Genomic DNA, 67,790 nt, shown 5'->3' with positions numbered 1-67,790 from the left:
GTTAGGGTTAGTGTTATGATTAGGTTTAGGTTTAGGGTTAGGTTTAGAGTTAGAATTAGGGTTAGGGTTTATTTTAGGGTTAGAGTTAGGGTTAGGGTTAGTGTTATGGTTAGAGTTTAAGGTTAAAGTTAGGGTTAGGGTTATGGTTAGAGGTCAGCGTTAGGTTTAGGGTTAGAGTTAGGGTTAGGGTTAGGCTTAGATGTTATGGTTAACGTTAGGGTTATGGTTAGTGTTAAAATTTAGTTTTAGGGTTAGGGTTACGGTTAGAGTTACGGTTAGGGTTAGGGTTAGTGTTAGGGTTAGGTTTAGGGGTTAGGTGTTAGTGAGAGGCTTAGGGTTAGGCTTCAAGTTACGGTTAGTGTTAGTGTTACAATTAGGTTTAGGGTTAGTTTTAGGGTTAGTGTTAGGGTTTTGTTTACTGTTAGTTTTAGTGTTAGGTTTTGGTTAGGGTTAGGGGTTTAGCGTTAGGGATAGAAATAGGATTATGTTTAGCTTAAGGGTTAGGGTTAGGTTTAGGTTTACGGTTAGTTTTATGGTTATGGGTAGTTTTAGGCTTAGGGTGAGGCTTTAGGTTTAGGGTAAGGGTTAGGGTAAAGGTTAGAATTAGGGTTAGGGTTATGGTTACAGTTTAGCTTTAGGTTTAGTGTTAGAGTTTGGTGTTAGGATTAGGGTTAGATTAGACTTAGAGTTTATGGTTAGGCTTAGTATTATTGTTATCATTAAAGCTTAGGTTTTTGGTTAGGGTGAGGGTTAGGATTAGGGTTATTGTTAGAGTAAGGGTTAGAGGTATGTTTTAGGGTTATGGTTATGGTTATGGTTAGGGTTATGCTTGTGTCATGTTTAGGGTTATTTTAAGGGGTAGGGTTAGGGTTAGGGATTAATGTTAGGTTTAGGGCTATGGTTATGGTTATGTTTAGGGTTAGAGTTTGGCTTAGGGTTAGGGTTAGGATTAGAAGTTAGGGTTAGGGGTAGGGTTAGATTTATGGTTACAGTTAGGTTTAGGGGAAGTGTTAGGTTTAGGATTATGGGTTTGGTGTTAGGGAGAGGATTAAGATTAGGCATCGGGTTGCATATTATGGTCAGTGTTAGCCTTAGTTAAATGCGTAGTGTTATGGTTAGGGTTAGGGATTAATGTTAGGTTTAGGGTTAGGGTTATGGTTAGGGTTAGGGATTAATGTTAGGTTTAGGGTTAGGGTTATGGTTAGGGTTTGGGTTAGGGTTAGGGTTAGAATTTAGTGTTATTATTAGGTTTGTGTTAGGGTTAAGGTTAAGGTTAGGGTTAGGGTTAAGTTTAGAGTTATGGGTTAGTCTTAGGTTTACTGGTAGGTTTAGGATTATGGTTAGTGTTAGGGTTAGGATTAGAGTTACAGTTAGTCTTTGGGTTATGATTAAGGTTAGTGTTAGGGTTATGGTTAGGTTTAAGTTTAGTTTGAGGTTTAGGGTTAGGGTTAGGGTTAGGGTTAGGGTTAGAGTCAGAAGTTAGGTTTACTGTTGAGTTTAGGGTTAGGGTTAGGTATAGGTTATTGTTAGGGTTAGGGTTAGGGTTAGAGGTTAAAGTTATGTTTAGGTTGAGTGTTAGTGTTAGGGTTAGGGTTAGAGCTATGGGTTAGGGTTAATTTTAGGTGTAGGGTTAGAGTTAGTTTTAGGGTTATGGTAGGTTTAGTGTTAGGGTTAGGGCTAGATATTACTGGCAAGGTTAGTTTTAGTTTAAGGGGTAGGATTTGTGTTAGGGTTAGGCATAGGGTTATGCTTAGAGGTAAGTATTAGGTTTAGGGTTAGGGTTAGAGTTTAGTGTTAGGGTTAGCGTTATTGTTAGGGTTAGGATTAGAAGTTAGGTTTAGCCTAGGGTTAGGGTTATGATTACGGTTAGATTTAGTGTTAGGGTTAGGGTTAGTGTTATGTTTAGTGTTAGGGGTTAGGTGTTAGTGAGAGTGTCAGTGTTCGTGTTAGGGTTATTGTTAGGGTTAGTATTAGGGTTAGGGTTAGTTTAGGGTTATCACTAGGGGTTAGGTGTTAGGGAGAGGGTTAGGGTTACGCTTCAGTTTATGGTTAGTGTTAGTGTTACAGTTAGGTTTAGGTTCTGGGTTAGGGTTAATATTAAGGTCAGAGTTAGGTTTTCAGTTAGGTTTAGGGTTAGGTTTAAGCTTAGGGGTAGGGGTTAGGTGTTAGGCTTATGGTTAGGGTTAGGGTTAGAAATAGGGTTACAGTTAGTCTTTGTGTTATGGTTAGGGTTATGGTTAGGGTTATGTTTAGGGTTAGGTTGAGCTTTAGGATTATGATTAGGGTTAGAGTTAGGGTTAGGGTTAGAGTCAGAATTTAGGTTTAGTGGTGAGTTTAGGGTTAGGGTTAGGTATAGGTTAGTGTTAGGTTTAGGGTTATGGTTAGGGTTAGGGGTTAAAGTTAGGGTTAGGTTTAGTGTTAGTGTTAGGGTTAGGGTTAGAGCTATGGGTTAGGGTTACTTTTAGGGGTAGGGTTAGTGTTAGTTTTAGGGTTATGGTAGGTTTAGTGTTAGGGTTAGGGCTAGATATTACTGTCAGGGTTAGTGTTAGTTTAAGGAGTAGGACTCGGGTTAGGGTTAGGCTTAGGGTTATGCTTAGAGGTAAGTATTAGTTTTATTGTTAGGGTTAGAGTTTAGAGTGAGGGTTAGTATTATCGTTAGGGTTAGGATTAGAAGTTAGGGTTATCAGTAGGGTTAGGGTTATGATTATGGTTAGGTTTAGGTTTAGGGTTAGTGTTAGTGTTATGTTTAGAGTTAGCGGTTAGGTGTTAGTGAGAGTGTTAGTGTTCGTGTTCGTGTTAGGGTTAGGGTTAGGGTGAGGGTTAGTTTAGGGTTATCTCTAGGGGTTAGGTGTTAGGGAGAGGGTTAGGGTTAGGCTTCAGGTTACGGTTAGTGTTAGTGTTACAGTTAGGTTTAGGTTCAAGATTAGGGTTAGGGTTAATATTAAGGTCAGAGTTAGGTTTCGGTTAGGTTTAGGGTTAGGTTTAGGTTTAGGGGTAGAGGCTAGGTGTTAGGGATATGGTTAGGGTTAGGGTTAGGGTTAGGTTTATGTATATGGTTAGGTTTAGGTTTACGGATAGTGTCAGGGTTATTGTTAGGGTTTAGGGTTAAGGTTAGGTTTAGGTTTAGGTTTAGGATTAGGGTTAGGCTTATGGGTAGAGTTTTGCATTAGGTTTAGTGTTAGAGATTGGGGTTAGATTTATGCTTAGGTTTAGGCTTAGAGTTTATTGTTAGGGTTAGTGTTAGGGTTAGGGTTAAAGCTTAGGTTTAGGGTTAGGGTTATGGTTAGGGTTAGCGTTATGTTTAGAGGTTAGTGTTAGGGTTAGGTTTAGGGTTAGTGTTAGGTTTTGGGATAGGTTTGTGTTTAGATTTAGGTTTAGGTTTAGAGTTAGAGTTAGGGTTAGGATTAGGATTAGGATTAGGGTTAGGGTTAGGGTTAGAAATAGGGTTACCGTTAGTCTTTGGGTTATGGTTAGGGTTATGGTTAGGGTTATGTTTAGGGTTAGGTTGAGCTTTAGGATTATGTTTAGGGATAGAGTTAGAAGTTAGTTTTAGTGTTAGGTTTAGTGTTAGAGATTAGGGTTAGGATTAGGTTAAGATTTAGGGTTAGGGTTAGGGTTAGGGTTAGAATTTAGGGTTTGCGTAAGTTTGGGGTTAGGGTTATTCTTAGGGATAGGGGTAGGTTTAGTGTTAGGGATATGGGATAGGTATTAGGGATATGGTTATGGTTAGGCTTAGTATTATGGTTAGGTTTAGGGTTAGGATTAGGTTTAGGATTATGGTTAGGGTTTGTTTTAGGGTTAGGGTTATATGTTAGGTGTTAGGGATAGCGTTAGCTTTAGGGTTAGTGTTAGGGTTAGGTTAAGGGTTAGGTTTAGGGTTAAGGATAGTGTTAGGTTTAGTGTTAGGGTAGGGGGTAGGGATACTGTTAGAGTTAGGGTTAGGGTTAGGGTTAGGGTTTAGGTTTAGGGTTATTGTTATGGTTAGGGTTAGGTTGAGGTTTGGGTTTAAGGTTAGGGTTAGGGTTATGGTTAGCGTTAATGTTAGTGTTAGGTTTTGTTTTAAGGTTAGGCTTAGGGTTAGAGTTTAGAGCTGGGTTAGTGTTAGTGTTAGGGATCGGGTAGGTTTAGGGTTCAAGGTTAGTGTTAGGGTTAGGTTTAGTGTTAGGCTTATGGTTAGGGTTAGGGTTAGGGTTAGGTTTAGGGTTAGAGCTAGGTTTATGGTCAGCGTTAGTGGTTAGGTGTTAGGAGAGGTTTAGGGTTAGGCTTTGGTTATGATTAGGTCTAGGGTTAGGGTTAGGTATTGGCTTAGGATTAAGGTTAGGGTTAATGTTAGCTTTAGGTTTAGGGTAAGGGTTAGGGTTAGTGTTAGGTTTAGGGTAAGTTTAGGTTTAGGGTTAGGTTTACAATTAGTTTTTGGGTTAGGGTTAGGTTTAGGAGTAGGATTTAAGGTTAGGGTAGGGTTAGGGTTAGGGTTAGGGTTATGGTTAGGTTGAGGTTTAGGTTTAGGATTAGAGTTAGTGTGAGGCTTGGGTTAGGGTTAGAGTTAGCGTGAGGGTTAGGGTTAGGGTTAGGATTACATTTCGCATAAGTGTTAGGGTTAGATTGAGGTTTAGGGTTAGGTTTAAGGTTAGGGTTAGGGTTAGAGGTTAGTGTTAGGTTTAGGGTTAGCGTTAGGGTTAAGGTTAGGGTTAGGGTTAGGCTTAGTTTTAGGTTTAGTGTTAGGGTTAGGGTTATGGTTAGTATTAGTGTTATGTTTAGGGATAGGGCTAGGTTAGTGTTAGGGTTAGGGTTAGAGGTAAGTGTTAGGATTAGGTTTAGGAGTAGGGTTAGGGTTAGTATTAATGTTGTGGTACGTTTAGGGTTATGGTTAGGGTTACGTATTATGGTGAGTGTTAGTGTTAGTTTAAGGGGTAGGGTTAGGGTTAGGGTTAGGGTTAGGGATTAATGTTAGGTTTAGAGTTAGGTTTATTTTTAGGGTTATGTTGGTGTTCTTGTTAGTGTTAGGGTTAGATTTTTGGGTTAGGGTTAGGTTTAGGGTTAGGTTTAGGGTTAGATTTTAGTGTTAGGTTTAGGGTTAGAGTTTAGGGTTAGGGTAGGTTTAGGGTTAGAGTTAGGGTTAAGGTTAGGTTTAGGATTAGAATTTAGAGTTACTGTTAAAGTTAGGGTTAGTGTTATGGTTCGCTTTAGGGGTAGGGCTAGGTTTAGGTTTAGTGTTTGGATTATGTTTAGGGTTAGAGTTTAGGGTCTGCGTTAGTGTTAGGGTTAGGGTTAGGGTTAGATTTAGGGTTAGGGTTAGGGCTAGAGTTATGGATAGGCTTTGGGTTATTGTTATGGTTAGGGTTAGGGTTATGTTTAGGGTTAGTTTTAGCTTGAGGTTTAGGGTTAGGGTTATGGTTAGGGTTAGAATTTAGGTTTAGTGTTAGGTTTAAGGTTAGTGTTAGAGATAGTTCTAGGGTTAGGTTTAGTGTTAGAGGTTAGGATTAAGGTTTAGTGTTGTGGTTAGTGTCAGGGTTAGTGTAGGGTTAGAAGTAAGCTTTAAGGTTAGGTTTAGGGGTAGTGTTAGGGTTAGGGATAGTGTTATCTTAGGTTTAAGGTTAGGGTTCGGGTTAGGTATTACGGTCAGTTTTAGGGTTAGTTTAAGGGGTAGGATTAGGTTTAGGCTTAGGGTTAGTGTTAGGGTTAGATTAGAGTTTAGGGTTATTTTTAGGTTTGTATTAGGGTTGGGGTTAGGGTTAGGTTTAGGGTTAGTTTTAGGGCTTGGATTACAATTAGGGTTAGGTTTAGGATTAGATTTAGGGTTTGGGTGTTAGGGATATGGTTAGGGTTAGGCTTCAGGTTACGTTTAGTGTTAAGGTTACAATTAGGTTAGGGTTAGTGTTAGTGTTAGGGTTAGGGTTAAGTTTAGGGTTAGTGTTAGGGTTAGGGTTAGGGTTAGAGGTATGTGTTAGGGTTAGTGTTAGGTTTAGAGTTAGGTTTAGAGATAGGTTTGGTTTTAGGCTTAGGTTAGGGTTAGGTTTAGGTTTAAAATTTAGATTTATTGTTAGTTTTAGGGTTAGGGTTAGGGATAGGTGTTAGGGTTGGTGTTAGGGCTAGTGTTAGGGTTAGAGGTTAAGGTCAGGATTAGGGTTAGGATTAGGGTTAGGGTTACGGTTAGTTTTAGGTATGGGTTAGGGTTAGGTTTAGGGTTAGGTTTAGGATTAGGGTTAGTGTTAGGGTCAGGGATAAGGTTACGGTTAGTCTTTGGGTTATGGTTATGGTTAGGGTTAGGGTTATGGTTATGGTTAGGTTTAGGTTTAGGTTGAGGTTTAGGGTTACGGTTAGGGTTAGGGTTAGGGTTAGGGTTAGAAGTTAGGTTTAGAGTTAGGTTTAGGTTTAGGGTTAGGGATAGGTTAGAGTTAGAGTTAGGGTTAGGTTTAAAGTTTAAGTTTAGGGTTAGGTTTAGGGTTAGGGATAAGTTAGAGTTAGAGTCAGGGTTAGGTTTAAAGTTTAAGTTTAGGGTTAGGTTTAGGGTTAGGGTTAGAGGTATATGTCAGGGTTACTTTTAGGCATAGGGTTAGAGATATTGTTAGGGTTATAGTAGGATTAGAGTTAGGGTTAGGGCCAGGTATTGCTGTCAGGGATAGTGTTACTTTAAGGGGTAGGGTTTGGGTTAAGGTTAGGGTTAGGCTTAGGGTTATGTTTAGAGGTAAGATTTAGGTTTAGTGTTAGGGATAGTGTTAGAGTTTAGTGTTAGGGTTAGGGTTAACATTAGGGTTAGGATTAGAAGTTAGGGTTCGGGATAGGGTTAGGGTTATGATTACGCTTAAAGTGAGGGTTAGGGTTAGTGTTATGTTTAGGGTTAGGGCTTAGGTGTTCGGGAGAGGGTTACGGTTAGGGTTAGGGTTACGATTAGGTTTATGTTTAGCGTTAGGGTTAATTTTAAGGTCAGAGTTAGGTTTACGGTTGGTTTAGGCTTAGGTTTAGGCTTAGTTTTAGGGGGTAGGTGTTAGGGATATGGTTAGGTTTAGGGTTAGGGTTAGTTTTACTGTTAGGTTTAGGGTTACGGATAGTGTTAGGGTTAGGGTTATGGTTTAGGGTTAGGGTTAGGGTTAGGTTTAGGATTAGGGTTAGGCTTATGGGTAGATGTTAGCATTAGGTTTAGTGTTAGCGTTTGGGTTTAGGTTTATGGTTAGGGTTAGGCTTAGAGTTTATGGTTAGGGTTAGTGTTATGGTTAGGGTTAACGCTTAGGTTTAGGGTTAATGTTACAGTTAGGTTTAGGGTTATGTTTAGAGGTTAGTGTTAGGGTTAGTTTTAGAGTTAGTGTTAGTGTTAGTGTTAGTGTTAGGGTTAGGTTTAGGTTTAGGGTTAGGATTAGGGTTAGGTTTCGGATTAGTTTTAGGTTTATGGTTAGGAATAGGGTTACGGTTAGGCTTTGGGTTGCAGTTAGGGTTATGGTGAGGGTTATGGTAAAGGTTAGGTTGAGGTTTACGATTATGGTTATGGTTAGGGTTAGAGGGTAGATTTAGTGCTAGGTTTAGGGTTAGAGATTAGGGTTATGGCTAGGTTAAATTTTAGGGTTAAGTTTAGGGTTAGGATTAGAATATAGTGTTAGGGGTAAGTTTAGGGTTAGGGTTACAGTTACGGTTAGGGTTAGGGTTAGGGTTAGGGTTAGTGTTAGGGTTACGTGATAGGTGTTAGGGAGATCATTATGGTTAGGCATAGTGTTACGGTTAGGTTTAGGGTTATGATTAGTTTTAGGGTTATGGTTAGGGTTTGTTTTAGGGTTACGGTTAGGGTTATGGATTAGGTGTTAGGGATAGAGTTAGTGTTAGGGTTAGTGTTACGTTTAGGGTTAAGCTTAGGTTTAGGTTTATGTTTAGGGTTAGGGATAGTATTAGGTTTAGTGTTAGGGTTGGGGGTAGGGATAGTGTTAGAGTTAGGTTAGGGTTAAGGTTAGGGTTTAGGGTTAGGGTTATTCTTATGGTTAGGGTTAGGTTGAGGTTAAGATTAAGGTTAGGGTTACGGTTAGGGTTAGTTTTAGGGTTAGGTTTCGGGTTAGGTTTAGTCTTAGGGTTAGAGTTTAGGGTTAGGGTTAGTGTTAGTTTTAGGGATAGGGTTAGGTTTAGGGTTCATGTAGGTTTAGGCTTAGGTTTAGGGTGAGCCTTAGGGTTAGAGTTAGGTTTAGGATTTACCTTTAGGTTTAGGGTTAGGTTTAGGGTTTCAGTTATGTTTAGGGTTACGGTTAGGGCTCGAGTTAGGGTTACGGTTAGGGTTAGGGCTAGGTTTAGTGTTAGCCTTAGTGATTAGGTGTTAGGGAGAGAGTGAGTGTTAGGCTTCGGGTTACAGTTAGGTTTAGGATTACGGTTAGGTATAGGTTTAGGTTAAGGTTAGCGTTAGTGTTAGGTTTAGGTTTAGGAGTAGGTTTAGGATCAGTGTTAGGTTTAGGGGTAGAGTTTAGGGTAAGGGTTAGGTTTAGTGTTAGGTTTATGGTTAGTTTTAGGGTTAAGGTTAGGGTTAAGCTTAGGGTTAGAATTTAGGGTTAGGGTTAATGTTACTGTTAGTGATAGGGATAGGCTTAGGTTTAGGGATCGAGTTTAGCCTTTGGGTTAGTTTTAGGTTTAGGCTTAGGGTTAGAGTTAGGTTTAGGATTAAACTTTAGGGTTAGGGTTAGGTTTAGGGTTAGGGTTAGGTTTATGGTTACAGTTACCTTTAGAGTTAGGGTTACGGTTAGGGTTAGGGCTAGGTTTAGTGTTAGCCTTAGTGGTTAGGTATTAGAGAGACGGTTAGTGTTAGACTTCGGGTTACAGTTAGGTTTAGGGTTACAGTTAGGTATAGGCTTAAACTTAAAGTTAAGCTTAGTGTTAGGTTTAGGTTTAGGGGTATTGTTAGGGTTAGTGTTAGGTTTAGGGGTAGAGTTTAGTGTAAGGGTTAGGTTTAGGGTTAGGTTTTGGTTAGGGTTAATGTTATGATTAGGGTTAGGATTAGAGGTTAGTTTTAGGTTTAGGGTTAAGGTTAGGATTAGTGTTAGGTTTAGGGTTAGATGTCTGGGTTTTGGTTAGTGTTAGAGTAGGGTTATGGTTAGGATTAGGTTTATTTTTAGGGTTAGGGTTAGGGTTAGGATTAGGGTTAGGGTTATGGTTAGAGTTTAGCTTTAGGTTTAGAGTTAGAGTTTGGTGTTAGCGTTAGTGTTAGTGTTAGGCTTAGAGTTTATGTTTAGGCTTAGTATTAGGGTTATTGTTAAAGCTTAGGTTTTGGGTTAGAGTGAGTGTTAGGTTTAGGGTTAGTGTTAGGGTTAGTGTTAGTGTAAGGGTTAGAGGCATGGTTTAGGGTTATGGTTAGGATTAGGGTTATGCTTGGGTTAGAGTTAGGTATTACAGTCAGGTGAAGGGTTAATTTGAGGGGTAGGGTTACGGTTAGGGATTAATGTTAGGTTTAGGGTTATATTTATGGTTATGGTTATGGTTAGGGTTTGTGTTAGGGTTAGGTTTAGGATTAGAAGTTAGGGTTAGGAGTAGGGTTAAGTTTATGGTTAAAGTTAGGTTTAAGGGAAGTGTTAGGCTTCGGGTAGGGGTTAGGGGTTAGGGAGAGGATTCAGATTAGGCTTCGGGTTACAGTTAGCGTTAGGTTTACGTATAGGTTTAGGTTTAGGGTTAGGGTTAGGTTTAGTGTTAGTTTTAGTGTTAGGTTTATGGTTAGTGTTGGGGTTTGGTATTAGAGATAGGGTTAGCATTAGGTTTAGGGTTAGGTTTAGTGTAAGGGTTAGGTTTACGTTTAGAGTTAGGGTTAGGAATGGTGTTAGGTTTAGGATTAGGGTTTAGGTTTAGGGTTAGGGTTAGGGTTAAGGTTAGAGTTAGAGTTAGGGTTAGGGTTAGATGTTAGGGTTAGGGTTAGTTTTATGGATAGAGTTTATGGTTAGGTTTAGAGTTAGAGTTAGGGTTAAGGTTAGGGTTTTGGTTATGGTTAGAGGTTAGGTTTAGGTTTAGGGTTTAGGTTTAAGTTTACTGTTAGTTTTAGGCTTAGAAGTTATGGTTAAGGTTAGTGTTAGGGTTAGGGTTAAAACTTAGGTTTAGTGTTAGTGTTAGGGTTAGGTTTCGGGTTTGGGTTAGGCTTAGGTTTAGAGTTTAAGGTTAGGTTTAGGGTTAGTGTTAGTTTTAGGGATAGGGTTAGGTTTAGGATTCGAGTTCATGGTTAGGGTTAGTTTTAGGGTTAGGCTTAGGGTTATAGTTAGGTTTAGGATTAAACTTTAGGGTTAGGGTTAGTTTTAGGGTTAGGTTTAGGTTTAGGGTTATTGTTAGGGTTAGAGTTATGGTTATGGTTAGGGTTAGGGCTAGGTTTAGTGTTAGCATTAGTGGTTAGGTGTTAGGGAGAGGGTTATTGTTTGGCTTCAGTTTACAGGGGGTTTAGGGTTATGGTTAGGTATAGGCTTAGTGTTAATGTTAGGATTAGTGTTGGGTTTAGGTTTAGGTGTAGTGTTAGGGTTAGTGTTAGGTTTAGGGGTAGAGTTTAGGGTAAGCGTTAGGTTTAGGTTTAGGTTTACAGTTAGTTTTAGGGTTAAGGTTAGGGTTTAGGGTTAGGGTTAGGGTTAATGTTATGATTAGGGTTAGGATTAGGTTGAGCTTTAGGGTTAGGTTTTGGGTTAGTGTTAGTATTACGGTTAGGGTTAGGGTTAGAGTTAGCGTTAGGATTTGGTTTAGGTTTACGTTTAGCATAAGGATTAGTGTTAGGTTTAGGGTTAAGGTTAAGGTTAGAGGTTAGCTTTAGGTTTAGGCTTAGGGTTAGGGGTAAGGTTAGGGTTAGGGTTAGGTTTAGGGTTAGATGTATGGGTTAGGTTTAGGCTAAGGGTTAAGGTTTTGATTAGGATTAGGGTTATGTTTAGAGTTAGGGTTAGGCTTAGGGTTAGGATTAGGGTTAGTGTTATGGTTAGAGATAATCTTTAGTTTTAGTGTTAGAGTTTAATGTGAGGGTTAGGGTTAGGGTTAGGCTTAGAGTTAGTGGTTAGGCTTAATATTAGGGTTATCATTTAAGCCTAGGTTTTGGGTTTGGGTGAGGGTTAGGTTTAGGGTTAGTGTTAGGGTTATTGTTAGTGTAAGGGTTAGATTTATGGATTAGGATTATGGTTCTGGTTATGGTTAGGGTTAAGTTTATGCTAGGTTTAGGGTTAGGGTTAGGTATTACAGTCAGGTTTATGGTTAGTTTAAGGGGTAGGGTTAGTGTTAGCTATTAATGGTAGGTTTAGGGTTATGGTTATTCTTATGTTTAGGGTTAGGTTTTGGGTTATGGTTAGGGTTAGGGTTACGATTAGAAGTTAGGGATAGGGGTAGGGTTAGCTTTATGGTTACAGTTAGGCTTAGGGGTAGTGTTAGGTTTAGGTTTAGGGGTTAGGTGTTAGGGAGAAGATTAAGATTAGGCTTTGGGTTTTGGTTAGCGTTAGGGTTATGATTCGTTTTAAGGATAGGCTTAGGGTTAAGGATAGGGTTAGGTTTAGTGTTAGTTTTAGGGTTAGGTTTATGGTTAGGGGTGGGGTCTTGTGTTAGGGATAGGGTTAGGGTTATGTTTGGGGTTAGTTTTCGTATAAGGGTTAGGTTTACAGTTATGGTTAGGGTTAGGAATCATGTTAGGTTTAGGGTTAGGGTTTAGGGTTAGGTTTAGGATTAGGGTTAGAGTTAGAGTTAAAGTTAGGGTTAGGGTTAGATGTTAGGGTTAGGGTTAGGGTTACCATTAGGGTTAGGGTTAGGGTTAGTGTTATGGATAGAGTTTAGGGTTAGGTTTAGGGTTAGAGTTAGGGTTAAGCTTTGGCCTATGGTTATGGTTAGACGTTAGCATTAGGTTTAGTGTTAGAGTTTGGGTTTAGGTTTAGGGTTAGGTTTAGGCTTAGAGGTTATGGTTAAGTTTAGTGTTAGGGTTAGTGTTAGGGCTAGGCTTAGGGTTAGGATTATTGTAGGGATTAGATTTAGTGTTAGGTTTAGGGGTTAGTTGTTAGGGAATGGGTTAGGGTTAGGTTTAAGTTTAGGGTTAACATTAGGTTTAGGGTTAGAGGTATGGTTTAGGGTTAGGGTTAGGGTTAGGGTTAAGTTTAGGGTTAGGGTTAGGGTTTGGGTGAGGGTTAGGGTTAGTTTTAGAGGTATGGGTTAGGCTTAGTTTTAGGCGTAGGGTTCCAGTTAGGGTTAGTGTTATGGGAGGTTTAGGGTTAGTGTTCGGATTACGTATTACAGTCAGTTTAAGCGTTATTTTGACGTGTAGGTTTATGGTTAGGTTTAGGGATTCATGTTAGGTTTAAGGTTAGGTTTTATGATTTGGGTTAGGGTTAGGGTTATAGTACAGGGTTATTGTTAGGTTTGTGTTAGGGTTAGTTTTAGGATTAGGGTTAGGGTTAGGGCTTGGATTAGGATTAGGATTAGTTTAGGGTTAGATTTAAAGGTTAGGTGTTAGGGATATGTTTAGGGTTAGGCTTTGGGTTATGTTTAGGGTTAGGGTTTGGATTAGGTTAGCGTTAGTGTTAGGGTTAGTGTTAACGTTTACATTAGATTTATGTTTAGTTTGAGGATTAGGGTTAGCGTTAGGTTTAGGGGTTAAGTGTTAGGAATAAGTTTGTAGTTAGGGTTATAGTGGGTGTTAGGGTTAGGGTTAGATTAACTTTAGGGTTAGTGTTAGGGTTATGGTTAGGGTTAGAGGTATGGGTTAGGTTTAGGGTTAGGGTTAGGTATAGAGTTAGGTTTAGTTTTAGGCTTAGGGTTAGGGTTAGGTTCAGAGTTAAAATTTAGGTTTAGTGTTAGTTTTAGGGTTAGGGTTAGGGATAGGTTAGTGTTAGGGTTAGGGTTAGGGTTAGGGTTAGAGGTTAAGTCTAAGATTAGGGTTAGGATTAGGGTTAGGGTTAGGGTTAGTGTTAGAGGTATGGTTTAGTGTTAGGGTTAGGGATAGGTTTAGGATTAGGGCTAGTGTTAGTTTTAGGGATAGGGTAACAGTTAGGCTTTGTGTTATGGTTATGGTTAGGGTTAGGGTTGGGGTTAGGGTTAGCTTTAGGGTAACAGTTTAGTTTTAGTGTTAGGTTTAGTGTTAAGGTTAGGGTTAGGCTTAGGTTTGGGATTACAATTTATGGTTGGATAGGGTTAGTTTTAGGGTTAGGTTTAACGTTGGGGTTAGCACTATGTTTATGTTTAGTTTTAGGGGTTAGGTGTTAGGGAGAGGCTTAGAGTTAGGCTCCCCATTATGGTTAGGTTTTGCATTACGATTAGGTTTAGGGTTAGGGTTATGGTTAGGGTTAGCGATATTTTTACAGGTTAGTGTTAGATTTAGAGGTAAGTTTAGGGTTAGGGTTAGGGTTAGGGTTAGGTGTTAGGTGTTAGTGACAGGGTTAGGGTTAGAGTTAAGTATTACAGTCAGGCTTCAGGTTAGTTTAAGTGGTAGAGTTAGAGTTAGGGTAAGGGATTAATGTTAGGTTTAGGGTTAGGGTTTTGGATAGGTTTATGTTTAGCGTTAGGATTAAAAGTTAGGGTTAGTGATACAGTTAGGATTAATGTTACAGTTAGGGCTAGGGTTAGTGTTAGGGTTAGTGTTAGGGCTTAGGGGTTAGGTTGAGGTTTAAGGTTAGGCTTCACATTACAGTTAGGGTTAAGGTTACTATTAGCTTTAGTGTAAGGCTTAGGTTTAGGGTTAGTGTTAGGGTTAGTTTTAGGGTTAGTTTTGGGGTTCAGTTTCGTGATAGGTTTAGAGGTTAGGTGTTAGGGATAGGGTTAGGCTTAGGGTTAGGTTTATGGTTGGGTTCGGGTTAGGGCTAGTTTTAGGTTTAGAGTTAGGTTTTAGGGTTAGTGTTAGTGTTAATATTAGATTTAGGGTTAGGTTTAGGGTTAGAGTTTAGGGTTATGGTTAGGTTAGGGTTGGGGTTAGTTTTAGGGTTGGGTTAGTGTTAGGGTTATTGTTACGGTTATGATTAGGGTGGGGATTTGAGGTTAGGTCTTAGGAAGAGGGTTAGGGTTAGGCTTTGGGTTAGGGTTAGAGTTAAGGCTACGATTAGGTTTAGAGATAGGATTAGTGTTAGATTTAGGGTTTGTTTTACAGTTAGGGTTAGGGTTACAGTTAGGGGTTAGGTGTTAGAGATAGCGTTAGTCTTAGTGTTAGGTTTAGGTTTAGTGTTAGGGCTAGGGATAGTGTTAGGTTTAGGATTAGGGTTAGTGGTTATGTTTAGTGTTGGGATTATGGTTAGTGTTAGGGTTAAGTTTAGAGATTAGTGTTCGTGTTAGTGTTAGGGTTAGGGTTAGTGTTAGTGTTAGGGTAAGGGTTAGAGTTAGGTTTAGGGTTAGGTTTAGGGTTAGGGTTAGGTTTAAGGTTAGAGGTAGTGTTAGGATTAGAATTTAGGGTTAGGGTTAGGTTGAGGATTAGGTTTAGGGTTAGTGTTAGGTGTAAGGTGTTAGCGTTAAGGTTAGAGTTAAGGTTAGTGTTAGGGTTTTGGTTAGACAGGTTTAGGGTTAGGGTTAGGGTTAGGGTTAGAGTTAAAGGCTAGGATTAAGTTTAGGGTTAGAAGTTTGGATTAGTGTTAGTGTTAGGTTTAGGGTTAGGGTTAGTGTTAGGTTTATAGTATGGTTTAGGGCTGAAGTTAGCGTTAGGGTTAGGTTTATTGTTAGACTTATGGGTTAGGGTTAGGTTTAGGTTTAGGGTTAGGTTTACAGTTAGGGTTATGGTAAAGTTTAGGATTAGGGTTAGGTTTGGGGTTAGGGTTAGTGTTAGAGGTATGGGGTTGTGTTAGGGTTAGGGTTAGGTTTAAGGTTAGGGTTGTGGTTATGGCCAAGTTTAGGATAGGGTTAGAAGTAACTGTTAGGTTTAGGTTTAGGGCTAGGGTTAGGTTTGGAATAGTTTTATGGTCGGTTTAGGGTTAGAGTTCGCGTTAGCTTTTACGTTCAGTGTTAGGGTTAGTTTAAGGGGTACTGTTAGGTTAAGCGTTAGTGATTAATGTTACGTTTAGGGTTAAGTTTATGGTTAGGGTTAGGGTTACTCTTAGGGTTAGTGTTAGAGTTTAGGATTAGGTTTAGGTTTATGGTTAGTTTTAGGGTTAGGGTTAGAGTTTAGGATTAGTGTTAGGTTTAGGGTTAGTGTTAGGGTTAGGGTTAGGATTATGGTTAAAACTTAGGGTTAATGATACGTTTAGGGTTAGGATTATTTTTAGGTTTAGAATTAGAATTTAGGGTTAGAGTTATGTTTAGGGTTAGTGTTACGATTACTGTTAGGGTTAATTTTAGGATTAGTTTTAGATTTAGGTGTTAAGTGTTACAAAGAGGGTTATGGTTAGGCTTCGGGTTAAGGTTAGTGTTAGTGTTAGGGTTAGGTATTAGGGATAGAGTTAGCATTAGGGTTACGGTTAGGGTCAGGGTTTGGGTTAGGGTCAGCTTTAGGTAAGGTTAGGGTTAGGGATAGTGTTAGCTTTAGGGTTATGTATAGTGTTAGGGTTAGGGTTAGGGTTACGTGTAAGTTTAGTTTTAGGGTTAGAGTTTAGTTTGAGGGTTAGGTTTAGTGTTAAGGTTAGGGTTAGGCTTAGGTTTAGGATTACAACTTATGGTTGTGTAGGGTACATTTTAGGGTTACGTTTAACGTTAGGGTTAGGGCTAGGTTTAGGGTTAGTTTTAGGTTTTAGGTGTTAGGGAGAGGGTTAGAGTTAGGCTTCCGGTTACAGTTAGGTTTTGGGTTACAATTAGGTTTGGATTAGGGTTATGGTTAGTGTTATGGTTAGGGTTCGGGTTAGGGTTAGATTTAGAGGTAGGTTTAGGGTTAGGGTTAGGGTTAGGGTTAAGGTTAGGGTTAGGTTTAGGCTTAGTTTTCTGGATAGGGATAGTGGGTTAGGGTTAGGGTTAGGGTTTGGGTTAGGGGTTAGGGGTTGGTTTAAGGTTAGGCTTCGGATTACGGTTAGGGTTAGGGTTACGATTAGCTTTAGGGTAAGTCTTAGAGTTAGGGTTAGTGTTAGGTTTAGTTTTAGTGTTAGATTTAGGGTTAGATTTACCGTTAGGGGTTATGTGTTAGGGATAAGGTTAGGGTTAGTGTTAGGTTTATCGTTAGGGTTAGAGTTAGGGATAGTGTTAGTTTTAGAGTTAGGGTTTAGGGTTATTGTTAGGGTTAAGTTTAGAGTTGGGGTTAGGCTTAGGGTTAGATTTTAGGGTTATGGTTATGTTAGGTTTAGGGTTAGCGTTAGTGTTAGGGTAAGGGTTAGGTTTAGGATTAGGGTTATGATTAGGGTGAAGATTAGAGGTTAGGTGTGAGGAAGAGGGTTAGGGTTAGGCTTTGGGTTAGGGTTAGGGTTTGTATTATGATTAAGTTTACGATTGCATTACGATTAATTTTAGGGTTAGATTTAGGGTTAGTTTTAGAGTTTGGGTTATGGTTAGGTTTAGGGGTTAGGTGTTAGGGATAGTGTTAGGGTTAGTGTTAGGTTTAGGGTTAGGTTGAGTGTTAGGGTTAGTGATAGTGTTAGGGTTAGCCTTAGGGTTTGTGGTTAAGTTTAGGGTTGGGATTACTGTTAATGTTACGGTTAAATCTAGAGGTTAGTGTCATGTTAGGTTTAGGTTTAGAGTTAGTTTAAGGTTAGGGTTAGAGTTAGTGTTAGGGTTAGTTTTAGGTTTAGGTTTAGGTTTAGGGTTAGTGCTAGTGTTTGGGGGTAGTGTTAGGATTAGAATTTAGGGTTAGGGTTAGGGTTAGGATTAGGTTTAAGGTTAGGGTTTGGTGTTAGGTGCTATCATTAAGGTTAGGGTTAGGGTTAGGCTTATGGTTAGAGGTTAGCATTAGGTTTAGGGTTAGGGTCAGGGTTACACTTAAAGGTTAAGATTAATGTTAGGATTAGAAGTTTGGTTTAGTGTTAGTGTTAGGGTTAGTGTTACAGTTAGTGTTAGGGTTAGAGGTTAGTTTTAGGTTTAGAGTTATGATTAGGGTTAAGTTACGCTTAGGGCTAGGGTTTAGGTTTAGGGTTAGGTTTAGGTTTAGGTTTAGGTTTAGGGTTAGGGTGAGCGTTAGAGTTATGGGTTAGGGTTAGGGTTAGATTTAGGCTTATGGCAGGTTTAGGGTTAGGGTTAGTGATAGAGCTTAGTGTTAAGGTTAGGGTTGTTGTTAGGGTCAGGATTAGGGTAGGGTTAAAAGTAAGGGTTAGGGGGCTGGGGATTTAGCTCAGCGGCATAAGCGCCTGCCTTGCAAGCAGGCAGTCGTGAGTTCGATCCCTGGTACCGATAAAAACAAAAAAGACCAAAAAAAAAAAAAAAGAAAGAAAAAATAAAGTAAGGGTTAGGGTTAGCTTTAGGGGTAGGGTTAGGTTTAGGGATAGTGTTATGGTAGGTTTAGGGTTAGGGTATGTGTTACGTATTACGGTCAGTGTTAGGGTTAGTTTAAGGGGTAGGGTTAGGGTTAGGGATTAAGTTTAGGTTTAGTGTTAGGTTTATGGTTCGGGTCAGGGTTAGTGTTGGTGTTAGTGTTAGGGTTAGAGTTTATGATTAGGGTTATGTTTAGGATTAGTGTTAGGGTTAGGGTTAGGTTTAGGGTTAAATTTTAGTGTTAGGGTTACGTAAAGGGTTAGGGTTATTTTTAGGGTTAGGATTAGAATTTAGTGTTGGAGTTAGGTTTAGGGTTAGGGTTACGGTTATGGTTAGGGTTAGGGTTAGGTTTAGGGTAAGTTTAGGGTTAGGGATAGTGTTAGGTTTAGGTTTAGGTTTATGGTTAGGGACAGTGTTAAGGTTAGGGTTAGGTTTAGGGTTTAGTTTAGTTTTAGGGTTAGGTTTAAGGTTACGGTTATTGTTAGGGTTAGGTTTAGTATTACAATTTATGGTTGGTGTAGGGTTAGTTTTAGGGTTACATTCAATTTTAGGGTTAGGGGTAAGTTTAGGGTTAGGTTTATGGTTAAGGTTAGGGTTAGGGTTAGAGGTTAGTTTTAGGTTGAGGCTTATGGTTAGGGTTAAGGTTAGGTTTAGGGTTAGGTTTAGGTTTAGATATATGGGTTAGGGTTAAGGTTATGGTTAGGATTAGAGTTATGTTTAGTGTTAGGGTTAGGATTATGTTTACAGTTTAGCTTTAGGTTTAGTGTTAGAGTTTGGTGTTAGGGTTAGGGTTAGGGTTAGGCTTAGAATTTATGGTTAGGCTTAATATTAGTGTTATCATTAAAGCTTAGGGTTTGGGTTAGGGTGAGGTTTAGGATTAGGGTTAGTGTTAGGGTTAGTGTTAGTGTAAGGGTTAGAGGTATGAGTTAGGGTTATGGTTATGGTTATGGTTACGGTTAGGGTTAGGTATTACAGTCAGGTTTAGTGTTAGTTTCAGAGGTAGGGTTAGGGTTATGTTTAGGATTAGAATTTATGATTAGGGTAAGTTTAGGGTTAGGGTTACAGTTACGGTTAGGGTTAGGGGTAGGTTTAGTGTTAGGTTTATGTGATAGATGTTAGGGAGATGGTTATGGTTAGGCTTAGTGTTACGGTTATGGTTAGGGTTAAGGTTAGGGTTAGGGTTACTTTTAGGTTTTAGGGTTATGGTTAGGGTTTGTTTTAGGGTTAGGCTTAGGGTTACGAGTTAGGTGTTAGAGATACAGTTAGTGTTAGGATTAGTGTTAGGCTTTGGTTTAGGCTTAGTTTTATGGTTAGGTTTAGTTTTAGGGGTAGGGTTAGGGTTAGTGTTAGGTTTAGGGGTAGAGTTTAGGTTAAGTGTTAGGTTTAGGGTTAGGTTTTCAGGTTAGGATTAGGTTGAGCTTTAGAGTTAGGTTTAGGGTTAGTGTTAGTGTTATGGTTAGGGTCAGAGATAGCGTTAGGGTTAGGGTTAGGGTTAGGTTTACGTTTAGCATAAGGGTTAGGGATAGGATTAGTGTTAGATGTAGGGTTAACGTTAGGGTTAGGGTTATAGGTTAGATTTAGGTTTAGGCTTAGGTTTAGGGTTAAGTTTAGGGTTAGGGTTACTTTTAGCGTTAGATGTATGGGTTAGTGTTAGGGTTAGGGTTAAGTTTATGGTTAGGATTAGGGTTATGTTTAGGGTTAGGTTTAGGCTTAGGGTTAGGATTAGGGTTAGGGTTATGTTTAGAGATTAGCTTTAGGTTTAGTGTCAGAGTTTAATGTGAGGGTTAAGGTTAGGGTTAGGCTTAGAATTTATGGTTAGGCTTAATATTAGGGTTATCATTAAAGCTTAGGTTTTGGGTTAGGGTGAGTGTTAGGATTATGGTTAGTGTTAGGGTTAGTGTTAGTGTAAGGGTTAGAGGTATGGGTTAGGGTTATGGTTAGGGTTAGTGTTAAGATTAGGTTTATGCTAGGGTTTGGGCTAGGGTTAGGGTTAGGTATTACAGTCAGGTTTAGTGATAGTTTAAGAGGTAGAGTTAGGGTTAGGGTTAGGATTAGAATTTAGGGTTAGTGTAAGTTTAGAGTTAGGGTTACGGTTACGGTTAGGGTTAGGGGTAGGTTTAGTGTTAGGGTTATGGGATAGGTGTTAGGGAGTTGGTTATGGTTAGGCTTAGTGTTACGGTTAGGTTTAGGGTTACAATTAGGTTTAGGGTTAGGTTTAGCGTTAGGGTTACGGGTTAGGTGTTAGGGATAGAGTTAGTGTTAGGGTTAGGTTTAGACTTAGGTTTATGGTTAGTTTTAGGGTTAGGGATAGTGTTAGCTTTAGTGCTTGGGTTGGGGGTAGAGATAGTGTTAGATTTAGGGTTAGGGTTAGGGTTTAGCTTTAGGGTTATTTTTATGGTTAGGGTTAGGTTGAGGTTTAGGTTTAAGGTTAGGGTTACGGTTAGTGTTTGTGCTAGGGTTAGGTTTTGGGTTTGTGTTAGGCTTAGGGTTATATTTTAGGGTTAGGTTTAGGGTTAGTGTTAGTGTTAGGGATAGGGTTAGGTTTAGGGTTCGAGTTTAGGGTTAGGCTTATTGTTAAATTTAGGTTTAGGATTAAACTTTAGGATTAGGGTTAGGTTTAGTGTTAGGGTTAGGTTTTGGGTTACAGTTAGGGTTAGAGTTAGGGTTACAGTTAAGGATAGGGCTAGGTTTAGTGTTAGCCTTAGTGGTTAGGTGTTATGGATAGGATTAGTGTTAGGCTTCGGGTTACATTTGGGTTTAGGTTTACCGTTAGGTATACTCTTAGGATTTAGGTTAGGTTTAGTGTTAGGTTTAGGTTTAGGGGTAGGGTTAGGGTTAGTGTTAGGTTTAGGGGTAGAGTTTAGGGTAAGGGTTAGGTTTAGGGTTAGGTTTATGGTTAGTTTTAGGGTTAAGGTTAGGGTTTATGGTTAGGGTTAAGGGTAGGGTTAATGTTATGATTAGGGTTAGGATTAGGTTGAGCTTTAGAATTAGGTTTAGGTTAGTGTTAGTGTTAGGGTTGGAGTTAGCATTAGGGTTAGGGTTAGGGTTAGGTTTTCGTTTAGCATAATGGTTAGGGTTAGGGTTAGCGTTAGGGTTAGGGGTTAGGTGTTAGTGACAGAGTTAGGGTTAGAGTTAGGTATTACAGTCAGGCTTCAGGTTAGTTTAATGGGTAGAGTTTGAGTTAGGGTAAGGGATTAATGTTAGGTTTAGGGTTAGGGTTATTTTTAGGTTTAGGGTTAGTGTTAGGATTAAAAGTTAGGGTTAATGGTACATTTAGTATTATGGTTATGGTTAGGGTTAGGGTTAGGGTTAGTGTTAGGGTGAGGGTTAGGGGTTAGGTGTTAGGGAGATGTTTAAGGTTAGGCTTCAGATTACGGTTAGGGTTAGGGTTATGATTAGCTTTAGGATAAGGCTTAGGTTTAGAGTTAGTGTTAAGGTTAATTTTAGGGTTAGGTTTAGTGAGAGGGTTAGGGGTTAGGTGTTACGGATAGGGTTAGGGTTAGTTTTAGGTTTAGAGTTAGGGTTTATGGTTAGAGTTTAGGGTTATGGTTAGGTTAGGTTTAGGGTTAGTTTTAGGGTTAGGGTTAGTGTTAGGGTTAGGGTTAGGGCTATGATTAGGGTGAGCTTTCGAGGTTAGGTGTTAGGAAGAGGGTTAGGGTTAGGCTTTGGGTTAGGGTTAGGGTTAGGGCTACGATTAGGTTTAGAGATAGGATTAGGATTAGATTTAGTGTTTGTTTTAGAGTTGGGGTTTGAGTTAGGGGTTATGTGTTAGGGATAGTGTTAGTCTTAGATTTAGGTTTATGGTCAGTGTTAGGGATAGTGATCGGGTTAGGATTAGGGTTAGTCATTATGTTTAGGGTTAGGATTACGGTTAGTGTTAGTCTTAAGTTTAGAGGTTAGTGTTCGTGTTAGTGTTAGCGTTAGGGTTAGTGTTAGTGTTAGGGTTAGGGTTAGAGTTAGGTTTAGGGTTAGGTTTAGTGTTAGGGTTAGGGTTAAGGTTAGGGGTAGTGTTAGGATTAGAATTTAGGGTTAGGGTTAGGGTTAGGATTAGGTTTAGTGTTATGGTTCAGTGTTAGTTGTTAACGTTAAGGTTAGGGTTAGGATTAGGTTTAGGGTTATTGTTAGACAGGTTTAGGGTTAGGGTTAGGGCTATAGTTAGGGTTAGAGTTAAAGTTAGGATTAAGGTTAGGTTTAGAAGTAGGTTTAGTGTTAGTGTTAGTGTTAGGGTTAGGGTTAGTGTTAGGGTTAGAGGTTAGTGAAAGGTTTAGAGTTAGGTTTAGGGTTGAGGTTAGGGTTAGGGTTAGGTTTATTTTTAGACATATGGGTTAAAGTTAGGTTTAAGTTAAGGTTAGGTTTAGGGTTAGGGTTATGGTTAGGTTTAGGGTTAGGTGTAGCTTTGGGATTATGGTTAGGGTTAGTGTTAGAGGTGTGGGTAAGGTTTAGGGTTAGGTTTAAGGTTATGGTAGGTTTAGGGTTAGGGTTAGTGTTAGAGGTTAGGTTTAAAGTTAGGGTCATATTAGGGTCAAGGTTAGGATAGGGTTAGAAGTATTTGTTAGGGCTAGGGTTACAGTTAGGGTTAGGGTTCAGGTTAGAGGTAGTTTTAGGATTAGTATTTAGGGTTAGTGTTAGGGTTAGCATTAGGATTAGTTTTAGGGTTAGGGTTATGTGTAACGTGTTAGCGTTAAGTTTAGAATTAAGGTTCGTATTAGGGTTATGGTTAGACAGGTTTAGGGTTAGGATTAGGGTTAGAGTTAAAAGTTAGTATTAAGGTTAGGGTTAGAAGTTTGGTTTAGTGTTAGTGTTAGTGTTAGGGTTAGGGTTAGGGTTAGAGTTTAGTGTTAGGGTTAGAGGTTAGTGTTAGGTTTAGAGTTAGGTTTAGTGTTGAGATTAAGGTTAGCGTTAGGTTTATTGTTAAATGTATGGGATATGGTTAGGTTTAGGTTTAAGGTTAGGTTTACGGTTAGTGTTATGGTTAGGTTTAGGGTTAGGGTTAGGTTTGTGGTTATGGTTAGGGTTAGTGTTAGAGGTATGGGTTAGGGTTAGGGTTAGGTATAAGGTTATGGTAGGTTTAGGGTTAGGGTTAGTTTTAGAGGTTAGGTTTAAGGTTAGGGTTGCGGTTAGGGTCAAGGTTAGGATAGGTTTAGAAGTAAGGTTTAGGGTTAGGTTTAGGGGTAGGGTTAGGTTTAGGGATAGTTTTATGGTAGGTTTAGGGTTAGGGTTCGAGTTAGCTATTATGGTCAGTGTTAGGGTTAGTTTAAGGGGTATCGTTAGGTTTAGGGTTGGGATTAATGTTACATTTAGTGTTAGGTTTATGGTTAGGGTTAGGGTTAATGTTAGGGTTAGGATTAGAGTTTAGGATTAGGGTTAGGTTTAGGGTTAGTGTTAGTGTTAGGGTTAAAGTTTAGGATTAGGGTTAGGTTTAGGGTTAGTGTTAGGGTTAGGTTTAGGGTTAAAATTTAGGGTTAGGGTTATGTTTAGTGTTATGGTTATTTTTAGGGTTAGAATTAGAATTTAGGGTTAGAGTTAGGTTTAGGGTTAGTGTTACGATTATGGTTAGGGTTTGTGTTAGGTTTAGGTTTAGTTTTAGGTGTTAAGTATTAGGAAGAGGGTCTTGGTTAGGCTTCGGGTTAGGGTTAGTGTTAGGGTTAGCGGTTAGGTATTAGGGATAGAGTTAGCATTAGGGTTACAGTTAGGGTTAGGGTTTGGTTTAGGGTCAGGTTTAGGGTAAGGTTTAGGGGTAGGGTTAGTGTTAGGTTTAGGGTTAGGTATAGTATTAGGTTTAGGGTTAGGGTTACAGGTAGGTTTAGGTTTAGGGTTAGAGTTTATTTTTAGGGTTAGGTTTAGTGTTATGGTTAGGGTTAAGCTTATGTTTAGGATTACAATTTATTGTTCAGTAGGGTTAGTTTTAGGGTTAGGGTTAGGGTTAGGTTTAGGGTTAGGGGTTAGGTGTTAGCGACAGAGTTTGGGTTAGGTTTAGGGTTACGATTAGGTATTAGTGTCAGGCTTCGGTTTAGTTTAAGAGGTACAGATAGGGTTAGGGTAAGGGATTAATGTTAGGTTTAGGGTTAGGGTTATGGTTAGGTTTAGGGTTGGGGCTAGGATTAGAAGTTAGTGTTAGAGGTAGGGTTAAGATTATGGTTACGGTTAGGGTTAGGGTTAGTGTTAGGGTTAGGTTTAGGGTTAGTGGTTAAGGGTTAGGGAGAGGTTTAAGTTTAGGCTTCGGATTATGGTTAGGGTTAGGGTTACAATTAGCTTTAGGGTATGGCTTAGGGTTAGGGTTAGTGTAAGTGTTAGTTTTAGTGTTAGATTTTGGGATAGGTTTACCCTTAGGGTTTAGGTTTTAGGGATAGGGTTAGGGTTAGTGTGAGGTTTAGGTTTAGGTTTAGGTTTAGGGTTAGTGTTAGGGTTAGGGTTAGAGTTAATGTTAGTTTTAGTTTTAGGTTTAGGGTTAGGGTTAGTGCTAGTATTAGGGGTAGTGTTAGGATTAGAACTTAGAGTTAGGGTTAGGGTTAGTATTAGGTTTATGGTTAAGGTTAGGTGTTAGGTGTTATCGTTACGGTTAGGGTTAGGGTTAGGTTTATGTTTAGAGGTTAGCGTTAGGTTTACGGTTAGGGTTAGGGTTAGAGTTAAAGGTTAGGATTAAGGTTAGGATTAGAAGTTTGGTTTAGTGTTAGTGTTAGGGTTAGTGTTACGGTTAGTGTTAGGGTTAGAAGTTAGTTTTAGTTTTAGAGTTAGGTTTAGGGTTAAGTTAGTGTTAGAGATAGGTTTAGGGTGAGGTTTAGAGTTAGGTTTAGGTTTAGGGTTAGGTTTAGCGTTAGAATTATGGGTTAGGGTTAGGTTTAGGTTTAGGCTTATGTTAGGTTTAGGGTTAGGGTTAGTGATAGAGTTTAGTGTTAAGGTTAGGGTTGTGGTTAGGGTCAGGTTTAGGATAGGGTTAGAAGTAAGGTTTAGGGTTAGGTTTAGGGGTAGGGTTAGGTTTAGGGATAGTATTATGGTAGGTTTAGGGTTAGGGTTTGGGTTAGGTATTAAGGTCAGTGTTAAGGTTAGTTTAATGGGTAGGGTTAGGTTTAGGGATTAAGGTTAAGTTTAATGTTAGTTTTATGGTTCGGGTCAGGGTTAGTGTTAGTGTTAGTATTAGGGTTAGAGTTTATGATTAGTGTTAGGTTTAGGGTTAGTGTTAGGGTTTGTGTTAGCCTTAGGGTTAGGTTTAGGGTTAAATTTTAGGGTTAGGGTTACATTTAGTGTTAGGGTTATTTTTAGGGTTAGGATTAGATTTTAGTGTTAGAGTTAGGTTTAGGGTTAGCATTACGGTTTCCGTTAGGGTTAGGGTTAGGTTTAGGTTTAGGTTTAGGTGTTAAATATTGGGAATAGGGTAATGGTTCGGCTTCGGGTTAGGTTTAGGGTTAGGGGTTAGGTATTAGGAATAGAGTTAGCGTTAGGGATAGGGTTATGTTTAGGGTAAGTTTAGGGTTAGGGTTAGTGTTAGGTTTAGGTTTCGGTTTAGGGTTAGGGATAGTTATAGTGTTAGTGTTAATGTAAGGTTTAAAGGTATGGGTTAGGGTAATGGTTATGGTTATGTTTAGAGTTAGGGTTATGCTAGGTTTAGGGTTAGGGTTAGGTATTACAGTCAGGTTTATGGTTAGTTTAAGGTGTAGGGTTAGGGTTAGGGATTAATGTTAGGTTTAGTGTTTAGGTTATGGTTATGTTTAGGGTTTAGTCTTTGGGTTAGGGTTATGGTTAGGGTTACGATTACAAGTTAGGGATAGGCGTAGCGTTAGGTTTATGGTTACAGTTATGGTTAGGGGTAGTGTTAGGCTTAGGGTTAGGGGTTAGGTATTAGGGAGAGGATTAAGATTAGGGTTCAGGTTACTGTTAGTGTTAGGGATATGATTAGGTTTAGTGTTAGGCTTAGGGTTAGGGTTAGGGTTAGGTTTAGTGTTAATTTTAGGGTTAGGTTTAGGGTTAAGTTTAGGGTTAGGCTTAGGTTTAGGAGTGCAATTTATTGTTGGGTAGGGTTAGTTTTAGGGTTACGTTTAATGTTAGGGTTAGGGCTAGGTTTAGGGTTAGTTTTAGGGGTTAGGTGTTAGGGAGAGGGTTAGAGTTAGGCTTCCGGTTATGGTTAGGTTTTGCATTACAATTAGGTTTAGGCTTAGCGTTATGTTTAGGGTTAGGGTTGGGTTTACGGTTAGGGTTAGATTTAGAGGTAAGTTTAGGGTTAGGGTTAGGGTTAGTGGTTGGATGTTAGTGACAGGGTTAGGGTTAGAGTTAGGTATTACAGTCAGGCTTCAGGTTAGTTTAAGGGGTAGAGTTAGAGTGAGGGTAAGGGATTAATATTAGGTTTAGGGTTAGGGTTAGCGTTATGGTTAGGTTTAGGGTTAGGGTTCGGATTAAAATTTAGGGTTAGTGGTATGGTTAGGATTATGGTTATAGTTAGGGTTAGGCTTAGCGTTAGGTTTAGGGGTTAGATGTTAGGGATAGGGTTAGGTTTACGGTGAGGGTTAGGGTTAGGGCTAGTTTTAGGTTTAGAGCTTGGGTTTAGGGTTAGTTTTAGGGTTAAGTTTAGGTTTATGGTTAGAGTTTAGGGTTATGGTTAGGTTAGGATTAGGGTTAGTTTTAGTGTTATGGTTAGTGTTAGGGTTAGGGTTAGGGTTTAGATTAGTGCAAGGATTAGACTTTAGGTATTAGGAAGAGTGTTAGTGTTAGCCTTAGTGGTTAGGTGTTAGGGAGAGTGTTAGTGATAGACTCTGGGTTACAATTGAGTTAATGGTTACGGTTAGGTATAGGCTTAGGGTTAAGGTTAGGGTTAGTATAGGTTTAGGTTTAGGGGTACGGTTTGGGTTAGTTTTATGTTTAGGGGTAGAGTTTAGCATAAGGTTTAAGTTTAGGGTTAGGTTTACGGTTAGTTTTAGGGTTAAGATTAGGGTTTAGTGTTAGAGTTAATGTTATGATTAGGGTTACGATTAGGTTGAGCTTTAAGGTTAGGTTTAGGGTTAGTGTTAGTGTTAGGGTTAGGGTTAGAGTTAGCGTTAGGGTTAGGGTTAGGTTTACGTTTAGCATAAGGGTTAGGGTTAGGTTTAGGGTTAATTTTAGGGTTAGGGTTAGAGGTTAATTTTAGGGTTAGGCTTAGGTTTCGGGTTAGGGTTAGGGTTAGGGTTAGGTTTAGGGTTAGGGTTACAGTTTAGTTTTAGGGTTATGTTTAAGTTTAAGGTTATTGTTAGGTTTAGGATTACAATTTATGGTTGGGGTAGGGTTCGTTTAAGGGTTACTTTTAAGGTTAGGGATAGGGCTATGTTTAGGGTTAGTGTTTAGTTTTAGGGTTACTTTTAGGGTTAAGTTTAGGATTAGGGTTAGGTTTAGGATTACAATTTATAGTTGGGGTAGGGTTAGTTTTAGTGTTATGTTTAAAGTTAGTGTGAGGGCTAGGTTTAGCGTTAGACTTTAGTTTTAGAGTTAGGTTTAGGGTTAAGGTTAAGGTAAGGGTTAGGTTTAGCATTACAATTTATGGTTGGTGTACGGTTAGTTTTAGGGTTATGTTTAAGGTTAGGGTTAGGGCTAGGTTTAGGGTTAGGTTTAGGGTTAAGATTAGGGTTAAGGTTAGATGTTAATTTTAGGATTAGACTTAGGGTTAGGGTTAAGGTTAGCGTTAGGGTTAGGTTTAGGTTTAGATGTATGGGTTAAGATTAGGGTTAGGGTTAAGGTTACGGTTAGGATTAGGGTTATGTTTAGGGTTAGGGTTAGGGTTAAGGTTAGGTTTAGAGTTAGGTTAATTTTAGTCTTAAGGTTAGGGTTTGGTTTAAGGTTAAAAGTTAGGTTTAATGTTAGTTTTAGGGTTAGGGTTAGGGACAGGTTAGTGTTAGGGTTAGGGTTAGGGTTAGAGGTTAATGTTAGGATTAGGGTAAGCATTGGTGTTAGGGTTAGGGTCAGGGTTAGAGGATATGGGTTAGTGTTAGGTTTAGGGGTAGGTTTAGGATTAGGGTTAGTGTTAGGGTTTTTATAGGGTTATGGTTAGGCTTTGTGTTATGGTTATGGTTAGGGTTAGCGTAGGGTTAGGGTTAGAGTTAGGTTTAGGTTTAGGTTAAGGTGTTAAGTGTTTGGAAGAGGCTTATGGTTAGGCTTTGGTGTAGGGTTAGTGTTAGGGTTCGGGCTTAGGTATTAAGGATAGAGTTAGCGTTAGGGTTATGGTTATGGTTGGGGTTAGGGTTAGGTTTAGGGTAAAGTTTAGGGTTAGGGATAGTGTTAGGTTTAGGGTTACGTATAGTGTTAGCGTTAGGGTTAGGATTAGGGTTAGGTTTAGGGTAGGAGTTTAGTTTTAGGGTTAGGATTAGTGTTAACATTAGGGTTAGGCTTAGGTTTAGGATTACAATTTATGGTTGGGTAGGATTAGTTTCAGGGTTACGTTAGTGTTAGGGCTAGGTTTAGGATTAGTTTTAGGCGTTAGGAGTTTAGGGAGAGGGTTACAGTTAGGCTTCCGGTTATGGTTAGATTTTGCGTTATGATTAGGTTTAGGCTTAGGGTTATGGTTAGGTTTAGGGTTAGGTTTAGGGTTAGATTTAGAGGTAAGTTTAGGGTTAGTTTTAGGGTTAGGTGTTAGGTATTAGTGACAGGGTTAGGGTTAGAGTTAGGTATTACAGTCAGATTTCGGGTTAGTTTAAGTGGTAGAGTTAAAGTCAGGGTACAGGATTAATGTTAAGTTTAGTGTTAGGGTTATGGTTAGGTTTAGAGTTATGTTTTGTATTAAAAGTTAGGGTTAGTGGTACGGTTAGGATTATGGTTAAGGTTAGGGTTAGGGTTAGTGTTAGGGTTAGGGTCAGGGGTTAGGGGTTAGGGAGAGGTTTAAGGTTAGGCTTAAGATTATGGTTAAGGTTAGGGTTATGATTAGCTTTAGGGTAAGGCTTAGGATTAGGGTTAGTGTTAGGGTTAGATTTAGGGTTAGTTTTAGGGTTAAGTTTAGTGTTAGGGTTTGGGGTTAGTTGTTAGGGGTAGGTTTAGGGTTAGGTTTATGGTTAGGTTTAGGGTTAGGGCTAGTTTTAGGTTTAGAGTTAGGGTTAAGGTTAGTGTTAGGGTTAAGGTTAGTCTTAGGGTTAGAGTTTAGGGTTAGGGTTAGTTAAGGGTTAGTTTTATGGTTAGGGTTACTCTTAGGTTTAGGGTTAGGCTTACGATTATTGTGAGGATTAGAGGTTAGGTGTTAGGAAGAGTGTTAGGGTTAGGCTTAGGTTTAGGGGTAGGGTTAGGGCTATGATTAGTTTTAGAGATAGGGTTAGGGTTAGATTCAGGGTTTGTTTAAGTGTTAGGTTTAGTGTTAGACTTAGAGGTTAGGTGTTAGGGATAGTGTTAGTCTTAGTACTAGTTTTAGGTTTAGGGTTAGGGTTATGGATAGTGTTAGGGTTAGGATTAGGGTTAGTGGTTAAGTTTAGGGTTAGGATTACGGTTAGTGTTAGGGTTAAGTTTAGAGGTTAGTGTTCGTGATAGTGTTAGTGTTAGGGTTATTGTTAGGGTTAGGGTTAGGATTAGATTTATGTTTAGGTTTAGGGTTAGCTTTAGGGTTACTCTTAGGGTTAAGGTTATGGGCTAGTGTTAGGATTAGAATCTAGTGTTAAGATTAGAGTTAGGATTAGGTTTCGGGTTAGGGTTAGGTGTTAGGTGTAAGCGTTAAGTTTATGGGTAGGTTAGTGTTAGGGTTATGGTTAGACAGGTTTAGGGTTAGGGTTAGGTTTAGGGTTATGTTTAGAGTTAAAGTTTACGATTAAGGCTAGGGTTAGAAGTTTGGTTTAATGTTACTGTTAGGGTTAGGGTTAGTGTTAGGGTTAGAGGTCAGTGTTAGGTTTAGAGTTAGGTTTATGGTTGAGGTTAGGGTTAGGTTTAGGTTTATTGTTAGACATATGGGTTAGGGTTAGGGTTAGGTTTAGGGTTATGGTTAGGTTTAGATTTAGGGTTATGGTTAGGTTTAGGGTTAGGGGTAGGTTTTTGGTTAGGGTTAGGGTTAGTGTTAGAGGTATGGGTTAGGGTTAGTGTTAGGTTTAGGTTTAAGTTTATGGTAGGTTTAGTGTTAGGTTTAGTGTTAGAGGTTAAATTTAAGGTTAGGGTTGTAATTAGGCTCAAGGTTAGGATATGGTTAGAAGTAAGGGTTAGGATTAGGTTTAGGTGTAGGGTTCGGTGTCGGGATAGTTTTATTGTAGGTTTACGGTTAGAGTTCGCATTAGCTATTGTGGTCTGTGTTAGGGTTAGTTTAAGGGGTTTGTTTAGGTTTAGAGTTAGGGATTAATGTTACATTTAGGGTTAGGTTTATGGTTAGGATTAGGGTTACTGTTAGGGTTATGGTTAGAGTTTAGTATTAGGGTTAGGTTTAGGTTTAGTGTTAGGGTTAGGGTTAGAGTTTAGGATTAAGGTTAGGTTTAGGTTAGTGTTAGGTTTAAGGTTAGTTTTAGGGTTAAATTTTAGCGTTAGGGTTACGTTTAGCGTTAGGGTTATTTTTAGGGTTAGGATTAGAATTTAGGGTTAGAGTTAGGTTTAGGGTTAGGGTTACGATTACAGTTAGGGTTAGTGTTAGGATTAGGTTTAGGTGTAAAGTGTTAGGAAGACGATTATGGTTAGGCTTCGGGTTAGGGTTATTGTTAGTGTTAGGGGTTAGGTATTAGGGATAGTGTTAGCGTTAGGGTTACGGTTAGGGTGAACGTTTGGGTTAGGGTCAGGTTTAGGGTAAGGTTTAGGGTTAGACATAGTGTTAGTTTAGGGTTAGGTATAGTGTTAGGGTTAGGGTTAGGGTTAGGTTTAGGTTTATGGATAGAGTTTAGTTCTAGGGTTAGGTTTAGTGTTAAGGTTAGGGTTAGGCTCAGGTTTAGGATTACAATTTATGGTTCAGTAGGGTTAGTTTTAGGGTAATGCTTAAGGTTAGGGTTAGGGCTAGGTTTAGGTTTAGTTTTAGGGGATAGGTGTTAGGGAGAGGGTTAGAGTTAGGCTTCAGGTTACAGTTAGGTTTTGGGTTAAAATTAAGTTTGGCTCACGGTTATGGATAGGGTTTGGGTTAGGTTTAGGGTTAAGGTTAGATTTAGAGGCAGGGTTAGGGTTAGGGTTAGAGATTAGTTATTAGCGACAGGGTTAGGGTTAGGGTTAGGGTTGGGTTAGTTATTACTTTCAGGCTTCGGGTTAGTTTAAGGGGAAGAGATAGGGTTACGGTAAGGGATTAATGTTAGGTTTAGGGTTAGGGTTATGGTTAGGTTTAGGTTTAGGGTTAGGATTTGAAGTTAGTGTTAGTGGTACGGTTAGGATTATGGTTACGGTTAGGGTTAGGGTTAGTGTTAGGGTTATGGTTAGGTTATGGTTAGGGGTTAGGTGTTACAGATAGGTTTAATGTTACGCTTCGGATTATGGTTAGGGTTAGTGTTACGATTAACTTTAGGGTAAGGCTTAGGGTTAGGGTTAATGTAAGGGTTAGTTTTAGTGTTAGATTTAGGGTTAGGTTTAGCGTTAGGTATAGGGGTTACGTGTTAGGGATAGGGTTAGGGTTAGGGTTAGGTTTACGGTTAGGGTTAGAGTTAGTGATAGTGTTAGGTTTAGAGTTAGGTTTTAGGGTTAGTGTTAGGGTTAAGGTTAGTGTTAGGGTTAGGTTTAGGGTTAGAGTTTAGGGTTATGGTTAGGTTAGGTTTAGGCTTTACGTTAGTGTTAAGGTAAGGGTTAGGGTTAGGTTTAGAGTTATGGTTAGGGTGAGGATTAGAAGTTAGGTGTTAGGAAGAGGGTTAGGGTTAGGCTTTGGGTTAGGGTTAGGGTTAGCGTTACGACAAGTTTTAGTGTTAATGTTAGGGTTAGATTAGGGTTAGTTTTAGAGTTAGGGTTTGGGTTAGGGTTAGTTGTTATGTGTTAGGGATAGTGTTTGGGTTAGGTTTAGGGTTAGGTAAGGTTTACTGATAGTCTTAGGGTTAGGGTTAGTGTTTGTGGTTACGATTAGGGTTAGGATTATGGTTAATGTGATGGTTAAGTTTAGAGGTTAGTGTTCTTGTTAAGTTTAGTGTTAGGGTTACTGTTACGGTTAGGGTTAGAGTTAGGGTTAGGGTTAGATTCAGGTTTAGATTTAGGGTTAGGGCTAGGGTTAGGAATAGTGTTAGGATTAGAATTTAGGGTTAGGGTTAGGGTTAGGATTAGGTTTAGTTTTAGGGTTAGGTGTTAGGTTTTAGCGTTAAGGTTTGGGTTAGGGTGAGGCTTATGGCTCGTGGTTAGTGTTTGGTTTAGGTTTAGGGTTAGGGTTAGGGTCAGGGTTAGAGTTAAAGGTTAGGGCTAGGTTTAATGTTACAGTTTAGTTTTAGTGTTAGGTTTAGGGTTAAGTTTAGGATTAGGGTTAGGTTTAGGATTACACTTTATAGTTGGGGTAGGGTTAATTTTGGGTTATGTTTAAGGTTTTGGTTAGGGCTAGGTTTAGGGTTAGACTTTAGTTTTAGGGTTAGGTTTAGGGTTAAGGTTAGGATTAGGGTTAGGTTTAGCATTACAATTTATGGTTGGTGTAGGGTTAGTTTTAGGGTTACGTTTAAGGTTAGGGTTAGGGCTAGGTTTAGATTTAGAGTTACTGGTTAGGTGTTAGGGAGAGGGTTTTAGTTAGGCTTCCAGTTATTGTTAAGTTTAGGGTTACAATTAGTTTTAAGCTTAGGGTTGTGTTTAGGGTTAGGGTTAGTTTTAGGATTAGGGTTAGATTTAGATGTAGGATTATGGTTAGGGTTAGGGGTTAGGTGTTATCGACAGGGTTAGGGTTAGGGTTAGTGTTAGGTATTATAGCCAGTCTTCAGGTTAGTTTAAGGGGTAGAGTTAGGGTTAGGGTAACGGATTAATGTTAGGTTTAGGGTTAGAGTTATGGTTAGGTTTAGGGTTAGGCTTAGGGTTAGAAATTAGGCTTAGGGGTAGGGTTAGGATTATGGTTAGGGTTAGGGTTAGTGTTAGGGTTATGATTAGGGTTTAGGTGTTAGCACGAGGCTTAACGTTAGGTTTCAGATTACGGTTAGGGTTAGGTTTATGATTAGCTTTAGGGTAAGGCTTAGGTTCAGGGTTAGTGCTAGGGTTAGTTTTAGTGTTAGTTTTAGGTTTAGTGTTTGCCTTAGGTTTAGGGGTTAGGTGTTAGGGATGGGGTTAGGGTTAAGGTTAGGGTTAGTTCTACACTTAGGGTTAGGGTTAGGGATAGTGTTAGATTTAGAGTTACGGTTTAGGGTTAGTTTTAGGGTTAAGGTTATTGTTAGGGTTAGGATTAGGGTTAGAGTTTATGGTTATGGTTAGGTTAGGGTTAGGGTTAGTATTAGCGTTAGGGTAAGGATTAGGTTTAGGGTTAGAGTTATTATTAGGGTGAGGATTAGAGGTTAGGCATTATGAAGAGGGTTATGGTTAGGCTTTGCATTAATGTTAGAGTTAGCGTCATGATTATGTTTAGTTTTAGAGTTAGGGTTAGTTTTAGAGTTAGGTTTACTGTTAGGGTTATCGGTTAGGTGTTAGGGATAGTGTTAGGGTTAGTGTTAGGTTCAGTGTTAGGGTTAGGGTTAGTGACAGTGTTAGGGTTAGGGTTAGGGTTTGTGGTTAAGTTTAGGGTTAGGATTACGGTTAATATTAGTGTTAAGTTTAGAGGTTAGTGTTCGAGGTAGGCTTAGGGTTATGGTTAGTGTTAGTGTTAGAGGTTAGTGTTAGGTTTAGAGTTAGGTTTAGGGTTGAGGTTAGGGTTAGGGTTAATTTTATTGTTAGACGTATGGGTTAGGGTTAGGTTTAGGGTTATGGTTAGGTTTAGCGTTAGGGTTAGTTTTGGGGTTATGGTTATGGTTATGTTTATGTTTAGGGGTAGGTTTGGGGTTAGGGTTAGTGTTAGTGTTAGAGGTATGGGTTAGGTTTAGTGTTAGGGTTAGGTTTAAGGTTATTTTAGGTTTGGGGTTAGGTTTAGTGTTAGAAGTTAGGTTTAAGGTTAGGGTTGTAATTAGGCTCAAGGTTAGGATAGTGTTAGAAGTAAGGGTTAGGGTTATCTTTAGGGGTAGTTTTAGGTGTAGGGATAGTTTTATGGTATGGTTAGGGTTAGAGTTCGGGTTAGCTATTGCGGTCTGTGTTAGGGTTAGTTTAAAGGGTTTGGTTAGGTTTAGGGTTAGGGATTAATGTTACATTTAGGGTTAGGTTTATGGTTAGGGTTAGGGTTACTCTTAGGGTTAGGGTTAGAGTTTATTATTAGGGTTAGGTTTAGGTTTAGTGTTAGGGTTCGGGTTAGAGTTTAGGATTAGATTTAGGTTTATGGTTAGTGTTAGGTTTAAGATTAAGTTTAGGGTTAAATTTTAGCATTAGGGTTACGTTTAGGGTTAGGGTTTTTTTAGGGTTAGAATTAGAATTTAGGGTTAGAGTTAGGTTTACGGTTAGTGTTAGTGTTAGGGGTTAGGTATTAGGGATAGAGTTAGCGTTAGGGTTAGTTTTTGGGTTAGGGTCAGGTTTAGGGTAAGGTTTAGTGTTAGAGATAGTGTTAGGTTAGTGTTAGGTATAGTGTTAGGGTTAGGGTTAGGGTTAGGGTTAGGGTTAGGGTTAGAATTTAGTTTTACGGTTAGTTTTAGTGTTAAGGTTAGGGTTAGGGTTAGGGTTAGGTTTAGGGTTAGAATTTAGTTTTACGGTTAGTTTTAGTGTAAAGGTTAGGGTTAGGCTAAGGTTTAGGATTACAATTTATGGTTAGTTTTAGTGTTAAGGTTAGAGTTAGGTTTAGGGTTAGGTTTATAGTTTAGGTCTTAGGGATAGTGTTAGGGTTAGTGTTAGGATTAGAGTTAGGGTTAGGGTTAGTGATGGTGTTAGGGTTAGGGTTTGTGGTTAAGGTTAGAGTTAGGATATGGGTAATGTTAGGGTTAAGTTTAGAGGTTAGAGTTCGTGTTAGGTTTAGGGTTATGGTTAGTGTTTGGGTTAGGGTTAGAGTAAGATTTAGATTTAGTGTTAGGGTTAGTTTTAGGTTTAGGTTTAGGGATAGGGTGAGGGTTAGGGATAGGGGTAGTGTTAGGATTAGAATTTATGGTTAAGGTTAAGGTTAGGGTTAGGATTAGGTTTAGGGTTAGGGTTAGGTGTTAGGTGTTAGCGTTACAGTTAGGGTTAAAGTTAGCCTTATGGTTAGGCATTAGCGTTATGTTAAGAGTTAGGGTTAGGGTTAGGGTTAGGGTTAGGGTTATGGTCAGTTTTAGAGTTAAAGGTTAGGATTAAGTTTATGTATAGAAGTTCGGTTTAGTGTTAGTGTTAGGGTTAGTGTTAGCGTTCGGGTTAGTGTTAGGGTTAGGGTTATTGTTTAGGGTTAGGGTTAGGCTTAGTGTTAGAGTTTATGGTTATGTTTAAGTTAGGGTTAGGGTTAGCATTAGTGTTAGGGTAAAGATTAGGGTTAGGGTTAGGGTTATTATTAGGGTGAGGATTAGAGGTTAGGCGTTATGAAGAGGGTTAGGGTTAGGCTTTGTGTTTGGGTTAGCGTCACGGTTATGTTTAGTTTTAGAGTTAGGGTTAGATTTAGGGTTAGTTTTAGAGTAAGGGTTAGGGTTAGGCTTAAGGGTTGGGTGTTAGTGATATTATTAGAGTTAGTGTTAGGTTTAGGATTAGGGTTAGGGTTAGGGTAAGGATTAGCATTAGGGTTAGAGTTAGTTTTAGGTTTAGGGTTAGGGTTAGGGTGAGGGGTAGGGGTAGTGTTAGGATTAGAATTTATGGTTAAGGTTAGGGTTAGGGGTTGGTGTAGTGTTAGGGTTAGAATTTATGGTTAATGTTAGGGTTAAGGTTAGGATTAGGTTTAAGGATAGGGTTAGGTGTTAGGTTTAGCATTAAGGTTAGGTTTAGCGTTAGGCTTATGGTTAGAGGTTAGCGTTAGGATTAGGGTTAGGGTTAGGTTTAGGGTTATAGTCAGGTTTAGAGTTAAAGGTTAGGATTAAATTTATGGATAGAAGTTCGGTTTAGTGTTAGTATTAGGGTTAGTGTTAGGGGTAGCATTTGTGTTAGGGTTAGGGTTAGAGTTTAGGATTAGCGTTAGGTTTAGGGTTAGTGTTAGGGTTAGTGTTAGGTTTAGGGTTAAATTTTAGGGTTAGGGTTACGTTTAGGATTATGGTTATTAGAATTTCGGGTTAGAGTTAGATTTGGGGTTAAGATTACAGTTACGGTTAGTGTTAGGGTTAGGTTTAGGTTTTAGGCTAGGTGTTAAATGTTGGGAAGAGGGTAATGGTTAGGCTTTGCGTTAGGGTTAGTATTAGGGTTAGTGATTAGGGATTAGGGATAGATTTAGCATTAGGGTTAAGGTTCGGTTTAGCGTTAGGTTTAGGGTTAGGTTTAGGGTAAGGTTTAGGTTTAGATATATTGTTAGTTTTAGGTATATGTTTAGGGTTAGGGATAGTGTTATGGTTAGGGTTAGTGTTAGGTTTAGGTTTAGAGTTTAGTTTTAGGGTTAGTTTTAGTGTTAAGGTTATTTTTAGGTTTAGGTTTAGGATTACAATTTATGGTTGTGGTAGAGTTAGTTTCAGGGTTACATTTAAAGTTAGGGTTAGGGCTAGGTTAAGGTTTAGAGTTTAGTTTTAGGGTTAGGTTTAGTGTTAAGGTTAGGGTTAGGGTTAGGTTTAGTATTACAATTTATGCTTGTGGTAGGGTTAGGGTTAGGGTTAGGGTTAGGGTTAGGGTTAGGGTTATGGTTAGGGTTAGGGTTAGGGCTGTGTTTATGGTTAGATTTAGGGGTTAGTTGTTAGGGAGAGTGTTAGAGTTATGCTTCCGGTTACGGTTAAGTTTTGGGTTACGATTAGGTATAGGCTTAGGGTTATGGTTAGGGATAGTTTTAGGATTATGGTTAGATTTGGAGGTAAGTTTAGGGTTTGTGTTAGGGGCTAGGTGTTAGCGACAGGGTTAGGGGTAGGGTTAGTGTTAGGTATTACAGTCCGGCTTCGGGTTAATTTAAGGGTTAGGGTAACGGTTTAATGTTAGGTTTAGGGTTAGGGTTATGGTTGGGTTTAGGGTTAGGGTTAGGATTAGAACTTAGGGTTAGTGGTAGGGTTAGGATTATGGTTATGGTTATTGTTAGGGTTAGTGTTAGGGTTTGGTTTAGGGGTTAGTTGTTAGCGCTAGGCTTTAGGTTAGGCTTCGGGTTATGGTTAGGGTTAGGGTTATGATTAGCTTTAGGGTAAGGCTTAGGGTTCGGGTTAATGTTAGGGTTAGTTTTAGTGTTAGTTTTAGGGTTAGGTTTAGCGTTAGGGTTAGGGCTCATGTATTAGGGATAGGGTTAGGTTTAGGATTACATTTGCAGTTAGGGTTAGGGTTAGGGATAGTGTTAGGTTTAGAGTTAGGGTTTAGGGTTAGTGTTAGGGTTAAGGTTTGGGTCAGGGTTAGGTTTAGGGTTTGAGTTTAGGTTTATGGTTAGGTAAGGGTAAGGGTTAGTGTTAGGGTTAGGGTGAGGGCTACGGTTAGTGTTAGGGTTATGATTAGGGTGAGGATTAGAGTTTAGCTGTTAGGAAGAGTATTATGGTTAGGCTTTGGGTTAGGGTTAGGGTTGGTGTTAGGGTTAATGTTAGAGGATAGGTGTTAGGGAGAAGGTTAGGGTTAGGCTTCAGGTTATGGTTTGTGTTACAGTTACAATTAGGTTTAGGGTTAGGGTTAGGATTAGGGTTAGGTTTACATTTAGTTTTAGCGTTAGGTTTATGGTTAGGTTTAGGGATTAAGTGTCAGGGATAGGATTAGGGTTAGGTTTAGAGTGATAGGGTTAGGTTTACGGTTAGGTTTAGGGTTATCGTTAGGGATTAAGTATTAGGGATAGGATCAGGGTTAGGTTTAGAGTGATAGTTAGGGTCAGGTTTATGATTAGATTTAGGGTTAGAATTAGGATTAAGTTTAGGGGTACATGTTAAAGGAAGGAGTAGGGTTATGGTTTGGGTTAGGGTTAGGTTTACGGTTAGGTTTAGCACTATGGATAGTGTTAGGGTTAGGGTTAGGCTTTAGGGTTAGTGTTAGGGTTAGGGTTAGTGTTAGGTTTATGGTTATGGTTAGAGGTTAGCGTTAGGTTTAGTGTTAGAGTTTGGGGTTAGGGTTAGGGTAAAGTTTAGGCTTAGTGTTTATGGTTAGGGATAGGGTTAGGGTTAGTGTTATTGTTAGTGTTAGCCTTAGGGTTAGGGTTAGAGATATGGGTTAGGATTATGGTAAGGGTAGGATTAGGGTTAGGTTTAGGGTTATGCTATGGTTAGGGTTGGTGTTAGGGTTAGGTATTACATTCAGTTTTAGGGTTAGATTAAGGGGTAGGGTTAGGGTTAGGTTTAGGGATTAATGTTAGGATTAGGGTTATGGTTATGGTTAGTGTTAGGGTTAGGGTTAGTGTTAGGGTTAGGATTATATTTTAGAATTAGTACTAGGGTTAGGGTTATGCTTATGGTTAGGATTAGGTTTAGTGTTAGATTTACGGATAGGGGTTAGTTGTTAGGGAGAGGGTTAAGATTAGGCTTCGGGTTATGGTAGCATTAGTTTTACAATTAGGTTTAGGTTTAGGCTTATGATTATGGTTAGGGTTAGTGTTAGGTTTAGAGTTTAGGTCTAGGTCTAGGATTAGGGTTAAGGTTAGTATTAGGGTTAGCTTTAGGGTTAGGTTTAGTGTTAGGGATAGTGTTACGGTTAGGCTTTGTGTTACAGTTAGTGTTATAGTTGGGGTTATGTTTAGAGGTATGAGTTAGGGTTAGCATTAGGGTTAAGGTTAGGGTTAGGGCTATGCTAGGTTTAGGGTTAGGTTTAGGGTTAGGTATTATAGTCAGGCTTAGGTTTAGTTTAAGCGGTAGGCTTATGGTTGGGTTACGGTCACCATTTCGATTAGGGTTAGAGATTATTGTTATGGTTAGGGTTATGGTTAGGTTTAGTGTTATGGTTAGTTTTAGAAGTTAGGGTAGGGTTAGGGTTAGTGTTAGGTTTAGGGTTAGGGTTAGGTTTAGGGTTAGAATTTAGGGTTAGGGTTAGTCTTAGAGGTTATGGTTAGTTTTAGTGTTAGGGTTTAAGCTTAAGTTCAGGGTTAGGGTTAGGGTTAGGGTTAGTGTTAGGGATAGGGTAAGGGTTAAGATTAGGTTACTGGTTAATTTTAAGGTTAGGGTTATGGTTAGGTTTAGGGTTACGTCTAGAGGTTAGTGTTAGGGTTAGACTTAGGGTTATGGTTAGGGTTAGGATTAGTGTTATATTTAAGGTTAGGGTTACAATTAGATTAGGGTTAGGGTTAGAGTTAGGGGTTAGGTGAGAGGTATAGTGTTATGGGTTAGAGTAATATTTAGGGTTATGTTTAGAGTTATCATTTAGGGTTAGCGTTAGGGTTAGTGTTATGGTTAAGGTTAGGGTTAGGTTGAGGGTTAGGGTTAGGGTTAGTGTTAGGGTTAGAAGTTAGGTTTAGTCTTATGTTTAGGGTTAGGGTAGGGATAGGTTTAGTGTTAGGGTTAATGTTACAGGTTAGGGTTGGTGTTAGTGTTAGGGTTAATGTTAGGGTTTTTGTTAGGGTTAGTTTTAGGCTTAGGGTTAAAGGTATGGGTTATGCTTATGTTTAGGGCTAGTGTTAGAGCTGGGGTCATGGTTAGAGTTAGGGCTGGTTTATGCTAGGTTTAGGATTAGGGTTAGGTATTACAGATTGGGTTAGGGTTAGTTTAAAGGGTAGAATTTTGGTTAGCGTAAGGGATTAATGTTAGGTTTAGGGTTAGGGTTATGGTTTTGGTTAGGGTTAGGGTTAGTGTTAGAGGTTAGTGTTTAGGGTTACATTTCGTGTTAGGGTTAGTGTTATGGTTATGGTTAGGGTTAGGGTTATGGTTAGAGGTTAGCATTTTGTTTAGGGTAAGTGTAAGAGTTAGGGTTAGGGTTAGGGTTAGGCTTAGAGGTGATGGTTAGGGTCAGGTTTAGGCTTATTGTTAAATATTAGGTTCAGGGTTTGGTTTAGTTTTAGGGTTAGAGTTAGGGATAGGTTAATGGTTAGGATTAGGTTTAGTGTTTATATTATGGTTATGATTACGGTTAATGCTAGGGTTAGGTTTAGAGTTTAGTGTTAGTGCTAGGATTAGTGTTAGGTTTAGTGTTAGGTGTAGCAGTAAGGTTAGAGTTTGAGTTAGGGTTAAGTTTACACTTAGGGTTAGGTTTAGTGTTAGGGTTACAATTCGGTTCGGGTTAGGGTTAGTGTTACATTTAGGTTTTGCATTAGATTTAGCTTTAGGGTTAGGGTTAGGGTTAGGTTTAGGGGTTGGGAGTTATGGTTAGGGATAGGGTTATGGTTATGGTTAGGTTTAGGGTTAGGTTAGGGTTAGGGTTAGGTTTAGGGTTACAGATAGTGTTAGGTTTAGGGTTAGGGTTAGGAGTAGAATTTAGAGTTAAGGTTAGGGTTAGGTTTAGGTTTATGGGTTAGGGTTATGGTTATGGTTATTGTTAAAGTTTAGTGCTAGTATTATGTTTAGGGTTAGGGTTAGGGTTAGAGTTAGGATTAGATTTAAAGGTTAGTGTTAGGGTGAGGGTTATGGTTAGAGTTTAGGGTTAGTGTTAGTGTAGGTGTTAGTTTTAGGTTTTGGTTTAGTTTTAGGGTTAGAGTTTAGGGTGATGGTTAGGTTTAGTGTTAGGGATACTGTTAGGGGTAGCATTAGGTTAGTGTTAGGGTTAGGTTAGGGTTAGGGTTAGGTTTATTGTTACGGTTATGATTAAGATTAGGGCTTAGGTGTTAGGGAGAGGTTTAGTGTTAGGCTTTGTGTTATGGTTAGAGTAGGTTTTAGATTAGTTTTAGGGTTAGGGATAGGGTTAGGCTTAGGGTTAGGGTTAGGTTTAGGTTTAGGGTTAGGGTTAGGGTTAGGGTTAGAAGTTAGGTTTAGTGTTAGGGTTAGGGTTAGGATTAGGGTTAGGGTTAGGTTTATGGTTAGAGGTTAGCGCTTGTTTTAGGGTTAGTGTTAGGGTTAGGGGTAGGGTTAGGCTTAGAGGTTATGGTTATGGTTAAGTTTAAGGTTAGGGTTAAAGCTGAAATTCAATATTACGGTTATCGTTAGAGTTAGGGTTACGGTTAGAGTTATGGTTAGAGGTTAGCTTTTGGTTTAAGGTTAGAGTTAGGGTTAGGGTTTGGGTTAGGGTTAGGTTTATGGTTAGAGGTTAGCGTTTGTTTTAGGGTTAGTGTTAGGATTAGGGGTAGGGTTAAGCTTAGAGGTTATGGTTAGGGTTAGGGTTTGGGTTAGGGATTAAGCTTAGGTTAAGGGTTAGGATTAGTGTTAGGGTTAGCGTTAGGAATAGTGTAAAGGTTAAGGATTATGGTTGGTGGTTCGTTTTAGTGTTAGGGTTAAAGTTAGGGTTAGGGTTATGCTTAGAGGTTACTTGTTAATTTTATGGTTAGGGTTAAGGTTAGGGTTAGTGTGAGGGTTAGGGTTAGAGTTAGTCTCAGGGTTAGAGTTAGGCTTAGGGCTATAGTTATTGTTAGGGTTACACTTAGGTTAGCATTAGGTTTAGGGTTAGATTTAGGGTTATGGTTAAGGTTAGCATTTAGGGTTAGCGTTAGGATTAGGGTTAGTGTTATGGTTAGGGTTAGGTTTACTTTGAGGTTAAGGGTTAGGGTTAGGTTTAGAAGTTATGTTTAGTGGTAGGTTTAGGGTTATGGTTAGGGATACTTTAGGGTTAGGGTTAGTGTTAGAGTTTAGGTTTAGTTTTAGGGTTAGTGTTGGGGTTATGTTTAGCGTTAGGGTTAGGTTTAGGGTTTGAGGTATGGGTTAGGGTTAGGGTTAGATTTAGTGTTATGGTTAGGGTTAGGCTAGGGTTAGGGTTAGGGTTAGGCTTAGGTATTGCAGTCAGTCTTAGCATTAGTTTAAGGGGTAGGGTTAGGGTTAGGGTAAGGGATTAACGTTACGTCTGTGTTAGGGTTATTGTTATGGTTATTGTTAGGGATAGGATTAGAAATTTGGGTTGTGGTTAGGGTTAGGGTTAGGGTTAGGGTTAGGCTTAGGCTTAGGTGTTAGGTGTTAAGGAGATGGTTAAAGTTAGGCTTTGTTTACAGTTAGGGTTACGTTACAATTAGGTTTAGGCTTAGCCTTAGGGTTAGGGTAATGGCTACGGTTAGGTTTAGTGTTAGTTTTATGGTTATGTTCAGCATTAGGGTTAGGGGTTATGTGTTAGGCATAGGGTTAGGGTTAGGGTTCGGGTGAGGTTTACGTTTAGTGTTGCGTTTAGGGATAGTGTTAGGTTTAGGCTTAGTGTTAAGATTTATTGTTAGGGTTAGGGTTAGTGTTAGGTTTAGAGTTAGGGTTAGGGTTAGGGTTTAGGTGTTAGGCTTAGGTGTTATGGAGAGGGTTGGGTTTAGGCTTAGGGTTGTGGTTACGGTTAGAGTTACATTTAGGTTAGGGTTAGGGTTATGGTTAGGGTTAGGCTTAGATGTTAGGGATAGGTTTAAGGTTTCCTTTAGTGTTATGGTTAGAGTGTAGGGTTACCATTAGGGTTAGGGTTAGGGATAGAGTTAGGGTTAGGGTTAGGGTTAGGGTTAGGGTTAGGGTTAGTGGTTAGCGTTAGGTTTGGGTTAGGGTTAGGGTTAAAGTTAGTGTTAGTTTTAGGGTTAGATTTAGCGTTAGGCTTTGGGGTTAGGTGTTAGAGTCAGGGTTAAGGTTAGGGTTAGCGTTAGAGTTAGGTTGACGGTTAGGGTTAGGCTAAGGGATAGTGTTAGATTTAGGGTTAGGTTTTAGGGTTATTGTTACGATTAGGGTTTGGGTTATGGTTAGGCTTCGGCTTATGATTAGGGCTAGGGTTAGGTTTAGGGTTAGAGTTCAGGGTTATGGTTTGGTTTAGGGTTAAGGATTAGGGTTAGGATTAGGATTAGAGTTAGGGTTATGGTTAGGTTTAGGGTTATGTTTAAGTTTAGGTTTAGGGTTAGGTTTATGGTTAGAGTTTAGCTTTTGGTTTAGGGTTAGAGTTAGTCTTAGTGTTATGTTTAGTGTTAGGCTTAGAGGTTACGGTTAGGTTTAGGGTTGGGGTTAGTGTTAAAGCTTCGGTTCAAGGTTAGGGTTAGTGTTAGTGTTATGTAAGCTATATGCTAAGGGTTAGGAGTAGTGTTAGTGGTTAGTTTTAGGGTTAGGGTTACGGTTAGGGTTAGGGTTAGGGTTAGAGATTAGTGTTAAGTTAAGGGTTCACTTAGGGTAAGTGTGAGCATTAGGGTTAGGCTTAGAGTTAGTGTTAGGTTTAGGGTTAGGATTAGGCTTATTGTTAGGGTTAGGGTTACAATTAGGTTAGAGTTAGGGTTAGGTTTAGGTTTTGCCTTAGATTTAGTGTTAGTGTTAGGATTAGGGTTAGGGTTAGGTTTAGGGGTTAAGTGTTAGACATAGCGTTATGGATAAGGGTTAGTGTTAGGGTTAGGGTTAGGGTTATGGTTATGGTTAGGGTTACGGTTACGTTTATGGTTACCGTGTAGTGTTAGGTTTAGGGTTAAGGTTAGGTTTAGGGTTTGTGTTAGAGTTAAAAGTTAGGGTTAGCTTTAAGTTTACGGCTAGAGTTTAGTGTTAGTGTTAGTGTAAGAGTTAGTTTTAGGGTTAGGGTTGGGTTTAGGATTAGAGTTAGGGTTAGGATTAGGGTTAGGGTTAGGATTAGGGTTGGACTTAGTGTAATTGTTATGATTAAGGTTAGGGTTAGGGATTAGGTGCTCCGAAGAGGGTTAGGTTTAGGCTATCGGTTATGGTTAGGGTTAGGGTTGCGATTAGGTTTAGGGTTAAGGTTTGGTTTAGGGTGAGTGTTAGAGTTATGGTTAGGAATATCATAAGGGTTAGGATTAGGTTTAGTGGTTAGTTTTAGGGTTAAAGTTACAGTTATGTTTAGGGTTAGGTTTAGAGGTTACTGTTAGTTTTAGTGTTAGGTTTAGGGTTAGTGTGAGGGTTAGGGTTAGTGTTTAGAGTTAGGTTTAGGATTAATGTTAGTGTTATGGTTAGGGTTATGGTTAGGTTGAGGTTAAGGGTTAGGGTTAGTTTTAGGGTTAGGGTTAGAAGTTAGGTTTAGTGCTAGGTTTAGGGTTAGGCTTAGGGATAGTTTAGGGTTAGGGTTAATGTTAGAGGTTAGGGTTATTGTTATTGTTAGCGTTAGTGTTAGCATTTAGGGTTAGGGTTAGGATTAGTGTTAGTGTTATGGTTAGGGTTAGGGTTAGGATTAGGTTGAGGTTGAGGTTTAGATTTAGGGGTAGGTTTAGATTTATGCTAGGGTTAGGTTTATGTATTACAGTCAGGCTTAGGTTTAGTTTAAGGGGTAGGCTTAAGTTTAGGGTAAGGAATTAATGTTAGGTCTAGGTTATGGTTAGGATTTGGGTTAGGATTAGAATTTAGGGTTATGGGTGAGGTTAGGAATATGGTTACGTTTAGGGTTAGGATTAGTGTTAGGCTTAGGGTTAGGGGTTAGGATTTAGGTAGAGGGTTAGTTTAGTCTTCGGATTATGGTTATGGTTAGTGTTACAATTAGGTTTAGGTTTTGGCTTTGGGTAAGTGTTAGGGTTAGGGTTAGGTTTAGTGTTAGTTTTAGGGTTAGGTTTAGCGTTAGGGTTAGGGGTTAGGTGTTAGGGATAGGGTTAGGGTTACGGTTAGGTTTAGGATTAGGTTTACTGTTAGGGTTAGGGTTAGGTATAGTGTTAGGTTTAGGGTTAGGTTTTAAGGTTAGTTTTAGGGTTAGGGTTACGGTTAGGCTTCGGGTTCCTGTTAGGGTTAGAGTTATGTTTAGGTTAGTGTTAGGGTTAGGGTTAGGGTTAGATGTTAGCGATAGGTTTAGGGTGAGGGTTATTGTTATGGTTAGAGTTTAGGGTTAAGGTTAGGGTTATGGTTAGTGTTTGCAGTTAGCGTTAGGTTTGGGTTAGGGTTAGGGTTAAAACTTAGTTTTATTTTTAGATGTAGGGTTAGGGTTAAGATTAGTGTTAGTGTTAGGGTTAGGGTTAGTATTATGGATAGAGGTTAGCATTAGGTTTAGTGATAGAGTTTGTGGTTAGGGTTAGGTTTAGGGTGAGTCTTAGAAGTTATGGTTAGGGTTATGGTTCAGTTTACGGTTAAAGCTTAGGTTTATGTTTAAGATTAGCGTTAAGGTTATGGATAGGATTAGTGTTAGGGTTACGGCTAGGACTAGTGTTATGTTTAGGGTTAGGATTACATTTAGGATAGGGTTAGGGTTAGGGTTAGGGTTAGGGTTAGAATTAAGGTTTAGTGTTAGGGTTAAGGATAGGTTTAGGGTTAGGCTTAGTTTTCGAGGTTAGGGTTAGTGTTAGGTTAAGGGTTAGGATTAAGGTTACATTAGAATTTTGTGTTAGGGTTAGGTTTAGTTTTAGGGGTTAGATGTTAGGGATAGGGTAATGGTTATGGTTAGGTTTAGGTTTAGGTTAGGAATAGGGTTAGGGTTAGGTTTAGGTTTAGTGTTAGGGTTATGGTTAGTGTTAGGATTAGAATTTAGGGTTAGTGTTAGGTTTAGGTTTGCTGGTTAGTGTTAGGGTTACGTTATCGTTACAGGGTAGCGTTAGTTTTAGGGTTAGGGTAAGGGTTAGAGTTTGGGTTCGAGTTAAAGTTTAGGGTAAATGTTAGGGTTATGGTTAGAGTTTAGGGTTTGTGTTCGGGTAAGGTTTAGGTTTAGGGTTAGGGTTAGGCTTAGGGTTAGAGTTCAGGGTTATGGTTTGGTTTAGGGTTAAGTCTACTGTTAGGGTTACACTTAGAGTTAGGGTTATGATTAAGGTTAGGGTTATGGGTTAGGTATTATGGACTGGGTTAGGGTTAGGCTTTGGGTTACGGTTAGGGTTAAGGTTATGATTCAGTTTAGGGTTAGGGTTAGGGTTAGAGTTAGGGTTAGGTTTAGGGTTAGTTTTAGAGTTAGTGTTAGCGATAGGGTTAGGTGTTAAGTGATAGCCGGAGGGTTAGGGTTAGTGTTAGGTTTAGGGTTTGGTTTAGAGTTAGGGTTAGGGTTAGGGATAGTGTTAGGGTTAGGGTTAATGTTTAGGATTAGTGGTAGGGTTGGGGTTAGGGTTAGGGTTAGGATTAGGTTTAGGATTAGGGTTAGGGTTAGGGTTAGAAGTTATGTTTAGTGTTAGGGTTAGGGTTAGAGTTACGATTAGGGTTAGGGTTATGTTTAGAGGTTATCATTCGGTTTAGGGTTGGAGTTAGGATTAGGGTTAGTGTAAGGGTTAGGGTTAGGCTTAGAACTTATGGTTATGGTTAGGGTTAGGGTTAAAGCTTAGGTTCAATATTATGCTTAGGGTTAGTTTTACAGTTAGAGTTTAGGTTTAGGTTTAACTTTAGTGTTATGGTTAGGGTTATGGTTAGAGGTTAGCTATTGTTTTATGGTTAGAGTTAGGCTTAGTGTTAGGGTTAGTTTTAAGCTTAGAGGTTATGATTAGGTTTAGGATTGGGGTTAGTGTTAAAGCTTAGGTTCAGTTATGGTTTGTGTTATGTTAGGGATAAGCTAAGGGTTAGGATTAGTGTTAGTGGTAGGGGTTAAGGTTAGAGTTACGGTTAAGTTTAGAGGTTAGCTTTAGGTTTAGGGTTAGTGTTAGGGTTAGGGTTAGAGTTTGGGTTAGAGTTAAAGATTAGCATTAGTTTTAGGGTTATGTTTAGAGTTTAGGGTTAGTGTTAGTGTAAGTGTTAGGCTTAGGGTTAGGGTTAGGTTTAGGGTTAGGGTTAGGTTTAGGGTTAGCTTTGAGTTAGTGTTAGGTTTTGGTTAAGGGTCAGGTATTAGCAATAGGGTTAGGGTTAGGCTTCCGTTTAGGGTTAGGTTTAGGGATAGTGTTAGGGTTAGGGTTAGGGTTTAGGGTTAGGGTTCCTGTTAGATTTAGGTTTAGGGTTAAGTTTAGTGTTAAGTTTAGAAGCTAGCTTCAGTGTTGTGGTTAGGAATAGTCTTACAGTTAGGGTTATGGTTCGGGTTAGAGGTTAGCATTTGGTTTAGGGTTAGAGTTAGCATTAGGGTTAGGTTTAGGCTTAGAGGTTATGGTTATGGTTATGTTCAGGGTTAGGGTTAAAGCTTATGTTCAGGTTTATTGTTAGGGTTATGTTTAGGGTTACGGTTAGAGTTTATCATTAGGTTTAAAGTTATGTTTAGGGTTAGCGTTATGTTTAGAGGTTAGCTTTAGTTTTAGGGTTACAGTTAGTTTTAGTGATAGGGTTAGTGTTAGGCTTAGAGATTATGGTTAGGGTTAGGGTTATGGTTAGGGTTAAAGCTTAGGTTCAGGGTTAGGGTGAGGTTTAGGGTTAGGGTTAGGGATATGGTAAGGTTTAGGATTAGGGTTAGGGTTAGGGTTAGGGTTAGGGGTTAGGGCTAGGGTTAGGGTTAGGGTTAGGGTTACTGTGAGGGTTAGGGTTAGGGTTAGGGTTAGGGTTACTGTGAGGGTTAGGGTTAGGGTTAGGGTTAGGGTTAGGGTTACTGTGAGGGTTATGGTTAGGATTAGTGTTAACGTTAGGTTTAGGGTTAGGCTTAGGGTTATGGTAAGGGTTACGGATACAATTGGGTTAGCTTTAGGGTTAGGGTTAGGGTTTGCGTTAGATTTAGTGTTAGGGTTTTGTTAGTGTTAGGGTTAGGTTTAGGTGCTAGGTGTTAGGGATAGGTTTATGGGTTAGGTTAGTTTTAGGGTTAGAATTAGGGTTAGGTTAAGGTTATGGTTAGGGTTAGAGGTTAGTGTTAGTGTTAGGGTTCTGGTTAGTGTTATGGTTAGGGTTAGGGTTAGTTTGAGTTTTAATTTTAGGTTTGGGGTTGGAAGTTATGTTTAGTGTTAGGTTTAGGGTTAGGGTTAGGTATAGGTTTAGGGTTAGGGTTAGTGTTAGAGGTTAGGGTTAGTGTTAGGGTTAGGGTTAGGGTTAGTGTTAGGGTTAGATTTAGATGTATGGGTTCGGTTTATGGTTAGGGTTAAGGTTAGGTTTCTAGTTAGGGTTATGCTAGGGTTAGGGTTAGGTTTAGGTTTGGGTTAGGTATTACAGTCAGGCTTTGGGTTAGTTTAGTTGGTAGTGTTATGGATACGGTAACGGATTAATGTTAGGTCTGTGTTAGGTTTATGGTTATGTTTAGGGTTAGGTTTAGTGTTAGGGATTAGGTGCTAGGTAGAGTGTAAAGGTTAGGCTTAGGGTTATGGTTAGGGTTAGTGTTACGTTTAGGTTTAGGGTTAGGCTTAGGGTTAGTGTAGGTTTAGGTTTAGTTTTAGTTTTATCATTAGTTTTAGCATTAGGTTTAGGGGTTGGTGTTAGTGATAGGGATAGGTTTAGGGTTAGGTTTAGTTTTAGTTTTATCGTTAGTTTTAGCGTTAAGTTTAGGGGTTGGTGTTAGGGATAGGGATAGGTTTAGGGTTAGGTTTAGAGTTAGGTTTACGGTTCGGGTTAGGGTTAGGGATAGTGTTAGTTTTAGGGTTAGTGTTACGGTTAGTGTTAGGGTTAGGGTTACGGTTAGGCTTCGGTTTTGGTTAGATTTATAGTTACCTTTAGATTAGGGTTAGTGTTAGGGTTAGGTTTCGGTTTGGTTAGGGTTAGGGTTAGATGTTAGGGATAGGTTTAGGGTTAGGGTTCATAATATATTTAGAGTTTTGGGTTAGGGTTTGGGTTAGGGTTAGTGGTTAGCGTTAGGTTTGGGTTAGGGTTAGGGTTAATCTTAGGTTTAGGTTTAGGGTTACTGTTAGGTTTAGGGTTAGGGTTAGGGTTAGGGTTAGGGTTAGGGTTAGGGATAGTGTTAGGTTTAAGGTTAGGGTTAGTGTTATGCTTAGGGTTTAGTGTTAGGTTTAGTGATAGAGTTTGGGGTTAAGGTGAGGGTTAGTTTGAGGCTTAGAAGTTATCATTAGGGTTAGGGTGAGTGTTAAGTTTTAAACTTAGGTTTAGGGTTAGGGTTAGCATTAGGGTTAGCGATAGGGTAAGGGTTAGGATTAGGTTTAGTAGTTAGGTTTAGGGTTAGGTTTATGGTTAGGGTTAGGTTTAGCTTAGGGTTAGGGTTAGAGTTAGGGTTAGGTTTGCGGTTACACTCATGATTTGGATTAGGATTAGTGTTAGGGTTATGGTTAGGTTAAGGTGTTAGGTTTTAGGGCTAGGGTTAGTGTTAGGCTTCGGGTTACAGTTAGTGTTAGGGTTACAATGAGGTTAGGGTTATTGTTAGGGTTAGGGTTAGTGTTAGGGTTAGAGTTTGCGTTAGATTTAGGGATATTTTTAGGGTTAGGGTTAGGGTTAGTATTGGGGTTAGGTGTTAGCGATAGGGTTATAGTTAGTGCTAGGGTTAACGTTAGGTTTAAGTTTTAGTGTTAAAATTATGGTTAGTGTTAGCCTTAAGGTTAGGGTTAGGGTTAGGGATAGTGTCATGGTGAGGGTTAGGGTTAGGTTGACGTTTAGGGTTAGGGTTACAGTTAGGATTAGTGTTAGGGCTTAAGGTTAGGGGTCAGGCTTAGGGTTATTGTTTAGGGTTACGTTTTAGGTTTAGGCGTTGGTGTTATGATTAGGCTTAGGGGTCGGTTTACGGTTAGGGTTAGGGCTAGGGTTAGGGTTAGGGTTAGTGTTACGATTTGGGTTAGAGATTATGGTTACGCCTAGGGTTATCGTTAGGGTTAGTGTTACGGTTAGGGTAAGAGGTTAGGGTTAGTGTTAGGGTTATGGTTATGGTTAGAGTTAGGTTTAGGTTTAGGGTTAGGCTTAAGGTTAGGGTTAGAAGTTAGTGTTAGTGTTAGGGTTAGGTTTAGGGTTAGGCTTAGGGTTACTTTTAGTTTTAGGGTTAGGGTTAGGGTTAAGGTTATGGTTAGGCTTCGCGTTACGGTTAGGGTTAGGGTTACAATTAGGTTTAGTGTTAGGCTTACAGTTAGGGTTAGGGTTAGCGTTAGGTTCAGTGTTAGTTTTAGAGTTAGGTTTAGCCTTAGGGTTAGGGGTTAGGTGTTAGGGATAGGGTTAGGGTTAGGGTAGTGTTAGGGTTAGGTTTACAGTTAGGGTTAGGTTTAGGGATAGTGTTAGATTTAGGGTTAGTGTTAGCGTTAGGGTTAGGATTACTGTTAGTCTTTGGGTTACAGTTAGGGTTAGATTTACGATTAGGTTTGGGTTAGGGTTAGGGCTATGGTTAGGGTTAGGGTTAGCATTAGGGTTAGATATTTGGGATAGGTTTAGGGTTAGGGTTAATTTTACTGTTAGAATTTAGTCTTAGTGTTAGGGTTACAAGTTAGGTTTAGTGTTTGGTTTAGTTTTAGGATTAGGGATAGGTTTAGGGTTATAGTTAGTGTTATAGGTTAAGTTAGTGTTAGCTTTAGCATTCGGGTAGGGTTAGGGTTAGTGTTAGAGGTTGTGTTAGCGTTAGTGTTAGCATTAGTGTTACGGTTAGGGTTAGTGTTAGACTTAGAGGTTATGATTAGGGTTAGGGTTAAAGTGTACATTCAGTGTTAGTGTTAATGTTAGGGTTAGGTTTAGGGTTAGGGATATGCTAAGGGTTAGGATTAGGTTTAGTGGTTTTTTTAGGGTTAGAGTATGGTTAGAGTTAGGATTAGGTTTAGAGATTAGTATTAGTGTTAGGGTTAGGTTTAGGGTTACTGTGAGGCTTAGGGTTATGTTTAGACATAGGGCTAGGTTTAGGGCTAGGCTTAGGTTTATGGTTAGGGTTAGGGTTACAATTAGGTTAGCATTAGGGTTAAGGTTAGGGTTAGAATTTGCGTTAGATTTAGTGTTCGGCTTAGGGTTTGAGTTAGGGTTAGGTTTAGGGATTAGGTGTTAGGGATATGGTTATAGGTAAGGGTTAGTGTAAGGGTTAGGGTTGGGGTTAGGGTTACGGTTATGGTTACAGTTTAGCGTTAGGTTTAGGTTTAGGGTTACGTTTTGGGTTAGAGTTAAAGGTTAGGTTTAGGGTTTGGGTTAGAGTTAAAGGTTAGGGTTAGGGTTGGGGTAACGGTTAGAGTTTAGGGTTAGTATAAGTGTAAGGGTTATGTTTAGGGTTAGGGTTAGATTTAGGTTTAGAGTTAGGGGTTATGGTTCGGTTTATTTTTAGGGTTAGTGTTAGGGTTAGGGTTACGCTTAATGTTAGGGTTATGATTAAGGTTATGGTTAGGAGTTACGTGTTAGGGAGAGGGTTAGGGTTAGGCTTTGGGTTATGGTTAGGGTTAGTGTCATGATTAGGTTTAGGTTTAGTGTTAGGGTTATGGTTAGTGTTTGTTTTAGGGTTAGTTTTAGAGTTAGGGTTAGGGTTAAGGTTAGGGGTTAGTTGTTAACGATAGATTTAGGGCTAGGGTTAAGTTTAGGGTTCAGTTTAGGGTTAGGGTTAGGGTTAGCGATATAGTTAGGGTTAGGGTAAGGCTTTAGGGTTAGGGTTAGTGTTATGGTTAGGGTTAGGTTTAGGTTTAGGGTTAGTGTTACGGTTAGAAGTTAAGATTATTGTTAGGGTTATGGTTATGGTTAGGGTTAGGGTTAGTGTTAGTGTTTCGTTTAGCATTATGTTTAAAGGTTAGAATTTGGTTTAGGGTTAGATTTAGGGTTAATGTTAGTGTTAGTGTTAGGCTTAGAGGTTATCGATAGTGTTAGGGTTAGTGTTAAAGCTTAGGTTCAGGGGTAGGGTTAGTGATTGGTTTAAGACTAGGGTTACGGTTTGGGTTAGGGTTAGGTTTAGAGGTTAGTGTTAGGGTTAGGTTTAGGTTTCAGGTTAGTGTGAGAGTGAGGGTTAGGTTTATGGTTACAGTCAGGGTTAGGTTTAGGCTTAGAGTTATGGTTAGGGTGAGGTTTACAATTAGGTTAGCATTAGGTTTAGGGTTAGGATTAGGGTTACGGTTAGGTTTTGGTTAGTGACAGGGTTAGGGTTAGTGTTAATGTTAGGTGTTAGGTGTTAGCGATAGTGTTAGGGTTAGGGTTAAGTTTAGGGTTACGTTTAGGGTTAGGTTTAGAGGTTAGTGTTAGTGTTAGGGTTAGGGTTAGGGTTAGGGTTAGGGTTAGGGTTAGCGTGAGGTTAGGGTTAGGTTTAGGTTTAGGGTTAGGGTTAGGGTTATGGTTAGGGTTAGGGTTTCAATTAGTATAGCGTTAGGTTTAGTGTTAGGTTTATGGTTTGAGTTTGATTTAGTATTATGTTTAGAAATAGGGTTATGGTTAGTTTTAGGGGTTAGGTGTTAGGGATAGTGTTATGGATTAGGGTTAGGGTTAGTGTTAGGGTTAGCGTTAGGTTTAGTGTTAGGGTTAGTTTTATGGTTAGGGTTAGCATTTAGGGTAACAGGATTAGGGTTAGTGTTATGGTTAAGTTTAGGGTTAGGTTGAAGTTTAGGGTTAGGGTTAGTTTTAGGGATAGAAGCTAGGTTTAGTACTAGGTTTAGGCTTAGGGTTAAGGATAGTTTAGGTTTAGGGTTAATATTAGAGGTTAGGGTTAGAGTTAGGGAAAGGTTTACGGTTAAGGTTAGGGTTATATATATGGGTTAGGGTTAGGTTTAGGTTTAGGTTTAGGGTCAGGGTTATGCTAGGGTTAGGGTTAGGGTTAGGTTTAGGTATTACAGTCAGGCTTAGGGATAGTTTAAGAGTATGGTTCAGGGTTAGGCTAGGATATTAATGTTAGGTCTGGGTTACGCTTATGGTTATGGTTATGCTTATGGTTAGGGTTAGGGTTAGGATTAGAAGTTAGGGTTAGTGGTTGGGTTAGGGATATGGTTACGTTTAGGTTAGGGTTAGGGTTAGGTGTTACGTGTTAGGGAGAGGGTTAAGGTTAGACTTCGGGTTACGGTTATGGTTAGTGTTACAATTAGGTTTAGCGTTAGGCTTAGGGTTAGGGTTATGCTTAGGTTTAGTGTTAGCTTTAGAGTTAGGTTCAGTGTTAGGTTTAGGGGTTAGGTGTTAGGTTTAGTGTTAGCTTTAGGGTTAGGTTTATGGTTAGAGGTAAGCTTTAGGTTTAGTGATAGAGTTTGTGGTTAGTGTTAGGATTAGGGTGAGGCTTACATGTTATTTTTAGGGTTATGTTTAGGGTTATGGTTAAACCTTAGGTTTAGGGTTAGGGTTAGCATTAGGTTTAGGGATAGGGTTAGTGTTAGGGCTAGGGCTAGGCTTAGGGTTATGGTTAGGGTTAGGCTTACGTTTAGGTTAGGGTTAGGGTTAGGGTTATAATTTTGGGTTAGTGTTAAGTGTAGGGTTAGGGTTAGGGATAGGTTTAAGTTTAGGGTTAGTGTTAGAGGTTATGGTTAGTGTTAGGGTTAACGTTAACCTTAGGATTAGGGTTAGGATTAGAAATTTTTGTTAGGGTTAGTTGTATGGGTTAGGTGTTAGGGATAGGGTAATGGGTATGGTTAGGTTTAGTGTTAGGTTAGGTTTAGGGTTAGGTTTAGGGTTATGGTTAGGGTTATGGTTAGGGTTAAGATTAGAATTTAGGGTTAGATTTAGGGTTAGGTTTAAGGGTTAGGGGTAGGGTTGCATTTATGCTTAGAGTTTAGCGTTAGGTTTAGGGTTAGGGTTAGTGTTAGTGTTAGGGTTTGGGTTAGAGTTAAAGGATAGGGTTAGGGTTAGTTTTATGGTTAAGGTTTAGGGTTAGTGTTAGGGTAAGTGTTAGGTTTAGGGTTAAGGTTCGGTTTAGGGTTAGAGTTTACGGTTATGTTTCAGTTTAGGGTTACGGTTATTGTTAGGGTTAAGGTTAGGTTCACGCTTAGTGTTAGGGTTACGATTAAGGTTAGGTTTAGGGATTAGGTGTTAGGGAGATGGTTAAGGTTAGGCCTTGGCTTATGGTTAGGTTTTGGGTTATGATTAGGCTTAGGGTTAGTGTTAGGTTTAGGTTTAGTGTTAGTTTTAGAGTTAGGGTCAGGGATAGGGTTAGGTGTTAGGTATTAGCGATATGGTTATGGTTAGAGTTAGGTTTAGGGTTTGGTTTAGGGTTACATTTAGGGTTAGGGATAGTGTTAGGGTTAGGGTTAGGTTTAGGGTTAGTGTTAGTGTTGGTGTTAGAATATAGGTTTAGTGTTAGGTTTAGGTTTACGGTTAGGTTTATGGTTAGAGGTTAGCATTTGGTTTAGGTTTAGAGTTAGGATTAGTGTTAGGCTTAGAGGTTATGGTTAGGGTTAGATTTAGGGTTAAAGCTAAGGTTCTGGTTTACAGTTAGGGTTAAGTTTATGGTTACAGTTACAGTTTTGGGTTAGATTTAATATTTGGGTTAGGCTTAGGTTTATGGTTAGAGGTTAGGTTTTGGTTTAGGGTTAGAATTAGGGTTAGTGTTAGGATTAGTGTTAGGCTTAGAGGTTATTTTTATGGTTATGGTTACGGTTAGGGTTAAAGCATAGGTTCAGGGTTAGGGGTAGGGTTAGGTTAGGGATATGCTAAGAGTTAGTATTAGGGTTAGTGGTTAATTTTAGTTTTAGGGTTACCATTACAGTTAGAGTTAGGTTTAGAGGTTAGTGATAGGGTTAGGGTTAGGGTTAGGGTTAGTGTGAGGGTTAGGGTTAGGGTTAGAGTTAGTGTTATGTTTAGGGTTAGTCTTAGGGATATGCTTAGGGTTAGGGTTACAATTAGGTTAGCATTAGTGTTATGGTTAGGGTTTGCATTAGATTAAGTTTTAGGGTTAGGGTTAGGGTTAGGGTTAGAGTTAGAGTTAGGTTTAGGTGTTAGGTTTTAAGGATAGGGTTATGGTTTAGGGTTACTTTTAGGGTTAGGTTATGGTTATGGTTAGAATTAGGGTTACGGTTATGGTTAGAGGTTAGCATTAGGTTTAGGGTTAGGGTTTTTGTTAGAGTTAAAGGTTATGGTTTGTTGGGAGCCGCGTCTGTGATAGCTCGCCTTGCGCGGCGGACGTGCGGCCTGTGGTAAAGAGCAAAGCCTGAGGTAGATTACCCCTCCCATCGAATATGTTAGTTTCCTGCTTACCGCGTAAACAACCCGCTCAACAATATAGTCTGCCTGGCAACTGATGATGTTAGCCAATCAGCTTGCCTTGCTTACTTTAACATGATTGGACACTGTACCCGTATATATACCGGTGCCACCCCTGGGCGGAAGAAGAAGCCAGGTAGAAGCCCAGAAGTAAAAGCCCAAAAGGAGCTGCAGAGAGCGGACCGGTAGAGGCTTTGGGGCAGACTGAAGCACAAAAGGAGCCGCGGGGAGCGGACCAGAGGAGGCTTCAGCTGGGAGAACCCAGGGCAGGCTGTACGGAGAAGGAAAATAAAAAGAAATGGTTGTCCACTACCAGACTTTGTCGTGTGTCCTTCCTGCCGGCCGGGAGCGGACATCGACATTTGGAGGCCCGCCCGGGGACTGATCACCCCCGAGACGTGGAAGTGGACAACGCTCCAGTACAGAGCTGCGAGACAGGTGGGGATAAGCCTGGGCTCTGGGTGGCGCGCACCTACAGGGCTTTTAGACTCCCCTCAGGCTCACGCGTAAGTGGCGGATTCCTTGGGCCTCACGCGGTGAGTAACATATTAAAAAATGGGAAACATGCTAGGTAGCGGCACTAAGAGCGAGGGTGGTTGTGGAGAAAGCTCTCAAGAGCTTACAAAAGTATGCAGGGTATCTGAGCAGGCCCAGTCAGGGAGCTCCCGAGAGGTGTCTGTCAAGGGGAACAAGGATGCTAAGGAGGAGGACGGGGCTCTAGCCTCGGAGTCGTCTGACTCCGAGGACGAGGGAAAGTTGAATGGCAGGGAGGCCAAAGAGACCAGCTGTCAGGAGCCTAAGTCGCTCAATAAGGAGTCGCAGGGTTCTTTTCCAGCGTTGCCCCGCGAATTGCGCTCTGCTCAACCTGGTCTGCGGAGGAGTAGAGAGCTCCTGAGTGCTCCCCGGCGCGAGAGGGAGGCAAAGCCTTCCGCCCCACCTTGGGGGCCATTTCCGGAGGCGATTCCTCGCCACGAGGCGGCCGCCTGGGAGCTCTCTCCCCTTTCGCCAGAACAGGAAGTGATGCACGGGCCCCCATTTTCCGCCCAATCACGGCCGCTGTCTTATGCTCCGCCGCCGGCGGGTCGGTATTTTTACAGGCGGCTTTGGCAGGGGGGACGCTTGTCTCATGAGGTACATCCACCTGGGATAGATAGTGGCCCCTACGGGATATTTCCTGTACAAGTAGCTATGGGCCAGGGACGCAATGTATGGGAGCCTTTTGAGATAAAGCAGATTAGAGAACTTAAAAATGCAGTTACAACCTTTGGGCCGACTGCGCCTTACACCATTGCCATGCTGGAGAATCTGTCTTCTGGGCCCCTCACCCCCGCGGACTGGATTCAGCTGGCAAAGGCGTGTCTGCCCTCGGGTAGTTACCTGGATTGGCGAGCCTGGTACACAGAGTTCTCTGCCGAGCAGGCTGAGAAAAACGCCGGTCGAGGAAATGGGGGCTGGGGATTTAGCTTAGCGGCATAAGCGCCTGCCTTGTAAGCAGGCAATCGCCAGTTCGATCCCTGGTACCACTAAAAAAAAAAAAAAAAAAAAAACGAAAAAGATAAAAATAAAAAATAAAAAATAAAAAACAAAAAGGGGGAGTAAGCCAAGGCCTGCCTCCAAAGGCGCGGTTATCTATGACAGGACAATGGATGGGCCCGGATCCAGTGGTCAGCTGGAAACCGAGGCGCGGTTTGTGTTTTCCCACAGGAACCGGGACGAGAACCACTGTGGATACCGGAGAGACTGACACGGGCAACAAAGCCCTCGACTGAAGATCAGACCTGCCCTACTGGAGATCCATCACAGACCAACCAATAAGATGAATAGAAATAGCGGTAGCCCGAAATGGACAAGAAGATCCTCAGGCATATGCATGGCTTGCTCAATTGGCCCACGACCGAGTCTAGATATGGCGGGCATCCCTCATTCTCCTCCATAAGGTGACAATACACAGCAGGGTAGATGAGTCAATGACGGGTAAGAGCGTGCCTCCCCAGCACGACTCGACCTAAGCCAGGCCCTACCCCATCCTGCACGTAAGCCGCTGGACTGTTAGATGCTGCCCAGGTCTAAATTTCTCTCCGAGGGGATTTCTTTACGGAGAGGAAATGAGTGCAAGCTTGTGTGCATCCAGGTTCCGTCCAGTTTGTGCCTGGCCCTAGAAAAAGGACGAGGGCCTCAGGGCCTTGGCAGACCATGGCATGGCCAACCAGGGTCTAAGCCAAGGACCTACGGTGGGCCTACACATAGGGCATAAGCCTCTGCACCCAGTCCAGGAAGGGCTACGATGCGCACATTCATAAAAAATAAAATAGGGGGAGATGTTGGGAGCCGCGTCTGTGATAGCTCGCCTTGCGCGGCGGACGTGCGGCCTGTGGTAAAGAGCAAAGCCTGAGGTAGATTACCCCTCCCATCGAATATGTTAGTTTCCTGCTTACCGCGTAAACAACCCGCTCAACAATATAGTCTGCCTGGCAACTGATGATGTTAGCCAATCAGCTTGCCTTGCTTACTTTAACATGATTGGACACTGTACCCGTATATATACCGGTGCCACCCCTGGGCGGAAGAAGAAGCCAGGTAGAAGCCCAGAAGTAAAAGCCCAAAAGGAGCCGCGGAGAGCGGACCGGTAGAGGCTTTGGGGCAGACTGAAGCACAAAAGGAGCCGCGGGGAGCGGACCAGAGGAGGCTTCAGCTGGGAGAACCCAGGGCAGGCTGTACGGAGAAGGAAAATAAAAAGAAAAGGTTGTCCACTACCAGACTTTGTCGTGTGTCCTTCCTGCCGGCCGGGAGCGGACATCGACAATGGTTAGGTTTAGCGTTACAGTTAGAGTAAGGGTTAGTGTTAGGGTAAGGGTTAGATTTAGTGTTAGGGTTAGGTTTAGAGTTAGAGTTTTGGGTTATGGTTTGGTTTAGGGTTTGGGTTATTTTTAGGATTAGATTTAGGGTTATGCTTTGTGTTAGGGTTATGATTAAGGTTAGTGTTAGGAGTTACGTGTTAGGGAGTGGGTTAGGTTTAGGCTGTGGGTTACAGTTAGGGTTAGGTTTACAATTAGGTTTAGGGTTAGTATTAGGGTTAGGGTGAGGGTTAGTGTTAGGGGTTAGGTGTTAGTGATACGGTTAGGATTAGGGTTAGATTTATGGTTCAATTTATGGTTATGGTTATTGTTAGAGATAGTGTTAGGTTTAGGGTTAGGGTTTAGGGTTAGTGTTACAGTTAGGATTAGGTTTAAGGTTAGAGTTAGGGTTAGTGTTAGGGTTAAATTTAGGTTTAGTGTTAGTGTTAGAGTTAGGGCTAAGGTTATGGTAAGAGGTTAGCGTTTGGTTTAGGGATAGCATTATGGTTAGGGTTTGTGTTTTTTTATTGTTACGGTTAGGGTTAGGATGAGGGTTAGGTTTAGAGGTTATTGTTAGGGTTAGTGTTAGGGTTAGTGTGAGGGTTAGGGGTTGGGTTAGAGTTAGAGTTATGGTTAGATGTAGGCTTAGGGTAATGGTTAGTTTTAGGGTTACAATTAGGTTAGCCTTAGGGTTAGGGTTCAGTTTAGGTTTAGGGTTTGGGCTAGATTTAGTGTTAGGGTTCAGGTTAGGGTTAGAGTTAGGTTTAGGGGTTAGGTTTTAGGGATAGGGCGATGGATTAAGGTTAGTTTTAGGGTTAGGGTTAGGGTTACGGTTAGAGTTAGGGTCACAGTTATGGTTAGAATTTAGCGTTAGGGTTAGGGTTAGCGTTAGAGTTAAATGTAGGGTTAGGTTTAGTGTTAAGTTTAGAGTTTATAGTTAGTTTTACGGTAAGGGTTAGGTTTAGGGTTAGGGTTAGTTTTAGGGTTACAGTTTATGGTTATAGTTCGGTTTAGGGTTAGGATTAGTGTTAGGGTTACACTTAGTGACAGGGTTATGACTAAGGTTATGGTTAGGAGTTAGGTGTTAGGGAGATGGTTAGGGTTAGGATATGGGTTTCAGTTAGGGTTAGGGTTATGATTAGGTTTAGGTTTAGAGTTAGGGTTAGTGTTAGGGTTAGGGTTAGCATTAGGGTTAGTGTTAGGAAATGAGGCTTAGGGTTAGGGTTAGTGTTACGCTTAGTGATTATGGTTATGGTTAGGGTTATTGTTAAGGTTAAAGCTTAATTTCAGGTTTACGGTTAGGGTTAAGGTTAGGATTACGGTTAGAGTTTAGGGTTAGAATTAAAGTTAGGATTAGAGTTAGGGATATGGTTAGGGGTTTGCTTTTGGTTTAGGGTTAGAGTAAGGGTTAGTGTTAGGGTTACTGTTAGGCTTATAGGTTTTGGTTATGGTTAGGGTTATGGTTAGGTTTAAAGCTTAGGTTAAGGGATAGGATTAGGCGTAGTGTTTGGCTTAGGGTTATGGTATGGTTAGTGTTAGGGTTACAATTAGGTTAGCATTAGGTTTAGGGTTTGCGTTAGATTTAGTGTTAGGCTTAGGGTTAGGTTTAGGGGTTAGGTGTTAGTGATAGTGTTATGGGTTAGGGTTAGTCTTAGGGTTTTGGTTAGGTTTATGGATAGAGTTACGGTTATGGTTATGGGTATACGTTAGCATTAGGTTTAGAATTAGTGTTAGGTTTAGGGTTAGGTTTGGGTTAAAGTTAAAGATTAAGGTTAGGTTTAGCTTTATGGTTAGAGTTTTGGGTTAGTGTTAGGTTAAGTGTTAGGTTTAGGGTTAGGATTAATTTTAGGGTTACAGTTTAGGCTTATGGTTCGGTTTAGGGTTACTGTTAGTGTTAGGGTTAGGGTTAGGATTAGGCTTAGTGTTAGGGTTATGATTAACATTAAGGTTAGGGGTTAGGTGTCAGGGAATGGGTAAGGGTTAGTCTTTGGGTTTTGGTTAGGGTTAGGGTTACGATTAGGTTTAGGGTTAGAGTTAAGGTTAGGGTTAGTGTTAGGGTTATGTTTAGGGGTTAGCTTTTGTTTTAGGGTTAGAGTTAGTGTTAGTGTTAGTGTTATGTTTAGGGCTTAGCTTTTGTTTTAGGGTTAGAGTTAGAGTTAATGTTAGGTTTAGTGTTAGGTGTAGAGGTTATGGTGATGGTTAGGTTTACAGTTAGGGTTAAGGCTAATGCTGAGGGTTAGGGTTAGGGGTAGGGTTCGGTTAGGGATATGTTAAGTGTTAGGATTAGGGTTAGTGGTTAGTTTTAGGGTTTGGGGTACAGTTAAAGTTAGGGTTAGGTTTAGAAGTTAGTGTTAGGTTTATGGTTAGGGTTAGTGTGAGGGTTAGAGTTAGGGTTAGGGTTAGAGTTAGGGTTAGGTTTAGGGTTAATCTTATGGTTATGGTTAGAGTTAGGGTTACCATTAGGTTAGCGTTAGGGTTAGGGTTAGGGTTTGCATTAGATTTAGTGTTAGGGTTAGGGTTAGGTTTAGGGGTTAGGTGTTAGGGTTACGGTTATGGGTTAGGGTTTGTGTTAGGGTTAGGGTTAGGGTTAGGGTTATGGGTAGAGTTAGGAATACGGTTATGGGTAGAGGTTAGTGTTAGGTTTAGTGTTCAGGTTAGGGTTTGGGTTAGAGTTAAAGGTTATGGTTGGGTTTAGTGTTACGGTTAGAGTTTAGGGTTAGTGTTAGTAAGGGTTAGGGTTAGGGTTAGGTTTAGGGTTAAAGTTTAGGATTTTAGTACAGTTTAGGGTTAGGTTTAGTGTTAGGGTTAGGAATAGGTTTACACTTAGTGTTATGGTGATGATCAAGGTTAGGGTTAGGAGTTAGGTGTTAGGGAGAGGGTTACGTTTAGGCTTTGGGTTTCTGTTAGGGTTAGGGTTACGATTATGTTTAGGGTTAGAGTTAGGGTTAGTTGTAGAGTTATGGTTAGGGTTAGGTTTAGGGTTAGTTGTAGAGTTAGGGTTAGGGTTAGGTTTAGGGGTTAGGTGTTGTGTTGGGTTTAGGATTAGGGTTATGGTTATGTTTAGGTTTAGGTTTAGGTTTAGGCTTAGTGTTATTGTTAGAAGATAGGTTTAGTGTTAGGGTTAGGGTTATGGCTAGTGTTGGGTTTAGGGTTAGGTTTAGGTTTAGGTTTATGTTTAGGTTTAAGATTAGGGTTAGTGTTAGGGTTAGAACGTAGGTTTAGTGTTAGATTTAGAGTTAGGGTTAGGGTAATATTTAGAGGTTAGCGTTTGGTTTAAGGTTCAAGTTACGGTTAGAGTTTAGGGTTAGTGTTTGGGTAAAGGTTAGGTTTAGCGTTAGGGTTAGGTTTAGGTTTAAAGTTTAGGGTTATAGTTCGGTTTACGGATAGTGTTAGGGTTAGGGTTATGTTTAATGTTAGGGCTATGATTAAGGTTAGGGTTAGCAATTAGGTGTTAGGGAGAGCATTAGGGTTAGGCTTTGGGTTTCGATTAAGGTTAGTTTCACGATTAGGTTTAGGGTTAGAGTTATGTTTAGGATTAGGGTTAGGGTTAGAATTAGGGTTAGGGTTAGGTTTAGGGTTAGTTTTTGATTTAGGGTTAGGGTTAGGGTTAGGGTTAGGGGTTGTGTGTTTGTAATAGTGTTAGTGTTTTTGGTTAGGTTTAGGGTTCGGTTTATGGTTAGGGTTAGGGTTAGGGATAGTGTTAGGTTTAGGGTTCAGGTTAGAGTTAGCTTTAGGTTTAGGTTCAGGGTTAGGATTAGTGATAGTGTTAGAATATAGGTTTAGTGTTAGGGTTACAGTTAGGGTTAACATTATGGTTAGAGGTTAGCGTTTGGTTTAGGGTTGCAGTTAGGTTTAGGTTTAGGGTTAGGGTTAGGCTTAGAGTTTATGGTTATGTTTAGGGTTAGGGTTAAAGCTTGGGCTCAGGTTTACGTTTAGGGTTATGGTTAGGGTTACTGTTGGATTTTAGGTTTAGGTTCAAGGTTATTGTTAGGATTAGGGTTAGGGTTAGGTTTAGAGGTTAGCTTTTGGTTTAGGGTTATAGTTAAGGTTAGTTTTAGGGTTAGTGTTATGCTTAGAAGTTATTTTTAGGGTTAGGTTTAGGATTAGGGGCAGGGTTAAAGCTTAGGTTCAGTGTTAGGGTTAAGATTAGGGTTAGGGTTAGGGATATGGTAAGGGTTAGCATTAGGGTTAGTGATTAGTTTTAGGGTTAGAGTTACAGTTAGGCTTAGGGTTAAGTTTAGATGTTAGAGTTAGTGTTATGGTTAGGGTTAGGGTTAGTGTGAGTGTTAGCGTTAGGTTTAGAATTAGTGTTTGGGTTAGGCTTAGGGTTATGGTTAGTGTTATGCTTACAGTTAGTTTAGCATTAGGGTTAGAGTTAGGTTAGGGTTGGGTTAAGTTTAGGTTTAAGGGTTAGGTGTTAGTGACAGTGTTATGGGTTAGTGTTAGTGTTATTGCTAGGGTTAGGGTTAGGCTTAGGTTTAGGGTTAGGTTTAGAGTTAGGATTAGAAGTTAGGGTTAGGGGGAGGGTTAGGGATATGGTTATGTTTATCTTTTGGGTTAGTGTTAGGGTTAGGGCTAGGGTTAGGGGGCAGGTGTTAGGGAGTGTGTAAAGGTTAGGCTTCGGTTTATGGTTAGGGTTAGTGTTACGATTAGGTTTAGGGTTAGGCTTAGTGTTAGGGTTAGGTTTAGTGTTAGTTTTAGATTTAGGTTTTGGTTTAGGGTTAGTGTTTAGGTGTTAGCAATAGGTTTAGGGTTATGGTTAGCTTTGCGGTTCGGTTTAGCGTTAGGGTTAGGGTTAGGGTTATGTTTACGTGTAGCGTTAGGGCTAGTTTTAGGCTTAGAAGTTAGTTTTAGTGTTAGCATTAGGGTTAGGTTTAGTGTTAGGGTTATGGTTAGAGGTTATCGTTTGGTTTACTGTTAGAGTTAGGGTTACGGTTAGGGTTGGCTTAGAGGTTATTGTTAGGGTTATGGTTAGGTTTAAAGCTTAAGTTCAGGTTTACGGATAGGGTTAAGGTTATGGTTACGGTTAGACTTTGGGATCGGATTAAGGTTAGTGTTAGTGTTAGGGTTATGGTTAGAGGTGAGCTTTTGGTTTAGTGTTAGAGTTAGGGTTAATGTTAGGCTTAGAGGTTATGGTCATGGTTAGGGTTATGGTTAGAGTTAAAGCTTAGGTTGAGTGTTAGATTTAGGGGTAGGGTTTGGTTAGTGATATTCTAAGGGTTAGGATTAGGGTTAGTTTTTATTTTTAGGGTTAGGTTTATGGTTAGGGTTAGGGTTAGGTTTAGAGTTTAGTGTTAGTATTAGTGTTAGGGTTAGTGTGAGGGTTAGAGTTAGAGTTAGGGTTATGATTAGGGTTAGGCTTAGGGGTATTGTTAGACTTCGAGTTACCATTAGGTTAGCGTTAGGGTTAGGGCTAGAGTTAGGTTCACGGTTTGCATTAGATTTAGTGTTAGGGTTAGGGTTAGGGGTTAGGGGTTAGGGATAGGGTTATAGGTTAGGGTTAGTGTCAGGGTTAGTGTTAGTGTTAGGGTTATGGTTAGAGTTAGGGTTACGGTTAGAGTTAGGGTTACGGTTATGGTTAGAGGTTAGAGTTAGGTTTAGGGTTAGGAATAGTGTTAGGGTTATGGTTAGGCTTCGGGTTGCGGTTAGGTTTACAGTTACATTTAGGTTACGATTAGGGTTAGGGTTAGGGCTAGGTTTAGGGTTAGGGTTACATGTTAGTGATAGTTTTGGGGTTAGGGTTAGTGTTAAGGTTAGAATTTAGGGTTACGGTTAGGGTTAGGGTTAGGCTTAACGGCTAGCATTAGGTTTGGTTTAGGATTGGGGTTAAAGCTTAGGTTTAGGGTTAGTGTTAGGATTTGTGTTAGGGTTACTGTTTGCGTTTTTTAGGATTAGTGTTAAGGTTAGGGTTATGGTTAGAGGTTAGCTTTAGGTTTAGTGATAGAGTTTGGGGTTAAGGTGAGGGTTAGCGTGAGGCTGAGTTATCTTTAGGGTTAGGGTTAGGGTTAGGGTTAAAACTTAGTTTTACAGTTAGGGTTAGCGTTAGGGTTAGGGATAGGTTAAGGGTTAGGATTAGGGTTAGTGGTTAGGTTTAGTCTTAAGTTTACGGTTAGTGTTAGCTTTTGGTTTAGAGGTTAGTGTTAGGTTTAGGGTCAGTGTTAGGGTTAGCTTTAGGTTTAGAGTTAGGTTTAGGTTTAGGTTTAGATGTTAGGGTTAGTGTTAGCATTAGTGTTAAGTTTAGGGTTTTTATTTATTGTTAGTGTTAGGGTTAGGATTAGGGTTACAGTTAGGCTTCGGGTTATGTTTAGGTTTAGCGTTACAATTAGGTTTAGCATTAGACTTAGGGTAGGTATAGGATTAGGGTGAGGTTTAGTGTTAGATTTAGGGCTAGGTTTAGCCTTAGGGTCATGGGTTAGGTGTTAGGGATAGGGTTGGGGTTAGGGTGGGAATAGGGTTAGGTTTACAGTTAGGATTAGGGTTAGGATCAGTGTTAGGGGTTAATGTGAGGGGTTAGGCTTAGGGTTAGGATTAGGGTTAGGGTTAGTGTTAGGGTTATGTTTAGGGTTATGGTTAGAGGTTAGTGTTAGGTTTTGTGATAGAGTTTGTGGTTAGGGTTAGGGTCAGGGTAAGGACGAGGCTTAGATTTTATTTTTATGGTCATGGATAGGGTTAGGTTTAAACTCAGGTTTAGGGTTAGGGTTAGCGTTAGGGTTAGTGATAGGGTTAGTGTTAGGGTTAGGGCTAGGCATAGGGTTATGTTTAGGGTTAGGATTACATTTAGGTTAGTGTTTGGGTTAGGGTTAGGGTTAGCATTAGAATTTAGGATTAGTGTTAGGTTTAACGTTAGCGTTAGGGATAGGTTTAGTGTTAGCGTTAGTATTAAAGGTTAAGTTTAATATTAGGGTTAGGGTTAGAATTAGGGTTAGGATTAGAATGTTGGGTTAGGGTTAGTGTTAGTTTTAGGGGTCAGGTGTTAGGGATAGGGTTATGGTTAGGTTATGGTTAGTTTAGGGTTAGGATTAGGTTTAGGGTTATGGTTAGGTTTATGGTTAGGGTTAGGATTAGAATTTACTGTTAGGGTTAGGGTTAGTTTTACGGGTTAGGGCTAGGGTTACGGTTATGGTTTTAGGTTAGCGTTAGGTTTAGGGTTATGGTTAGGGTTAGTGTTAGGGCTTGGGTTAGAGTTGAAGGTTAGGGTTAGGGTTAGAGTTTTGGGTTAGTGTTAGGGTAAGTGTTAGGTTTAGGGTTACGGTTAGGTTTAGAGGTAGAGTTTAGGGTTATGGTTCGGTTTCGTGTTAGGGTTATTGTTAGGGTTAGGGTTAGGTTTACACTTAGTGTTAGGGTTATGATTAAGGTTAGGGTTAGGGATTAGGTGTTAGGGAGAGGGTTAAGGTTAGGCTTTGGATTAGGTTTAGCGTTTGGGTTACAATTAGGTTTATTGTTACGGTTAGGTTTAGGATTAGGGTTAGATTTAGGTTTAGGGTTAGTTTTAGTGTTAGGCTTAGGGTTAGGGTTAGGTGTTAGATGTTAGCCATAGGGTTATGGTTAGGGTTAGGTTTAGGGTTTGGTTTAGGGTTAGGGTTAGGGATAGTGTTAAGGTTAGTCTTAGTGTTTAGAGTTAGTATTAGTGTTAGGGTTAGGTTTAGGTTTAGGGTTAGTTTTAGTGTTAGGGTTAGAAGTTAGGTTTAGGGTTCAGGTTAGGATTAGGTTTATGGTTAGAGGTTAGCATTTGCTTTATGGTTAGAGTTAGGGTGAGGGTTAGGGTTAGGCTTAGGTGTAATGGTTAGGGTTAGAATTAGGGTTAGGGTTAAAGCTTAGGTTCATGTTTATGGTTAGGGTTAATATTTGGGTTAAGGTTAGAGTTTAGAGTTAGGTTTAAGTTAGGGTTAGGGTTAGGGTTATGGTTAGATGTTAGGGTTTGTTTTAGGGTTAGAGTTACGGTTAGTGTTAGGGTTAGTGTTAGGCTTAGAGGTTATGGTTAGGGTTAGGGTTAGTGTTAAAGCTTAGGTTCAGCGTTAGGGTTTGGGGTAGGGTTCGGTTAGGGATAGGCCAATGGTTAGGAATAGGGTTAGTGGTTAGTTTTAGGGTTACGGTTACCATTAGGTTTAGTATTAGATGTAGAAGTTAGTGTTAGTGTTAGGGTTAATGTTACGGTTAGTTTGAGGGTTAGGGATAGGGATAGAGTTAGGGTTATGGTGAGGGTTAGGCTTAAGGTTATGATTAGGGTTAGGGTTAGGGTTAGGGTTAGGGTTAGGGTTAGGGTTTGTGTTAGATTTAGTGCTAGGTTTAGAGTTAGTTTTAGTATTATTTTTAGGGTTAAGGTGTTACGGATTGGGTTATAGGTCAGGGTTACTTTTAGGATTAGGGTTACTATTAGAGTTTGGGTTACGGTTATGGTTATAGTTTAGTGTTAGGTTTAGGGGTAGGGTTACGGTTAGAGTTAGGATATTGGTTAGAGTTAAAAGTTAGGCTTAGGTTTAGCATTCCAGTTAGAGTTAAGGGTTAGTGTTAGGGTAAGGGTTAGGTTTAGGTTTAGGGTTAGTTTTAGGGTTAGAGTTTAGTGTTATGGTTTGGTTTAGGGTTAGGATTAGTGTTAGGGTTAGTGTTAGGGTTACGCGTAGTGTTAGGGTTATGATTAAGGTTAGGGTTAGGAGTTAGCTGTTAGGGAGAGAGTTAGGGTTAGGCTTTGGATTACAGTTGGGTTAGGGTTACGATTAGGGTTAGGGTTAGGGTTATGGTTATGGTTAGTGTTAGGGTTAGGGTTAGGGTTAGGGAGAGGGTTAGGGTTAGTCTTTGGTTTTCGGTTAGGGTTATGATTACAATTAGATTTAGGGTTACAGTTAGGGTTAGGATTAGGTTTAGGGTTAGTTTTAGAGTTAGGGTTAGGTTTAGGGATAGGGGTTAGGTTTTAGCAATAGGGTTAGGGTTAGGTTTATGGTTCAGTTTAGGGTTAGGGTTAGGGTTTAGGGTTAGGGTTAGGTTTATGTTTTAGGGTTAGCGTTAGTGTTAGGGATAGAAGATAGGTTTAGTGTTAGGGTTAGTTTATGGTTTGAGGTTACCTTTTGGTTTAGGGTTAGAGTTTGGGCTAGGTTTTTGGTTAGGGTTAGGGTTAGGGTTAGGGTTGTGGTTAGGGTTAGGCTTAGTGTTAGGGTTAGGTTTATGGTTAGGGTTAGTGTTAGTGTTAGGGTTAGAAGATAGGTTTAGTGTTAGGGTTAGTTTATGGTTTGAGGTTAGCTTTTGGTTTAGGGTTAGAGTTAGGGCTAGGTTTATGGTTAGGGTTAGGGTTAGGGTTAGGGTTAGGGTTATGGTTAGGGTTAGGTTTATGGTTATTGTTAAAGCTTAGGTTCAGTTTTTCGTTTAGGGTTATTGTTAGAGTTTAGGATTAGGTTTAAGGTTATGGTTAGTGTTAGGGTTATGGTTAGAGGTTAGCTTTTGGTTTAGTGTTAGAGTTAGGATTAGTGTTACGATTAGTGTTAGGCTTAGATGTTATGGTTAGGGTTAGGTTTAGAGTTAGAGTTAGGGCTAAAGCTTAGGTTCAGTGTTAGCGTTAGGATTAGGTTAGGATTAGGATTAGGGTTAGTGGATAGTTTTAGGGTTAGAGTTACGTTTAGGCTTAGGATTAGGTTTAGATGTTAGTGTTAGTGTTAGGTTATTGTTATGGTTAGTGTGAGTGTTAGGGTTAGGTTTAGAGTTAGGGTTCTTGTTAAGTTTAGGCTTGGGGTTATGGTTAGTTTTTGTGTTATAATTGAGTTAGTGTTAGGGTTAGGGTTAGAGTTAGGTTTTGCGTTAGATTTAGTGCCTGGTTTAGGGTTAGGTGTTAGGTATAGGCTTATGCGTTAGTTTTAGTGTTAGTGTTAGGGTTAGAGTTTAGGGTTAGAGTTAGGATTTGGGTTAGTTTTATGATTAGAGTACGGGTTAGGTTGAGATTTAGGTTGAGGGGTAGGGTTAGAAGTTAGGTTTAGTGTTAGGTTTAGGGTTAGGGTTAGGGATAGGTTTAGGGTTAGGGTTAGTTTTAGAATTTAGGGTTAGTGTTAGGGTTAAAGTTAGGGTTTGATGTATGTGTTAGTGTTAGTGTTAGGGTTAGGGATAGAGTTAGGGTTAGGGTTTTGCTAGGGTTAGTGTTAGGGTTAGGTATTGCAGTCAGGCTTACTGTTAGTTTAAGGGTTAGGTTTAGGGTTCAGGTGAGGGATTAATGTTAGGTCTGTGTTACGGTTACGGTTATGGTTAGGGTCATGGTTATGATTAGAATTTAGGGTTAGGGGTAGGGTTAGTGATATGGTTAAGTTTAGGGTTACAGTTAGTGTTAGGTTTAGGGTTAGGGCTTAAGTGTTAGGGAGAGTGTAATGGTTAGTCTTCAGTTTAGGGTTAGGCTTAGGGTTATGGTTATTGTTAGGGTTAGGTTTAGTGTTAGATTTAGGTTTAGATTTAGTGTTAGGGTAAGTTGTTATGTGTTAGGGATAGGTTTAGTGTTAGGGTTAGTGTTAGGGTTAGGTTTACGGTTATTGTTATGGTTAGGGATAATGTTAGGTTTTGGGTTATGGTTTAGGATTAGTGTTAGTGTTAGTGTTAGGGATATGGTTAGTGTTTGGGTTAGGGTTATGTTTAGGCTTGGGGTTACTGTTAGTGTTAGATTTATGTTTAGGTTAGGGTTAGGGTTAGGGTTAGGGTTAGGTTTAGGTTTAGGTTTAGGGTTTTGGTTAGCATTAGGGTTATGGATAGGTTAATGGTGAGGATTAAGATTAGTCGTTAGTTTTAGGTTTAGGTTTATGGTTAGGGTTAGGTTTAGGTTTAGAAGTTCATATTAGGGTTAGTGTTAGGGTTAGTGTTTGTGTTAGGGTTAGGTTTAGGTTTAGAGTTAGGTTTATGTTTATGTTTATGGTTTGAGTTAGGGTTAGGTATAGGGTTAGGGCTAGGCTTTGGGTTACGGTAAGGGTTAGGTTTCCAATTAGGTTAGGTTTAGGGTTAGTGTTAGGGTTAGGGTTCAGATTTG

This window comes from Cavia porcellus, unplaced genomic scaffold (genome assembly GCF_034190915.1).
Source record: "Cavia porcellus strain 051 isolate PalLab524CR breed Dunkin Hartley unplaced genomic scaffold, mCavPor4.1 scaffold_34, whole genome shotgun sequence".
Taxonomy (NCBI): domain Eukaryota; kingdom Metazoa; phylum Chordata; class Mammalia; order Rodentia; family Caviidae; genus Cavia; species Cavia porcellus.
Note: the sequence above shows the minus strand (reverse complement) of the source record.